This window comes from Capsicum annuum, chromosome 11 (assembly GCF_002878395.1).
Source record: "Capsicum annuum cultivar UCD-10X-F1 chromosome 11, UCD10Xv1.1, whole genome shotgun sequence".
Lineage (NCBI taxonomy): Eukaryota > Viridiplantae > Streptophyta > Magnoliopsida > Solanales > Solanaceae > Capsicum > Capsicum annuum.
The window spans coordinates 66,804,558-66,876,646 of NC_061121.1; the positions used below are offsets into that span (position 1 = coordinate 66,804,558).

General features: G+C 32.9%; 1 protein-coding gene and 1 long non-coding RNA gene across 4 annotated transcripts in view; one reads left to right on the forward strand and one right to left on the reverse strand.

Moving 5' to 3' along the window:
* Window positions 1-12,561: 12,561 nt before the first annotated feature.
* LOC107847665 lies at window positions 12,562-21,980 on the reverse strand. Of its 2 annotated transcripts, none has more exons than XR_001667610.2 (3): window positions 21,809-21,980; window positions 21,497-21,557; window positions 12,562-14,008 (listed from the first exon to the last, which is right to left on the reverse strand). It is a non-coding gene; the product is annotated as an uncharacterized LOC107847665 (long non-coding RNA). The 2 variants fall into 2 exon arrangements; XR_001667612.2 differs by having other exon boundaries at window positions 21,497-21,554; window positions 21,809-21,979.
* Window positions 21,981-71,406: 49,426 nt separating this feature from the next.
* The window catches only part of LOC107848438 (cysteine-rich receptor-like protein kinase 3), a 3,723-nt gene continuing 3,040 nt past the window's right edge, over window positions 71,407-72,089 (forward strand). The window contains exon 1 of one of the 2 annotated variants that reach the window (XM_047399671.1): window positions 71,407-72,089. This exon is cut by the window's right edge and continues 203 nt beyond it. In XM_047399671.1, the coding sequence (XP_047255627.1) occupies window positions 71,524-72,089 (566 nt within the window). In that variant the 5' untranslated portion in view covers window positions 71,407-71,523. The other variant, XM_047399672.1, reaches the window with a different exon arrangement.

Consider the following 72,089-nt stretch of genomic DNA (forward strand, 5'->3'; position numbering starts at 1 on the left):
AGCTCATGAACATAGAAATTTCACACAATATCCTTATTTATAAGATAATGCTAAGAAACAAGGTAAAACCAATTAGTTGTTCACAATTACTCATCATCCACATCCCTCTTTCAAGGATGATATGGAATCCAAGCCAATTGAGGTTTTCACCCACAATTTTCAATTTAAACATAGAGTAAGAGCAAAACCCAACATCACTAATCATAAATTTAGACTAATGATCAACACCCATACACATTACCACCCTATTCAAACATAACCCTAAGATAGGAATTTAGCTACTCATGGATTTAAAAAGAAGAGAGTTATCCAAATTTGCATTCAAATCTTCCATTGAAAATAAAAAAAATATTAAACTCAAACTTCAATTTGAATCCTCAACTAAAATCTCACTTGGAATTAAGCATACATGAAACACCCTTGGACATCATACAACTTTGGGGTACTAGTCGTATGATTGGGTATAAACCAAGTGACCTAGTCATATATTGTCCAGTGTTGGGTGGTTGAGTTTCTGGAATGGGTATGACTATGTGGGTATGAGTTGTATGGTTGGTGATGGGCCGTTGGTTTGGGTTTTCCTTCACTAAATCTAACACTTAGTAACTTAAATTGGATCTGAGTACAAGTGGCTCACAATGAGTTGGAAGGATAGGGTACGAGTCATATAGTCCAACTTGTATGTTCAATAGTGTTCCACCCTTCATGATTCTACCTAGGGTATGATTTCATGGTACTAATTGTATGGCTGGATACAGTTTGGATTGGGTGGTCATCTATTGGACAGTGTTGGGGTCCAAGGGGATACCTAGGGTACGAGATAAGGGTTCCCCTTATACCCTAAGATACAGTTGGTGTGGGGTGGTTTAACTCTTGTAGGAATTTTAAGCAGTTTAAGTTGGGGGTAATCTAAACATTTTCCCTCTTAACCTATTATGACCCCATGACATAAAGCACCTTTTGGAGATTCATTAACGTATTTGCAATCAATCAAACTCTCTTTAAGACTCTCCAATTCTCTCAAGGCTCTTGATTTAAAGAAGGCTAGGATTTCCTTAAAGGTTGTCAATTTAGGACTTACAAGGGTGATTTCTCTCCGCCAACTTCTTAATCTAAGGTATGTACTCCTCCCTCATTGTTAGTTCCAACAAAAGGCATATTTTATGAATTACTTTCATGGCATAAATATTGTACGATTTTTGGTTTTCAAATACATGTTAGGGTTTTTGGTTAAAATGGTTGGTTATGGTTTTTACCATGTCTTTTACTTATGGTTTTCATATTATTATGGTGGTTTGAACATTTACTTGCATGGGAATGGATAATTGGTACATAGTTTTGGCTTTGGAAATACTATGCCCCCAACTTGTTTGATAAAATATCTATGAGGATGTTTTTGGTTAAATTGTTAGACTTTTATTGAACTAACTATGCATGGTATAACTTGGTAATGAAATACTAAATGGTATAAATGGTTTAAATGGTAAGGTATTGGTGGTTATGGTTGGTTAAGCAAAAAGCCTTGTGGGGTACAAGGGAATCCTCCAAACAAACTTAATAACAAACATCTTATGGGGTACATGGGATTTCCCCAAGTCAACTTAATAATGTAATCTATGGGCACATGAGAATCCCTTCTTCTAAAAAAGAATTGCTAAGGACATTGCTTATAAGCTGTAGTCGGTATGAGGATACCACTACTTATAGCCTTGGTTAATAATAAATAAAATGGTTGTTTGGTTGTATGTTAATGGTTTTAATTGGACAATAATGGTGGGATGTGATAGGTAATCATGAAGGTGTGAGTCCAATAGACGGACACTAGAAACTTAATTTTTCCAATATGAGGATTGGTTATTGTGACAATATATGATACTTACGGGGTACACGAGAATCCCTTAAGTACACTTGTACATATATATTATAGAGAGCGAATGGTAATCGGGAATCCCCTGCCCCTATAGTATCTTCGATTTGTACGACTACACGCTTTGGGGTACAGTGGACCCATATAACCCGTGGGTGGCTATAGGATGGTTAAGCTACATATACCCAGAATAATGGTTTTAAAATCATACTAAACCTGATTCCCTTTCCCAGCATGGTTATATATATGTAAGTATGGGTGTGAATGCATATGGTTGGTTTACATAATTTTAAAGGTCAGCATTATTTTATCTTTATCTTGAGTGTATGCTAGTGTTTACCCTCTAACCCATCTTCGGATGCAATATCCCCACACAATGCAAGAACCAGTTGTTCATCTTCTCCTGCTTAGTGATTGAATTTACGATTAGCTATTAGATTAAAGTGGTAAGCTTCCATATTCTAGAAGGCTCTATTACATAAAATGAATGTCTTTACATACTCTGGTTATTTCATAGACATTGGTTTTTTCTATAGTTGGGGGCATTCCCCAAGCGAATATTATTTTACTTTCGACTAAAGGCTTTATAGAACAACTATGGGTTGGTAAGGGTGGTGTCGACAGTGGTGTTAGCCTTAGTATTGGCATTGATATTGGGGCTAATACCATTTGATTATAATTATGATTGTTCCATTCTATTATGTATGTTATGGGCATGAACTTAGTTATTGTTCTAGATTTTGTATAGTTATTGGTTGGGCATTGAATGATTGGATTTACTTGGGTTAGTCAAAGTTATGGACCTATTCCAGAGTCTGGAATTGTACAAAATGCTATCTTGTTATATGTTCAAAATTCATCTAACTCAAGGTACGTGTTTGGAGGTTGGGTTAGGCAACAGGGGTGGTCCCTGGTCCTGGTTGGACTTGGGATGCCCATTATGACAAGGCCCAAGTTTGGGCTATGTCAAGTTGGTATAATAGCATAAGGTTCATAGTCAATTGGGAGTCTACAAAGCCGTATTGCGTAGAGTCTCTTTTAAGGGTGTGTAGAGCGCCTTACTCAAAATAGAGACGCTACAATGCATTTAGGAATATTTTTCTTTCTTTGTGTTCTAATTTTAAGCTTGGGAGTATAAGTCCCAGAATCCTCTCTAATTCCTATTTGTTTGCCTTTTAGATTATGCCTCGACAATTTGATGCACACGAAAACTCGTCTGTCCTACCTGGTGACAATATTGATTGGACAAGCTCTACTCAGGGGATTCATACTCATTTTAGGGGCGCACTCCCTAATTTTTTTAGAGTTTCACCAATACCCTCTAGTCCTTCTCAGGTAGTCATGGCGAATGCAGAGTTTCGTTAGTCGATCCATATAATTGCTCAGTTGCTAGCTTGTCAGGTTGAGCATGCATCATCTGGTATTGAATCTTCTAAGGCCACAATGTTTACTGGTGTTAAAGTGGAGGAAGATCCTCAAGTTTTTCTGGATGAGATGGAAAAGATCTTCAGGGTCATGCAGGCCACGAATGTGGAAGGGGTAAATTTTGCTGCCTATTAGCTAAAGGATGTGGCGTACCACTGGTACGAGGAATAAGATTAAGAAAGGGGTGAGGTTGGTGAGTTATCTCTGTGGGGAACTTTCTTTAATAATTTTTTAGATTACTTCTTTCCTTAGGAGTTAAGGAAAGTAAAAGCAAAAGAATTTGTTAATCTAAAATAAGGAATGATGTCGGTAAAAGAGTATGCCTTAAAATTTCACCAGTTGTCTTAGTATAATTCAAAAATAGAGTTAGATATAAGGGCCAGGATAAAAAAGTTTACTTTAGGACTATCTCGTGAATTGATCCTTAAAAGCAAGATTGTATTACTAATCAAGGACATAGATATCTCTAGGTTGGTTATTCATATGCAACAGGTGGAAGAAGAAATAAAAAGAAGGATGAGGTAGGTGAAAGATAGGGTAAGAAGTTTAGATTCTCTGAGCAGGGTAGTGGTTATTAGCAAAGTGGTCGGGATGGTGGTAAGTGGCCAAAGAAAAAGTTGGGGAGTTCTGGTTCTTTCTCCTCAGCTAGTGCTCCCTACCCGAAGCATTTGGGATACAAACATTAGCAGGGTGGTGATAACTTCAGGGCAAAGGGTGCCTAATCTTAGACTTATAGGGCCCAATATTTTTTTTATCCTTTTTGTTGGTTTTGTGGTCGATTCATCGGAGCTTCTATGATATGAGATAGATAGATGCTTTAAATGTGGTTAGCCAGGCTATATGCTTAGTAATTTTCTAGTTGGTAAGGTTACTTTGGGAGTGAACAAGGAACTGATTGCTTTTTCATCTACTACTACACCCAGGGGTGTTGCTTCTGTATTTGCTTCTACTCCTAGTACCGGTTCTGGAAAAAATAAGTTATATGCTCTTGCATCTCGATAGGAGTCTAAGGCATCACCTGATGTCGTGATGGGTGTGTTTCATCTCTTTTCTCATAACATATATTGTTTACTCAATTTGGGGTTCACACTCTCTTATGTGACCATATTGTGGCTGTGTATTTTGGTTTTGATTCTAAGGTTATTTTGGATCATTTTTCTATTTCTACTCCAGTTGATGACTCTGTAATTGCTAAAAGAGTCTATAGGGTGTGTGTGGTATCTGTTGGTAGTAAGAAGACTTTGGTTGATTTGTATGAAGTGGATATGGTGGATTTTGATGTCATTCTGGGTATGGATTGGTTACACTCATGCTATGCATCCTTAGATTTTTGGACTCATAAGGTTGTCTTTAAATTCCCTGGTGAACCAGTTATTGAATGGGAGGGTGGTTCCCTAGGTCCTAAGGAGAAGTTTATATAATATCTTAGAGCTTAGAGGTTATTATCTAATGGGTGTCTCTATCATTTGGTCTGGGTTAAGGACTATAACTTGAAAGGTCCCTCTTTACATTCGGTTTTGATGGGTGCATGAGTTTCTTAAGGCCTTTCTGGATGATCTTCCTGGTGTTCCTCCAGATAGGGAGATTGAGTTTTGAATTGATTTGGTTTTGGACACTCGTCCAATATCTATTCTTCCTTATAGAATAGCTCCATCTGAGTTGAAGGAACTCAAGGAGCAATTTAAAGATCTCTTGAATAAGGGTTTCATCCATCCTAGTATGTCCCCTTGGGGTGCACCATTGTTATTCGTGCATAAAAATAATAGTTCCCTTTGAATGTGTATTAACTATCCTAGGCTAATAAGGTGACGATTAAGAACACTTATCCTCTTTCTAGAATAGATGACTTGTTTGATCAGTTTTAATCTGCCAAATTATTTTCAAAGATACATCTTCGGTCTAGGTATATTAGCTTAATATTAGGGAGGTGGATATCTCTAAGATAGCATTCTATACCCGGTATAGGCACTTTGAGTTCTTGGTTATGTCATTTGGTTTGACTAATGCCCTATCGATATTCATGGATTTAATGAATAGGGTATTCTATTAGTTTCTGGATCTGTTTGTCATTGTGTTCATTGATGAAATTTTGATGTCATCTAAGAGTGAGGTGGATCATGTTAATCATTTTCGTGTAGTGTTGTAGACCTTGAAAGAGCAATATTTGTATTCCAAATTCTCAAAATGTGAATTTTGGTTGAATGTTCACTTTTTAGGATATATTATTTCTAGTAAGAGGATCATGGTGGATCCACAAAAGGTGGCGTTGGTTAAGAAGTTTCCTAGACCCACGACTCCAACCAATATTTGGAGCTTCTTGGGTTTATCTGGGTACTATAAGAGATTTATGGAGAGTTTTTTTATAGTAGCTGCCTCATCGACTAAGTTGTCATAGAAGAAGGTAAATTTCTCTTGGTCAGATGCTTGTGAGGATAGTTTTGAGAAGCTAAAGGATAAGCTAACTTCAACTCTGGTTTTGACCTTGCCTAAAGGCAATTGGGGGTTTGTAGTTTTTTGTGATGCATCCCGGGTGGGGCTTGGCTATGTTTTGATGCAACATGTTAAGGTGATTGCCTATTATTCTAGGCAGTTGAAGGTGCATGAAAGAAATTATCCAACTCATAATCTAGAATTATTAGCTGTGGTGTTTGCATTCCAAATTTGGCGCCACTATTTGTATGGAGTGTACGTGGACATCTTCTCGGATCATAAGAGTCTGCAATATGTGTTCACTTAAAAAGAGATTAACCTCAGTCAGAGGAGATGGCTTGAGTTTTTTAAGAACTATGGCATGAGTCTTAGCTACCATCTAGATAAAGCTAATGTTATTGTTGATGCTCTTAGTAGGTTGTCTATGGGGAGTTTAACTCATGTGGATAAGGAGAGGAGGGAGTTGGTGAAGGATATTCACCGCTTGGCTAGCCTTAGAGTTCACCTTTTGGACTCCGAGAATGGTGGTGTGTTGGTACAGGAAGTGGTTCGATCATCTCTTGGTGTAGTGATCAAGGAAAAAAAATTCTACATCTTGTGTTGATGAAAATCAAAGGTGATTATGGTGGGAAGAAGGTAATGGTATTTGAGATTAGTGGTGATGGTACCTCATGGTACCAAAAAAGGTTAGGTGTTCCTGATGTTGATGGTTTGCGAGAAAGGATATTGCCTGAGGTCAATTTTCTAAAACTAGTAAAGATATTTGCAATTCTCTTCTCAATGTCGTGCCAGCTAAGGGAATACAACATGACCCAAATAAGCCTTACTCATGGGTATGAGTTGTGCTATGTTGTTTATCCTAGTTTGCCAAAAATTTATCATGATCTCAAGGAGATGTATTGGTGTAATAGTATGAAGAGGTACGTGGCTGATTTTATACCCAAATGTATGGTATGTCAACAAGTGAAAGTTGAGTATATGAGGCTTGGGAGATAGTATTAGGAAATTAAATTTCCTGAATTAAAACAGGAAGTAATCAACATGGATTTTGTTACCGATCTTCTTTGATCTCAAAACCAATTTGATTTGGTTATGTTCATCATAGATAGGATGACAAAGTCATTTCACTTCTTTCTTTTGAGGATTAACATTTTAGCTGAGGATTATGCAAGGTTGTAACTTCATGAGATTGTAAAGCTGCATGAGGTACCTATTTCGATTATCTATTAACGTGGTATGTAGTTTTATCTCACTTTTGGCGGTCATTTCAAAAAGGGTAGGGTACTAAGTTTAGTCTGAGTACTGCTTTTCACCCGCGGATGGATGGGAAAGTAGAAAGGACTATTCAGACATTAGAAGATATGTTTCGTGCATGTGTGATTGATTTTGGAGGTAATTGGGTTGAGTATCTACCTCTTCTAGAGTTTTCTTACAACAATAGCTATCATTCTGGCATTAGGATGACCCTTTTTTAGGCATTGTATGGTAGGAGGTGTAGATCTCCTATTGGGTGGTTCTAGCTTTGTAAGGCGGATATGTTTGGCCCAAATTTGATTTATCAGGCTATGAAGAAGGTAAAGGTAATTCGAAATAGGCTTAAGGTTTCCCAAAGTTTCCTGAAGTCCTATATGGATGTAAGATATAGGAACTTAGAATTTGAGGTTAGAGAGAGGGTGTTCCTAAAGGTGTCTCCCATGAAGAGAGTAATGCGGTTTGGGAAAAAGGGGAAGCTCAATCCCCGGTATGTTGGTCCTTATGTGATTTTGAGAAGGCTTGGTAATATGACATATGAATTGGAGTTGCCTTCTAGTTTGAGCTCCATTCATTTGGTATTCCATGTCTCTATGTTGAGAAAATGTATAGGGGATCCTTCATCGGTTGTTCCTTTAGAAGGATTGGGTATCTTGGATTCCTTATCTTATGAGGAGGTCCAGTTGAGATCTTGGATCGGCAGGTTCATTGATTGTGGACCAAGGATGTAACTTTAGTTATGGTTCTTTTGCATAACCACACAGTGGAAGAAGCTACTTAGGTAGCAGAAGAGGACATAAAGTCCAAATATCTATTCCTATTTTCTATTTCAAAAATTCATACAAAAAGTATTTGTTCTTCATTATACTTTTATTTTCAAACTTTTTTAAAGGAGATATTTATTCTTTGTATCTTTGTTTTCTAACTTAGTTAAAGGCCGGAATGGACGTGTTGGGATGTAAATCATGCTTGTGCTTTCCTTACCCTTTTTTTGAGGATGAATGATCCTAGTAGGGGAGACTGAAACACCCTGGATTCTAGTCCCTAGAAGATTTCCTGAGGTTTTAGTTTCTGGAAATCATACAACTTGGGGGTACTAGTCGTATGATAAGGTACGAGTTAGGTGACCCAGTTATATGTTGTCCAGTATTGGGTGGTTCTAGGTAGTTGTGTGTCTCGAATGGGTATGACTATTTGGGTACGAGTTGTATGGTTGGAGACAGGTCGTTGGTTTGGGTTTTTCTTTACTTAATCTGAAACTTAGTTACTTAACTTAGATCTGAGTACGAGTGGCTCACCATGAGTTGTGAGGATAGGGTATGAGTCGTACAGTCCAACTCGTATGTTGGATAGTGTTCAACCCCTTATAATTTTTCCTAGGGTATGATTTCATGGTACTAATCATATGGTTGGGTACAATTTGTCTTGGATGGTCGTATATTGGACAATGTTAGGGTCCAAGGGGAGGCCTAGGGTACGATATAAGTACCACTCGTATCCTAGGGTATAGTTGGGGTGGGGTGGTCGTACCATCCTGTGGGAATTGTAAGTAGTATAAGTTAGCGGTAATTGGGACATTTACCCTCTTAACCTATTATGATCCCACAACATAAAGAACCTTTTTGGGGATTCATTAACCTATTTTCAATCAATCAAACTCTCTTAAAACTCTCTCAAATTCTCTCAAGGCTCTTAGGTTAAGGAAGACTAGGGTTTACTTCAGGATGGTCAATTTTAGACTTACAAGAGTGATTTCTCTCCAGCAACTTCTTAATCTAAGGTATGTACTCCTTCTTCATTGTTAGTTCCAACTATAGGCATGTTTTCATGGCATAAATGTTGTATGGTTTTGGATTTTCAAATACATGTGGGTTATGGCTACAATGATTGGTTATTTTTTTCCCCATATCTTTTACTTATGATTTCCATATTATTATGGTGGTTTGAACATTTGGTTTCATGAGAATGGCTAATTGGTACATGGTTTTGGCTTTGGAAACACTATGCCCCCAACTTGTTTGATAAAATGTCTATGAGAATGTTTTTGATTAAATTGTTGGACTTTCATTAGACGATGCATGGTATAACTTGGTAATGGAACCCTAAATTGTATAAATAGTTTAAATGATTTGGAACGGTTAAATGGTACGGTCTTGGTTATTATGGTTGGTCTAGTTGAAAGTCTTGTGGGGTATAAGGGAATCCCCCGAACAAACTTAATAACAAACATCTTATGGGGTACATGGGATTCCCCCAAGTCAACTTAATAATGTAATCTATGGGTACACGGGAATCCCTTCTTCTTAAAAAAGATGGCTAAGGACATTGATTTCAAGCTATAGTTAGTATGATGATACCACTACATATAGCCTTAGTAATAATAAATGGAGTGGTGGTTTAGTTGTGTGGTAGTGGCTTTACTTAGGCAATAATGGCGGGGTGTGATAGGTAATCGTGAAGGTGTGAGTTCAATGGACGAACACTGGAAAGTCATGTTTGCCGACATGAGGATTGGTCATGGCAACCATATATGATACTTATATAGTATACAAGAATCCCCTAAGTACACTTGTACATATGTATCATGGAGAGAGAAGGGTACTGGAGAATCCCCTCCTCCTATGGTATCTCCGGTTCATGTGGCTACACGCATCGGGAACCGTTTAGGGGGTTATACTAGACCCATATATTCTATGGGTAGTTCTAGGACGGTTAAGCTACACATACCCAGGTTAATGGTTTTAAAGGCATGCTAAACCCAGTTCCCTTTCCCAGCATGGTTACATTTTTATGTTTGTATAATTATGAATAAATATAGTTGGTTTACTTGGTTTTAAAGGTCGAGATATTTTATCCTGATCTTGAGTGCATGCTAGCATTCACCTGCTAACCTATCTTTTAGTGTTGTATCCCTACGCAATGCAGGAACCGACTGTTATACTTCTCCTGCTTAGTGATCGGATTCGGGATCAACTATTGGATTGAAGTGGTGAGATTTTATATTCTGGAACTCTCCATGTCATATCATGGATGTATTACATACTCTTCTTATTTCATAGACATTGGTTTTGGCTATGGTTGGGGGCATGTACCAACCAGATATTGTTTTACTTACGATTAGAGGCTTTGTGGAACTACTGCAGGTTAGTATGGGTGGTGTCGACAGTGGTGTCAGCCTTAGTATTGGAATTGGTATTGGGAATGATACCGTTTGACTGTATTTATAATTGTTCCATCCTATTATGTTATTTATGGACATGAACTTTGTTATTATTTTGACTTTGGTATGGTTATTGATTTGGTATTAGATGGTTGGACTTGCTTGGGTTGGTCACAGTTATGGTCTTATCCCAGAGTATGGAATCGTACAAAACACTATCTTGTTATATGTTCGAAATTCATCCAACTCAAGGTATGTGTTTGGAGGTTGGGTCAGGTAACGGGGGTGGTCCTCAGTCCTTGTTTGATTTGGTATGCCAATTACGACAAGCCCTCGGTTTGGTTCATGTCAATACATTTTTTTTCTTCTCTGTAGACTTCAATATTGCATAAATATCATTCCTTTGTGAAGGCTTTTGTCCATTTTGGGTTTTGGGAACCAGCTCTGTGAATTTCTACTTTTGCCCTTGAATATATCCCGCTCTATCGCGATTTCCTTATCTTGACCTTTTTTTTGACTCGCGCGATCATGGTAATCTCTTTGCGATCGTCGAGGTTTGATTTTGATTTGGATCACGGTACCTGAGGGTCGATCTCTGGTCCTGATTATCAGCTTGAGCAAGCATGTGGTCCTTTGCTTCCTTTCTTAGTATTGCTTCAATTCCTTTTCATCCATTTACCTGCAAACAAAAAGACTATAGGATTTAGTGTATTTCAATAAAGAATTAGTCTCATGTATCCAATCATTTCATTGTAGTGTGCATGAGTTTGGATATACAGTAGTGGTTAATATTCCACTCATCAACATGCCCAACTTAAAGTTTTGCTTGTGCTCAAGAAACACTACTTCTTACTCAGTGAGACTATTCAACTTGTAATCCCGTTTGTACCACCAAATGATCATCATGATTCCGGACTTAATTCTCACTGACAATTTATACACAAGCATGGGAGGAACAATTCGCACAATTCCCCTCAAAATCAATCACTCTTTCAAGGATGCACAAAACTTCTAAGAATAATCAAGTAACAAACACTAACTCTCTAGGAGTGACTCTCTATTAGCAGTGGCTCAACTCCACTTTTTTTTCTCAATTTGGATTATGACAATGACACCAAATTAGATTAGCTTACATGTCTCCTCACGAAGGAAAATTCCATCACATCATAATTTATATCATGAAACAAGGGACTCAAACACAAAAACTCACCCTCACAAAGATTTTCTCAATACACACAAGTGTCATGCCATATGCTTGCCCTTATTTTTGATCGTTGCTAACTCGAATACACTAGTTATGAGATCCCGAAGGGCTTTCTAAGCTTGTAATTTAGGATCAAGGAAGGGTAGGATACATATTTTGGGAAATGTGACTATCCCCTCCTTGAACTCCATATCTTACACTACTAAATCAAACCTTGGGTCATGAGCCACTTCATTTATTCTTGAACAATACATGCCTACCTTTACCACATTATTTCACCCATCTTTTGAAAGTATTTTTCTTTTCATTTCATTTATTCGTACAATCTCACGCTTTTTCCTTCTTTTGTTTGTTCCTTTCTTTTTATCATTCATTCGTCTTCATTACGAAGATTTTAGGCACTCACTTACAATACCATGGTCCAAGATTACCTCTTCTAAGATCTACTACACTAACTTAGGGTTTCAGCTTCGAGTCAGCACTTTTAAGTTCAAGGAAGGTAGGGTTCAAAAGAGGAATCATTTTCAAGAAGGTTTAGGTCTTGTAATGTGGTTGCTAAAGAAAAGGTCATTGACCCAAGAGGGGTGACTAACAATATGATTTGAACAGTGGTGGCTTTTTTAGGCTTAAGTGGTTTTCCATGTTCACAAGGAAGGCCTAAGATCATTTCCCCAACCATTTGTTGTCAAGATTACCTATGAAAGACCAATGGGGAAAGTTCTAGGTGACACAAGTGTGCATGTGTATCAAGCAACTAAGCTCACCGCTCACGACATGCAAACTTTCCTCGATGGATCAATTTCATTCCCTACAAAAGACAAAAGGAATTATTTACCATAGATCACCTACTAAAGAGTTTGGAGTCACAAGAAGAGGGTGAAGCATTGTTACATAATTATTCACGTCCATACCATTGATTTTCACAAAATGTTTATGATGGAAAAGGATGCGTCTTCATATTTCACCATGCAATATCAACTAATGTTAGCACCAAATAAATCCGTCGTCTCACATTTGTGCTCTCACATGGGCATACCATATGGATACTCAGGTTTCGCCATAGGAATAACGACAATCCCAAATCTATAATGGTATGGGTTCGCAGACTTTCCCTGCATCTATAGCTTAAAACCCAAACACAACAATTTTTCCTTGAGAATGTCGTCACTAAATATATCATAGGGAAAGGCTCACCCAACATAATTATTAAGAGAAATAAGAATATTCAAAACTAGAAACAAGAGTGACTAATCCATCAAATGTAGGCACCTTCAGGGTGCCAAATATTACAACCTAATAAAATGAAACAATATCATCCAAATAAACTTAAAAACATCCAAATAAATATTCGAATCACACAGTCCAAATCATAAAATCAAATAACTACAGAGATGGGTACCCCCAACTAAGATCTTTTAGTATCCTCACAGTATATTAATAAAGCATAGATAGATTAAAAGGGGCTCCTTTATCCGTATTAAGTGTTACCATTACTGGCTGTCTCCTCGTCCACATCATCAGATTGTGGCTCATCATCCTTAGACCACCTGGATGGAATATCATCATCTGCCTTTACTCTGGAGAAGAAAGTCTATATTTGGGCTTCAAGACCTTCCATAGGTCCTTCTCCTCTTTCCACATGCGAGTGAACAATTTGTCTTTCTTTTTCTTTCTCCACTTTATCTTATCAAGTGACTCCTACAACGACTGATGTGATCGAGTCAAAGAAGAATAGGCCCGCTCAAGTCTAGCAATGGTGGATACCTGATACTTTTGGTACAAAAGGAACCTCTCATAATCAACATCTGGCTTGAGAGATCCTCGAGTGGCTCAGCTGAAGGATGGCCTGGAAGAATCCATATCATCCTCTACCGACTTTCCTAAATCAACCTTTCTATTTTTGATTTTTCTAAATGTGCCCTCTCCTCGAATATTTAGTAGGTAAATAAGGATCTTAGGGCATACCCAAGTGTCTCTGGGGTCCTCCTCAACTCCGGCCCTCTTGCATAATTTTGTGATCAAGGAAGGAAACATAAGTAGGGGGCCGCCTTGATTCTTGATATGCCTGATGTCCGAAAGCACAAATTTCTCAAAATTCAAGGGAATATAGTCCATGATGCATGCAATCATCTGAGCTCTCATATTTGGGACATAGGTCATGTTTGTGGATAGAGACACATGGCTACAATGGCTAACCAGATCCAAGCCTTAGCCATGTCAGCAATGATCCCCATTTTCGTAATAGCCCACAGTATCTCTCTTCCCAAACACAGTTTCTCAACTAACCTAATCCTTAGTACACAACCCTTATCCTTAAATTATGTCATATTAGCATCCGACATCCCATATAAATCATTGATCTATTCAACCCAAATGAACCTTCTTTCCTCAAATTCTTATAACTGGGTCGGAGGTAGATACTATACTGAGATTAGCATAGAACTTCCTAACCTTATGCTCATTGGCTCAACATGGGCCTGGGGCAAATATCTTCCACTCGGTGGCCACCAACCTATCATAAAATGTTGGTAGATTCTCAAGCACCTTTTCCAAGGAGATGCCTCGCTCAAAGAGTAACTTCGTCTTAGCCAAGTCTGTATAAAACAAAGTTTGACACTTAGGGGCCATAAAGAGAATGTGATCATACTCTGCCATCTTTATCTTTAAAGACCTGAAAAAAACATGAAAGAATTAGCCATCAACATCATCATGTGAAAATAATTCTATGTGACTTATTTAAGTTAAAGAAATTGTTTGGGGATCACGGACTGGATTGGAAGTGACAACTTAGGGGTTGGACTAGTTTGTCAGATTGGCCTCAGATGTCACAATCTCAATCTAAATGGGCATAATCGTGATACTTGAGAGTCCTGTAAAATAGATCTGGGTTACTGTGATTGCATCCATTAAGTTGCAATTGGGATAGTGTGATTGCACTTATTGTACTGCTATCTTGGTACTTGAGACTGTAATCCAATAATTTTCTAATAATAAAAAATGTTAATTTAGCTACCAATTTGTGTTCTAAACAAGTAATTAACATTAATAACATTAAACACAATCCCTAATCATTTCAATTTTCCCCTTAAACATGAAAAAGCCACTATGGAACCCATTTAGGCATTTTACCGAAAAGTTGGTGTGCACCTATAATTAATAACAATTTTGAACAATTTTGGGTACTCAAGACTTCCCCAATGAGGTGCACACCACTACAATAGCCACCACATCAAACAATAGCAATTCAATCAAGCATTAAAGCACACAATTCAAAGATTTAGGCCATTGTCCTAAACATGCATTCTAAGGCCCACAAATACACACAAGAAGAGAATTAGATAACATACCAGATAGGGGATGCAAAGGGGATGATATATCCTTTTGAATGCTCTAAACACAAGTAAAAATGGGTGCAATTAGGAGTAATTTAAAAGGGAGTATGAGGGAAACCATTTTGGGGTGACTATTCAAATTTAAAAGCTTCCTCTATAGCAATCGTGATCAAAGGATCCCGATCGCGATCATAATCTCTATAGCACGGTGAATAGGACCGTGGTAACTAAGGCCTGCTTTTGCTCCCCTATTTTTAGATATCCATCTTCTCTCTCAATTCCACCATATTTCCATTACTCAATTTATCTAACACACATTATAGTGCCATAATTTCATGGATTATTCAAAAGCAAAAACAAAAACTACCCTATTCAATAAAAATTTAAAGGATATGGGCCAATTTAATGGCAATGATAGGTTTCCTCCCATGCAGTACCTAATTTAACATCGCATCATAATGTCCATCAATTATCAAGCTAGATCCTAGATCTGGGATGACCCAAGATCTATTCCTTCATCCACAATATCGATCATATACACCACTAGATCTATTGGTTCCTTTTTGGTTTTACACACATAGAAGAAGACTTCATCATCATGCACCCAGAACTTTATTTCTCCATCCTCTATATCGACTAGTAGTTTTTTAGTTGCCAAAAATTATCTCCCGTGTATGATTGCTATCACATTATCGATATCATAATTGAGATGTTCTTTATTGTGAAATATACATTCTTATTTTATGGACTTACTAATATTTCTTACCACTAAGCCATCTGCACCTAAAAACCTAGCCATCTACACCTAAAAACCCTAAAAACCTAGCTTTTTTCGGCCATTATGGCCACCATAGCCGGTGGGACTATCCCACCGGATGATAGTAACAATCGGAGTATAGAGGAGAATAGTCATGACATTCAAAAAGTAAGTTGTAACACAAAGTATGGAGATCTTTTGAAGCCTAAAGTCATGGATAACACTAATATGAGAGTTCCTCCTAAACCCGCAATAATGCTGCATGGGGAGCCTACTATTACGTAGAAGTCATCTGAAGTTCATAACCTAATTATGAAGGAGAAACTACAGCACGTCATCATTGGTATGTCTCCTATGGTAAACCCTACGTTGAAGTGCTAAGAAAAACCATTCCAACTCAGTGTGGGATCAAGGATCAATGTACAATACGAATTTTGGATGAAAGACGTGTTAATAAGGCTAGAGGTATTAGAGGATTACGTTCAATTATTATCAACAATAGCCTTTTACATTAAATCGATGGATAGATATTGACAGATAAGGAATTTGAAGTGGGATCCATGGTTGGAGCTTGATATTGAAACCACAATTGTAGTATCTTGGATGTCTATGCCTGACCTACCCCCGAATTTCTTTGTGAGAGATGTAATATTTTCAATTGCCTCAGCAGTATGCAAACCCCTTACAGTAGACATGGCAGCTAAAAATCATACTAGACCTAGCTGTGCACCAGTTAAAGTGGAGGTAGATTTAGTTGCAAAATTACCCCAAAGGATATGAATAAATGAGAAGAATGATATCACAGGTGAACTCAAATCCAAGTAGGTTCAAATCCAATATGATTACATGCCAAAGTATTGTAAAGACTGTTGTCTATAAGGACATGATAAAGATAGCTACTGGAAAACTCATCCGGAATTATATGACAATATAAAGGAGGAAATCAAAGATGCAAAATCAAAGACAGATGACAAATAGCATAGCAAACAAAGGAAGAATCAACAGAATCAAGATAATGCAAGAAGAGGAAACACAAACAACCAATAGTGGCTGACAAGGAGAAATAGATACAGGACGGATAGATATGGCCATATTATTAGAGAGGTGAATGAGAACAAACATAAGGAGCTGGAGGTGTCAAATTTATTTAATGCATTTGAAGACAAAGACGATAAAACTAAAGGAAACAAAGAGGAAGCAGGAACTGGTGATAATGATAAACAAGTAAAAAGAGAGAAAATAAGCACAAAAGAGTAGGTTAAGAAAAGTTTTGGCAAAAATATAGAAGCATAAAAAGATTTAAAGGAAACAGAAGAGATGCAAGCAACACCAGATACAACTGAGAATAATGAAAAGGAAAGGGACTGCTGGGAAAGAGTGATACATTATAGTGCTAGTGATCATAAAAGAATAGAAGAGCAAGAGAAGATGAAGCATAGCAAAGAAGAGGTATAAAAAGATGCATAAGATACGAAAATACAGTTGTACGAGGATGAACCAAATGAATTGATGGTGATGGAAGGGATTTCACCCATAGTAATACAATAAGAGAAGCGGATGGAAAGATGTAATAAAGCTAAGAAAGATCTAGATAGAAATGATTTAGAGAACAACATTAATCAGGTGGCTAAAGCAGCAAATTTATTCCCAAAGAAAATTGAGTCATTGAAAGAAAAGCATGGAAAATCAAAGAAGACGAACAAGAGTAATAGTACAAGTTCATCTATAATGCATTTAAGAAGTCATACTTATAAAATAAAATCATGATGAATGAACTGATATGGAACATAAGGTCAGTCAATTTACAACCGACCTTTACTAGATTAATCACAATGAAGAGGAAACATCATTTTTATTTCATAGGTCTCATGGAACCTTTTTAAGATAGGCAACTGATAGAAGAATACAGAAGGAGATTGGGTATGAAGCATGTTGTGGTAAATGTAACAAGAAAGTTATGGGCATTCATGGATGATAATATGGAATTCAGCATGGTTAAAGATGAGAAACAACAATTATCATTAAATCTTAAAAGTCAACATGCAGATGTTTCTTTGATATTCACTCTAGTATATACAAAGTGCAGTCTAAATGAAAGACAGGTGTTATGGGATTCCTTAGTAGACATGGCTGATAGATATCAAGTGCCCTAGTTAATAGGGGATATTTCAATGTTATAAGAAATGAAGAGGAAAAATTGGGGGGTTTACCAGTTACAATTAATGAAACACAAAAGTTTAATTAGTGTATTAATTTGTGTAATATGTAAGAACCTCAATTTAAGGGGAGTAAATATACATGGTGGAATTAGAGAATCGATTAGGACTGTATATTCAAAAGATTGGATAGAATCCTATATAATGATAGGCTGCAGAATGTGTTTTAGATAATGGAGGTAGAGCATTTAGTAAGAAGTAGATCTGATCACTCTCCTCTACTAATACAGTTTAGAATGGAAAGAGAGTAAGTAATTAGTGTATTTAGATTTCTGAATTTGTGGCTTAAAGAAAAATCATGCTTTGAAGTGAAAAAACTGAATTAGACAACAGAGATAGAAGGTAACCCATTCATAGTATTTCATTAGAAACTAAAAAACACTAAATTAGCTCTTATAAGGTAGAGTAAAGAAACTTTTGGTAATATATTCTAGGAAATCGCAACACTGAAAGATATTATCAAAGTAAGGGAAAAGAAATTTGAGGAGAATCCAAATGGAATAAACACGTAAAATCTGTTTAAGGCTCATGTTGAGCTAAACATACAGCTAAAAAGAAAAGAAGACTTCTGGAGGTAGAGGGAAGTGTATGAATAGTTCAAGGATGGAGAAAGGAATACAAATTTCATCTATACTATTGTTAAAGGGAGAAGGAGCAGACTAAGGATTAGAAGAATGTAGAATGAAGAAGGTGAATAGATGGAAGAAACAGAAGACATCGCTGATTCAGCTATAACATTCTATCAAAAATAGTTTAATAAATAGGAGGATGTAGAAGAGTTTTTAATGTTATATGAAATACCTAGTCTGGTAATTGATAAATAGAATAAGGAAATTATGTGAATTCTAACAAATGATAAAATAAGAGAAGCTGTCATGGGATTAAATAGGAATAGTGCAGGGGGGCCTGATGGAATGACTGGAGCCTTCTATCAAGATGCATAGGAAATCATCAAGAAAGACATTCAGAAAATGGTAACAGCCTTCTTTTGTGGATATCAACTCCCAAGGTTCATTTCCCATACTATATTGGTTTTATTACCAAAAAAGTTAGTAATGAACACATTCTCAGATATGAGACCAATATTACTTAGTAACTTTGTGAATAAAATCTTTTTAAGAATTTATTCATGAGAGGATTAAGGGATTACTACCTCAGTTGATATCACCAGAGCAAGAAGGTTTTGTACAAGAGAGGAGTATTGCTGCGAATGTATTGGTTGTGCAGGAAATAGTTTTAGAAATTTGAATGAGAGGTAAACCACCCAATATGGTCATGAATCTAGTTATGATGAAGGCATATAACATGATGGAGTGGCTGTTTTTAACCAAAGTTTTTTAGGAAAATAGGATTTTTTGAAGTGCTTATTGACATGGTGTGTTGACTGCCAGAGAATAATTGGTACTCAATACTACTTAATGGTCAGCCTAAGGGTTTTTTAAAATACTTAAGAGGTTTGAAGTGAGTTGATACATTGTCACCCATTTTATTCATAAATGCAGATGAAGTACTGTCTAGGAATCTGAAGAAATTGATGCAGAAAAAGGATTTCAAATTGTTTGGTATGCCAAGAGGAAGTCCTAAACTAAATTACCTAGCTTTTGAGTATTATATTACTATCTTATGCAAAGTTGAGGTGAGAACATTACAAATGATGGCTAAAACTCTGGACAAATATGAAGAAGTCTCAGGGCAGAAGATAAACAAAGAAAAGAGTGCAATTTACTTGCACAAAGGGGTTTCAAATGGAGTTGGAGTAATGGCAGAAGTTGCTACTAGCATTTTGAGGAAAGAATTCCCTTTCACATACCTTGGATGCCCTATTTGCTATATGAGGAAGAAGAAGGACTATTATCAATAGCTGATGAATACAATAACTAACAAGGCATAAACATGGTAAGGAAAACTCTTATTATATGGAGGGAGAGTTGTGATGATTAAACATGTGCTACAGAGCATTCCTATCCACTATTTGTTAGCGATGAACCCACTTTTGAATGTGATGAATTCTATACAAAGGGTTCTTGCTCAATTTTTCTAGAGTAGCAAAATAGGAGAAAAAGGTAGACCTTAGGTGAATTGGCAGGAAGTGTGTTTACCACAAGAAGAATGAGGGTTAGGATTTAAAAGAATAACTGATATTTCTATGGCCTTAGTTTATAAATTATGGTTGACCTTCAGGACTACAAGGTCTATTTGGAGAGACTACATGTTCTATAAATACTGTAAAAAGGAGCATCCAACAATGGTCTTGTAGAAAACTAGTTCAGGAGGATCAAAAGTATGGAAAAAGATTCTACTTGCTAGAGAATTAGTAGAGCATTTGATAGTATAGAAACTGAGGTATGGAAATTCTGACATATGGCTAGCTAATTGGCCTGGTCAAGGATATTTGTACTTATTGACTGAGGGCAATTGGGAAGAGAATGTACAATATCAGTAAGTAAAGGATATTTTGAGTGATGGTAGATGGGATGAACAAGTGATCACAAATATGTTCACACCAAAAATGGCTGAGCATATCCTAACTAAAGCAAAGTCCCAAATAGATAATGGTAATGATAGGACTATATGGAGTATGGAATCAAAGAGAGTGTTTACATTAAGTCTACATGGCAATACATCAGGAAAAAAAGTGATGTAAGCAGCACATACAACTGTATATGGATTAAGGGGCTACCTTTTAAAACATGCTTCTTTATGTGAAGGTTGTGGAAATGTAGAATACCAGTGGATGAAAATACTAGAAGATGGGGACTGCAAGGTCCATCTAAATATTGGTGTTATGATAAACCTGCAGCGGAGACACTTGCTTACGTCTTCAGAAAATCCTTTTATGCTAACAGGACTTGGTCCTGCTTTTCTTCTTTTGCAAGTATACTTATTCTAGATTTAACACTCAGAGGTAGTATTTTTAAATGGTGGAAGGGTGAGGTAAAAAGGAGAGAACAACCATATTTCCATGCATTATGCAACATCATTCTATGGGAGTTATGGAGGAGAAGAAATAAGAAGAAACATAACAAGAAGAACATCACAGGACTGAGGCTTATTTATAACTTAACAAGGAATATGAGGTTGCTTTTAAAGGACAGAAAACCAACAGTTGATTTCCCTAGTGAACGACCAGGAATCTTAAAGAAATTTGCTAACCTTAAAAGTAAGATGAAGGTTACTAAAGTGCTTTGGGAGTTGCTAGTAGATGGATGTGTGAAGTATAATACAGATGGAGGTAAAGAAGGAGGAGGCTCATATGCTTTCTGTTTGAGAGATAGGAAAAGCCATTCTATATGCTAAAGCAAAGCCACAACATTATACAGAAAGTAGGCAAGTAGAGGCAAATGCTATTCTACATGCAATCAAGCATTGTAAACCAATACAGTTCAACAAAGTAATCATTCAGATGGATTGTCTAATCATATAAAAGGTATTAATAGGAATATGGCAGTGTCCATGGAACATTACAAGTATAGTCAGGGAGATAGAGAAACACATGCAAGATAAGCAAGTTAAATATCAACATATTTATAGGAAGGGAAATCCGTTAGTTAATCATCTTGCTAATCTAGCCATAGACACAAGAGTAATCACTGTTACCATCTTTCAGCGGCTATAGAAAAGAGGAAAAGACATTCTAAATAGTGATAAATAGCAGTGCCCTTAATTGAGAATTACACCACTAAGAGGATAAAGGGCAGGGGGAGGCTCAGGCTGATTAGTTTACATGCAAAATATTTAAACTACACAAAAACATAAAAAAAGAGCATGTTCTAGCTAGCTTATACTATTACAACCAACAAAATAGATTCTCAACATCATAAGAGGGTCTATTGGTCGAGTGGAGCTTCATAAACCTGGGCATGAGATAGATATCCAAATCTTCGTGGGTCCAAGCATCCTTTATCTTCATCCCTACTAGATCCGAGGACCACAAGTAAGAGTGATTAAGCTAACAACAAAAGATCTAGAATGAGTACATAAAGCCAAAAGAAGATCAACTCACTCAGAGGTAACAACCTAACATAGCTGACTAGATCTCTCTTAACTGAACAAAAAACTTCTCAAGGTCCTATCTACCAGAGAAATCAACTACAGAGATGTAGCATCAATATCCAAGTAAAATAAAGCAGATACTTACACAACAAAGAAAGGGAGGATCTACTTACTTTTGCAAGCTGAATCTGTAAGAAAACTATGTAGACAGAGGCAACATGTTGATTACCAATAGAAACAGTCAAAGGAAGCTACAGTAGGAGAAGGGGAGTTACATTTTCAAAGGAGGCATGAAAGAGAGAGATTTGGAAACTAGGACCATTTTGGAAACCCTACTTCTGTTATTTTTTTTAATTGGACTTAGGTTGGGCTGGGTCAACCAAATAGTACTAGGCTGTTAGTTTGTATAATGGGTTGGTCCATTAGTAATTGTTTATTATTAATAAAATACTAAATTAAACTAAGAAAAACAGGACTATAAAATCTGTTGGGAGAAAGAACCAATTAACCTTAAAAAATATATCACTTAATATGCCAACCATTTTTTATTGAATGATCCACAATCAAAAGTCTCATGCTAGTGGGTGTGGGAGCTCCCAACCCTAGCCTTTATCACACAACATATGGCATCAAGTTGATACTAGCACCAAGGTCACATAATGCCTTTTCAAATTTATGAATTCTGATGGTGCAAGGGATCATAAATGCACCCTAGTCTTCCTTTTTCTCTACCATAGCATTTGAAAAAATGGTGTTATATCTATGGGTCACTTTAATAGTCTCACCATCCTCAATCCATTTACTTGACAATATATTTTTCATTGATTTAACATATCCCGAGATCTCTTGAAGAGCCTCTAATAGTGGAATATTGATCGAGAGGTTTCTAAGCTTTTCAAGGAAATTTTTGAGATTGGAATTGTCATCTTTATTCTTCAACCATTGTGGAAAGGGATGAGGAATTTTGTAACAGCTTAGATTTTGGTCCTTGAAAATTTCTAAAATTTTATCCTCACTTCCTTAACTACAACTCCTCTTTATGAGTCATAAGGAGTCTTGAAGGGTCCTAGGGACCCAATCATAGTCTAAATAATGTGTGTGTGGCTAATTTATGCTCTGAGTACGAGTGGATCACTACGAGTCCTGAGGACTTTATAAGTCATTTGGTGCAAATAATAGGGAGACCAGTACAAGGGCCAGATAATTCTATCTTGGATATGATTTAGACCCTACGAGTCATAGGGTCATGATATGAGTCATATGATGTAAGTCATACGAAAAATAGTATGGGTTCCCCCTGACACCTTCTTGGCTATGACTCATGGTAATGAGTTGTAAGATGTTGTTACGAGTCACTGTATGACTTATAGTCACTGTCGACACTTTTTCAGCATTTAAGTTATGGCATATTGGACATTTCCCACTTTAACCACTTAGACCCCACATCCATAAAACACTTTTGGGGAACTTTTTCCACACTTTAATACATTAGAGACTCTCTTTTTCTCTCTAAATCCCCTCAATACTTAAGGTTTCCAAGAAGTTGGTCAAGTAAAGCTTCAAAGGCTGAATTCTCTCTATAATCATGGATATTTTAGGTATGTTAGTCTTCCCCAATGATTATTTCATAAATGCATGAGTTTTAAATAGTTATTCCTGCGATTTTGATGTTGTTTTTGGAAAATAAGTTGTGGGTTCTTAATGCTTATTATTGAACAATGTTTTTTCATGGTTTTCATATGATTTTTTATGCTTAAATTATGGGTTTGAACATGTGGGGTGGTGCATAGGTATGGTGAATAAATAAGGGGATTATGATATCCCCAAACTTTGGACTTTTGAAGTGTCTATGCCCTCAACCCCACATTGTGAAATTGGTTTTGAATATGAAAAGCATGTATATTGAGCTACTCTTGAACTATCTCATATTGTCAAAAGTCAATGAAGCATAATGCTTTTGAATTAAACCTTAAGGGGTTATGTGGTTGTTGCCTTGCAAGTGTAATTGGTATGGAGATACCAATAATGTATGCCTTATTATGTAATATGGTTCAATTAATAGGAATATATGATAAATATTTTAATTAGGATTTAATAAAGGATTGTGTTACTGAGTCATGAAAGTAGAGGTCTTGAGGGACTAATACTGGAAAACACGATTTTTGATGTGGGGTCTACATGACTGGGTGGTTCAATTCCTCCTTATTATGATTATATGATTTGGAGCTTCGAGTCCTCCATACTATATTATATGAATGGTTTCTTACGTCATCTTGATATGCCAGGAGGTTTAAGTCCCCTATAGTGCATATGTACATCCTCTAGTTCATGCGGCTACACTCACTGGGCTCTTGCAGCTGGGGGAGAGATGGGCCTATATAGATTGTAGGTGCCTTCTTATGTTATGATAGTTGATCTACACAATCTAGTCTCACGTTTTCAAAGTTTATGTTAAGCCTTATTCCCTGCCTAACATGTGATATTATGAATATATATAATTACATATGATATTGTGCATTGGATTTTAGACTAGTTTTAAATTTATTATCCATGGCATTATTTTATCCCTTATCCCCAAGTTTCATGCTAGCGTTCACCCTACTACCAATCTTCGAAGCTTGTATCCCTATGTAATACATGAACTATCAATACTTCTATTTTTTCTGCTTAGTTATTATTATTCAAGATCAGTTTGTGAGTTGACATTAAAGTGGTAAGCTTTCATAGATCAGAAGTCTACGTTTCATGTTTTAAAATCTTATGTATCAGACTTTTTTTAGCTATAGTCGGGGGCATGTCCTGACACTCTATTAGTATTTAGTTTGGTAGAGGCTTTATTGGATTACTGTGGACTTAGTTGATGTTGGTCGATTGTTTTGATCGAATATAGTCATGTCTTTTATTCTTTAAACTTACCTTGTGCTATTTTATTATATGTTAAGAATTCAACCATTTTTGGGATGTGTATAGTGTTTGGTGAGGTTCAGGGGGTGGTCTCCGATTTACGGTGGATTAGAATTCTATCACGATTAGGCCCATGTTTGGGTCATGATGAAATTAGTATTAGAGCCTAGGTTTAGTATCATTGCGTGTCCACAAAGCCGTGTCAAGTAGAGTCTCTTTTATAGGAGTATAGCATGACACATATATAATTGAGAGGATATGAGAAATTTAGGAATATTTTTCTTTTTTGTTGTTCTATTTCACGCTATTAAGTCTAAGGTCTAGAATCTCCTCAAATTCTCATTTGTTCACCTTTTATATCATGCCTCTCAGAAGATTTGAAGCTCATGAAAACTCTTTTGTCTTACTTAGGGACAATTTTGATAGGACTCGCCCTATTTATAGGGTAAAGACCTGGTCTAGAGGTGCTGTTCCTGATTTCCCTTTTGGAGTTCCCTCGATTCCCTCTAGTCCCCCTCAGACTCTTCAGGCTAATGTGTCAAATGCTAAGTTTCATTAGTAGATATATATGTTAGGTCGATTGGTAGCTTCTTATTCTGAGCATGTTGCTTTTGTTACTCCATCTTTTGAGGCCATAAGGGTTGGCCTGTTTATGAGGTTGAGTTCTCCAACTTTTACTAGTTTTAAAGTTGAGGAAGATCCTCAAAATTTTATTAATAAGATAGAAAAGATTTTCTATATGATATATGCTACTAATATGGAAGGTGTGAAGTTCACTGTTTACTAGTTGAAGGATATGGGGCATCAGTGGTATGAGGAATGTGACCAGTCTAGGGGTGATGATGTTGAGTCTGCTTTGTGGGATGACTTCTCTAGTATTTTTCTCAATCGCTTATTTTCTCAGGAGTTTAGGGAGGAAAAGGCTGAGGAATTTGTGAACTTAAAGCAAGACAGGATAAAAACAAAGGAGTATGCCTTGAAGTTCCATCAGTTATCACAATATGGTATGGAATTGGTATCTAACATGAGGGCTAAAATGAGGAAGTTTGCTTTTGGGTTGTCCCGTGAGTTGATTTAGAGAGTAAGGTTGCCTTGTTGAATATGGACATAGATATCCCTAGACTTATGGTGTATATGCAACAAGTAGAAGATGAGAAAAAGAAGCAAGAAGAGATGAGTGAAAGGAATAATAAGAAGTTTTAGTATTCGGATCAGGGTGGAGGTCATCAGTAGGGTGGTAGAGACGGTGGAAAAGAGTCTAAGAAGAAAAAGGGCAATTTTAGTACCTATCTACGGCTAGTGCTCCTTATAAAAAATTATTGGGTGATTGTCATTCTCAGTATGATAGTGCATTTAGAGAACTAAATGCCTAGTCTCAGGCCAGCGAGGCTTAATATACCCTATCATATCCGCCTTGTAGAATTTATGGTCAGGTGCACTGTGGTGTTTATGACGAATGAAGAAATAATTATTTTAAATGTGGTCAGATTTGGCACATGTAGAGGGATTGTCCTTCCAAGGTTGCTTCTAGGGCAAATAGTATTTCTATTGCTACTTCATCAGCTCCTGCACCAAAGGGTGCTACTTCTGCTTCTGGCTTAGGCACTTGTCAGAACAATCTATACACTTTTACCACCCATTAGGATTCTAAGACATCCTTCAATATTATTATTGGTACACTCAAAATTTTCTCTTGTTATGTATATTGTCTATTTGATCCTGAGTATATGCTCTTTTATGTGACCCCTTATATGGCTATCCATTTTGGTATTGATCCTGAGTGTATTTTGGATCCCTTCCCTATGTCCACCCTGTTGGGTGACTCTATTATGGCTATAAGGGTCTATAGGGGTTGTGTGATGTCGGTCTTTGGTAAGGAGACCTTGGTTGATCTGATAGAGTTGGACGTGATAGAATTTTATGTGATTTTAGGGATAGACTATTTGTATTTGTGCTATGCATCACTTGATTGTCAGACCTAAAATGTGAGTTTTTAATTCCCTAATGAGCCAGTGATTGAGTGGGAAGCTAGTTCCTAGTGCATAAGGAAAGGTTCATTTTGTATCTTATAGCCCGGAGATTGATTTCCATGAGGTGCCTCTATCACTTAGTCCTCTAGATCTAAAGGTCCCTCTTTGTAGACTGTCCCTATGGTGTGTGAAATTCCCTAGGTGTTCCCTGATGATCTTCTAAGTGTTCCTCCTGATAGGAAAATTGATTTTCGGATTGATCTTGTTTTGGACACTCTTCCATCTCTATTCCTCCATATAAAATGGCTCCAGTTGAGTTGAAGGCTCTTACGATGTAGTTGACAGACCTTTTGGATAAGGTTTTATCCATCCTAGTCTGTCTCCATAGGGCTCACCTATTTTTTTTGTGTAAGAACGATAGTTCCCTTCAGATGTGTATTGATTACCGACAATTGAATAAGGTGAAGGTAAAGAAAAAGTATCCTCTTCATAGGGTCGATGATTTATTTGATCAGCTTCAAGGTGCTAAGTTCTTTTCTAAGATTGACCTTCGATCGGGTTATCATCAGTTGAAGATTAAAGAGGTGGATATCCTTAAGACTGCCTTCAGAACCCGGTATGGTCATTTTGTGTTTTGTTGATGTCTTTTGGTTTGACTAATGCCCCAACAAAATTTATGGATCTTATGAACAGGGTATGGATCTTGGGTGCATTTATATGCCTAAGCACCATAACTTACCCATATTTTAGCTAAGTTTTGAGAACAAAAGTGCCTAGTTTCTTATGTTTTACTCTACCTTTATGTAATTGAGCTAACCAATGCGATTAGCATGATTTCAGGTGTTGATGAGGTAGATAAAGACATGATGGGACTGTAAGTTGCGAACGATAAATCACACGAGGAAAAGTTTCTTGTTGGATCAAATGTGATATCTAGAAACTATGCTCAAGACTAATTTGTCAGTTTTAATTAGTTTGGTGACTTAGAAGGAAATTATGAGAGAAGAGATTATTAAAAGACTTGATGCTGAATTTTTATTATTATTGATTATTCTGTATAAGTTTTGGAAGGAGAGAGAGGGGCGGCGATAGCTTTGAGAGAAAAAGAGCATTTTCCTCTGGTTTTCAATATTTGCACACCAAGATCATCTTCTAGTCTTCTGTGGTATGATAGATAAACTTATGATGATTCACGTTTTGTCCATGAGTAGCTAAGCTTATTGGTTAGGGTTATGGAAATCTTGTAGCATATTATCTGTTTCTATGGGTCTTGAATTCATTATGCATTGATTTACTTATATCATACTTTCTTCATTATGCTTGAATTCTCGTGGTTGCAAACATAGAGAATATGGCATTGAAACATAACTTGTTCGACAGAAAGGTTAATGTTTGGAAAAGAAAGTAATGACAAGATAATAGGGTTTCCAACCTCTATTTCACACGTTAATGCCTTAACAGGACTAACAACTTGGAGATTTCATATAAATTGAGTAAACACTTTTGAGTCAAGAGAACTAAAGTGAAATAATCCTTGATGGTTGAAAAACACTTGGATTAAGAATTAGAACATGTTTCTCTATAAGTGCATGCATATATGAATTCTTGACACCCATAGTTAGAATATATAAAAAACTACAAGGTGAACATAACTCTAGCTTGTTCTTCTCTATATTCAACTATTATTACACATATTGCTTCAGTGTTACACTGAAACTATTATTTCATACTTAAATCAAAACCCCCTTTATTCTGGAATATTTGATCACCAGTCTAATAACAAACACAAGACTTAATGAACGCAGTATTCCTTGTGGGATTCGACACCCAACCTAGTTGGGTTCTATATTTGACAGCAACCACTTACACTCTTGTAAAAGAGTTGTAATTTAGGCGTATCAAATTTTGGCGCCGTTGCTGAGGAATACAGTTGTCAAATAAGTTTGTGATTGTTAATTGACCCTTTGGTCAAAGTGTCCTAAAGCTTTACTTTTATTTGTTGTTTTTGTGTGTGCAGGTTGGTAATTGTGTATGCACAATACACGGCGATCAGGTGTACCATTATTACTAATTCATCCAGAGCCTCAGTTTATCGGTAGAATGGTTGACCCACAAGAGGCAGAAAGATTAGCCGCCTTGGCTAATGTTCAAGTAAATCAGAAAAATGTTGAAAACCCAGGTCGACTGCCAAATCCTAATAATGAGGACCTGGGAGATGATGATTTATTGGATCCTATAAACCCAAGGCATGTTAGGAATGTAGCTGCACCTGTGAATCACAATGTACATCGAAATCGCCCTTTCAGGGAAAGACAGGAAAACCAACCTGTTCAGTATGATCTCAATGACTATGATGATGGAATGGATGGAGTAGGGCAACTGGAGATATTATTCCTCCACCTCTAGCACCTAGAGCAAAATTCAATATCACCACTACGATGATCCAACTCCTAAATCTAAAGGGGTTATTCGGTGGCCTGCCAGGAGATGATCCGAACCTGCATTTGGTAAATTTTATCACCATTTGCAATTTTTTTGATAATCCTGGAGTAGGCTAGAATGCTATTCGCTTGAGGTTATTTCCATTGTCTCTGTCTGGGGAGGCAACATTGTGGCTTAACAAACTGATACCCGATTCTATAACCAATTGGAGGCAGTTGGAGGATGCTTTCCTAGAAAGGTTCTTTCCACCCTCTAGGAGGATACAGTTGAGGGATGTGATCAGTAATTTTAGACAGCTCCTAACCGAAGCTCTTCTCAAAACTTGGGAGAGGTTTAAAAAAAAGTTGATGCAGTGCCCAAACAATAATGTGACAGATATTCATCTGATGGAGACTCTTTATTGAGCACTGAACTCTATTACAAAACCAGTTGTCAATAATGCTGCAGGGGGTCATTTATGGATCTCACTTTTCAAGAGGCCTTGGAGATGCTCAGAGCTTTGCATACCAGGATTCTGTGGTATCAAGGTGGATGGTAATGTGGCATAGTCACGTAGTTTTTTTTAATCTAGGTGGCATGCTTGGTGGAATTTCGTTAAGGGGAGGGGTATTTTTTAGCCAAATATTTAACAAAGGGGTATTTTTGAGCCATTTCAGATAGTTCAGGGGTATTTTTGATCCTTTTCCGAATTTCGTTAGAGAGAGGGGTATTTTTTAGCCAAATATTTAACAGAGGGGTATTTTTTAGCCAAAAATCTAACGAGGGGTATTTCTGAGCTATTTCAGAGAGTTTAGAAGTATTTTTTATCCTTTTTCGTTATCTCTTTAATAGTTGCATAAGGTTCGTGCTAAGTCCGGACCCAAGTTCATGATACAGAATATAAAATTTAATTTTAGAAAAAATATAACTTAAGTCACATTTTTATATCACATAATTAATTTAATTTATTGATACATTGATGTCTTGCCTGGTAAGTCATTATGATTGTTAAAATTTTTTTGTTATATTTGAAAAAAAATTAAAAGACTTTATTTATGAGGAAAGAAGTATGAAGGATAATTAGCAAATACGAATAGGTATAGAATTCAATTTAAAATAAATAAATGGTGTGTTCAACATATTTTAAAATAATTTCATATTTGATAGATTTTTGAAAAAAAATATTCTCTAGAAAAAAAAAATTAGACTTATAAAAATGACTTCATGAAAGTAGAAAAATTATATTCTATATTTCACATTCGTTGAGTCCTTCGCTCTTCAATACAACTTGTCTTCATCCGACTGGTAGCTCCCATTTTTTTCATCTTATATCCCACCTCTCATAGTACCTATCTAATTTATATATAAATAACTTTTAAATAATATTTTACTTACATACCGAATATAAGAAAATAAGTAAGAAACACACTAATTTTTTTGATAAATATTTTTAAAATAATATTTTTCATTAAAAAAAATATGTTTGCACAAATTTTACTAAAATTTAGAAAAATAAATATGGACTCTATCCGTTTCATTTTATTTTTTATTTGTTGATTTGATGCTCCTATTTATAAGAAGCTATTTAATAGGAGTTTGTTTATTTATCTCGACAATTATAATTTGAAAGTATATGATTGACAACTATTATATTGTGTAGTTACTTAATGATAAGAATAATATTGGTAGAAAACAAATAACCTCTCTTTATTTGCTAAAATAATAAGTAAAAATATAATTTTATTTTTAGTACAAGGGTCAATCAAAATAAAAAAGAGAGAGAAAAAGGTACTCTCTCAATTTATTTTTACTTGTTTCTTTGACTTGACAAATAACTTAAGAATTTAATATATTAAGCGCAAAACATATGAAATTATCCTTATTAATTATGTTTAAAATTTTAAAAATTTGGCTATTAATATTTTCTGTAATTACTTGATAATAATAATATAAAAAAATTATAAATCTTTCATGATTTTCTAAAATAAGTAAGAAAAATAACTAATTTTTAATATAAGAAATAAGTAAAAAAGAACAAGTAATCTAATGAGAAACAAGAAGAGATTTATAAAAATAAAAAAACTATATATAGTTCAATGATAAAGATTCAAATAAAAATATCATAAAATAATAAATAAGGATATATATATATATATATATATAAAATTTCTTTATGATCTAAACCACCAAGAAGTCAGAAAGTATAAATTAAAAAAAAATAGGTGTGGTAGCAATGATCAATATAATATAGTGAGAATTATGAAGTTTTAGTAGGCATTTTGAAATACTACATGAAGTGTGTAATTTGAAATCATCAGATGAAATCAATGTTTGAATATGTGATTTCATCTTATGATGTCATATTATAATATGAAATCTTAAATTCTCTAAAAAAAAATGTGATTTGAGATTTTATATCATGATTTAAAATTCTTTAAAATAAAAGTTGACTCACAAATTTATATTTTATAAAAAAAATACACCACCATTTATATTTAACAATCATTTATTTCATGTACAAATAAAATTTATAGTTCATATAATTACTCTTTAAACTATTTATATCTGATATAACTATTATTCTTACCAACATAAATTTATTATCACTTTAAATCAACTCTCACTTTATCTATGTGGAGAGATTACGGTAAAGACTAGTATACTAGTATTCATGTTCTATTTTAATTTTTTATTGAACTATAATTTAACCAATAAATATTATATTTTTTATAATAGCTTTGTGATAGTGCATTAGTCTTTATTATAAATTTTTGTTATTTGGTAAGATTATTGTATAATAAATTAGGATAATTTTGATAGTTTTTACAACTTAAGAGGGTTTAATGTTCATGAGAAAATATAAAACATAAAAAAGTCCGAATTGCATATCCAAATAAAACCTCAACTTCTTCTCATAATTTCAAATCATAATTTTATATCATGATTTCATCTGTCATGACCTAATGGGCCCTTAGATTTAAATTGTAATAAAAAGGAAAAAAAATTAGATTTAAATTGTAATAAAAAGGAAAAAAAATTACACACTATAGATAAAATAATTTCATAATTACATGATATGGTTAAGATGTTAAAAAAGTACCACTCATGGTTGCTTGTTAGTTAGAAAACTGTTTTTTTGTGGGCCCCTATATACAGCTCTAATTTATAATGTGTATACCAAATAATACTTTCCCTCTCATAATTAATTTTTTTTTCTCTCTAGCTAGTTGGAGGGTTTAGCAGCAATAGGTAATTCACACATATTCAATATATATCAAAGAATATTTTTTTCCCAAATTCTTCTCGCAAATCTCTTGATTTTTTGTGTTTTATCTATACATACGCTGTGTTTTTCATTGAAGATTACTTAGAGCAATTTGTCATCCCTAAACTTCCGCGGAGATATGATTTAAAGATTTTTGCAATAATTTTTACTTTTTACTGATATATAAATTTGTTTTCCTTTGTTTTTTTTAAGGTACTCTCAACATTAGCCACTAATTTTATTCAAATTTCATCTATTTGCAATGTTAATTAGGTCTTCAAGTAACAAATTTCTGTGTTAATTAGATTTTCAAGTTATCGATTTCTTGTTAATTAGCCACTATATTTTTTTCATTTGTGTATTTTTATATACATATGAATGTATTGGATGTATGTTTTTCATGTATATATGTAGATTTTTGTATAACTATACATGTATACACGTTTGTTCTGTGTTGTTACACATATACATATGTATGTGCATATGTATGGGTTGTTTCATATATACATTATATATATGTGTATACATATATTCTATATTTGTGTATATATATACGTATATCTGAATATATGTGCATACATATACATATAAGTAAAATTATTTCTATACACATACGTTGATTTTTATACATTGTATATCATATATTAGAATGAGTATCAGTGCGTTAGGATCCTAATATACACTGTTCAATCATTTAATTATATATGTATAAACTATACATTTATATAATATAGCGTTGATATACATATGTATATGTCTATTCAATACATAGTTGATATGCATATGTATATGTTATACAAATGTGTTTGTCTCATATGTATATTTTTTATTCGTTTAGTTGTACATGTATAATACTATACGCTTATATAATGTATTGTTGATATGCATATGTATATATTATACATTATATATAATTATAAAATTCAAATATGTCAATATATACAATTTTTTTATTTTTTGTATATATATATATATATATATGGTTAAAATTCAATTGTATGAAGTATAATTAATTTGTATAAGTTTATACAAAAAAAAAAGGGGGGGGGGGGTGCAATTATGGAAGGAGATCACTAGCATTTTTTGTTATATAGAAGGAGAATATTGGGAAAAATTGGAGATAACTAATGAACATTAATTACTTTTTTTTTTTTTAAAATTAATATTGATTATATTATATAAATAAGGCCTAAATCCATTTGGTCACTAACTAATGTCTATAGAATGTAATTAGTGAAACTTAGACCATAAAGTTAGGAGGAATTTAAGGTGTGTAAAGTTTTGCCCAAAGAAGATAAAGGGCGCACGATAGGTGAGCTAACTTGCGCCTAGGCTGAGATGGCAAGGGGAAGGAAGAAGACGGTGAACGGAAAGCAGATAGCGAACGAAAACTCCAACAACGCAAAGAAAAATGATCCTCTTAATGCTGGGACAAACTCTACAGAGCAGTGGCCAGAGTTAAAGGGGAACAAAACTCCAAATTTGATCGGCTTGTCGCCAGCTACAACAAGGATGACTGAGTCAAAGCCGGAATTCAGTAGAATAAAGGAGATTCAAATACAGCAACCCACGAAGGTGACGACGGAGCTATTTTCAGGTGGGAAGCAAGCTGACGTGAATTCTGAGAAGCAAAATTAGGCGAACTTATTTCAGGGAAACCGGTTGGCTGCACAGGGTATAAAACTAAACTATGTTGCACCTGCTGTAAGAAATGGTGAAACAATTGCGGAATTATGCAAGGATGAAATAGAAACGGAGACTGTGAGATGGAAGCATGCTTGATCCTCTATGTGGTCGGAGCTGACCCAACTATTGCTGCAGTAGAACGTTATATTGCTGCACAATGGAATTACACTGCAAAACCTAAGGTGTACGGGATAGTGGTTTTGAAGATAGAGATGAAGTATTGTATTCAGGACCACATAAGTTCGAAAATAAACCAATAATAGTGAAGCCATGGACACAAGAATTTGATCTTAATAAGGAGGTGCTGCATACAATTCCAATTTGGGTAAAATACCCTAATTTGCCGTTGAATTGCTGGGGAGTACAATCACTTAGTAGAATCAGCAGTGGTTTGGGATTCCGTTGTTTGCGGATGAGTGCACCACACAGATTGATATAGTTTCTTATGCTAGAGTATTAGTCGAGATGAATATTACTAAGAACTTGCCGACAGAAGTAAAGGTGAAAGATCCATTTGGGAAAGTTTTTCATCAGAAGGTGGTCTATGAGTGGGTTCCAGCCTACTGTCCAGTATGTTTGGTAGTCGGACATAAGTGTAAACCAAAAGCAGATGCAAAGCCTAAGATTGTGCCGCAAAAAATTGAATGCCACCAAAAATTCACTACATCTCACGAGCATAGTGAGGTGCCTGAAAGTAGTGGTGTAGTTAAGCAAGTGGATGCAGGGATCAATATAACCCCAACAGAGGTAATAAATATAATAAATATGCGGAAAAACAAGCAGAATGAACCTGAATTACTATTGCCTGATACTACAAAGCACTGGGAAGAAGTAAGGGGAAAATCTGTTGCAAATGGAAAAACAAATTATGGAGAAGCCTAAAGTAAATACCACAATTGAGTTTAGTTTGTTGCATGATCATGATACGAGGCATGTGGCTGGGCTTGGGAGAGGTTTAGTAGGAGCAGCAAAGGTGGTTGGGAAAAGAAATACCATCACCAGTTAGCAATGAATGTAATTACTTGGAATATTAGAGGTCTAAATAAAGTTTATAAAAAGAAGGAAGCAGCATTATTTATAAAGACTACTAAAGTTAGTATGTTAGCTTTGTTGGAACATAAAATAAAAGAACAGCATGCAGCTCAAGTTATGAGGAAAATAGCACCTGGTTGGAGTAGAATTTGTAATTTTGCTTCCAGTCCAAAAGATAGAATCTGGATAATATGGGATCCCCAAGTGGTAATTTGCAATTTGGTAGAGGTGAATAAGCAATATATCCATACAGAGGTGATAAGTGTAGATATGCAACTTAAGTTCAACTTTACTGCCGTTTATGGGCTCCATACTATAGAAGATCGAAGAAACTTATGGGCACAACTCAGAAGATTACATTCAGCTCAGCCAGACCCTTGGCTAGCAATGGGAGATTACAACTTCTTTTATAGGTGTAAAGATAGATTAGTGGAGGCTGTTGTACATGAGGCTGATATAATAGACTTTGATGAGTTTTTAAGGGACTCAAGTATGACTACTCTGAAGCATATTGGTAGAGAGTTTACATGGACAAATGGCCATGCTTATAGCAGAATAGATTGGGCTCTAGTTAACACTACATGGATGTTGAATATGCCTAACATGGAGGTACTGATTATGAGCTTAGGATGTTCAGATCACTCACCACTCAACATCAACTTTTACTAAGAGGTTGACATAAGACCTAGATCATTTAAATTCTTAAATCACTTAGCTGAGCATGAGCAATTTCAGCATATTGTGAAGTCTGCATGACAGAGGCCACAAAGAAAAAATGGGTTGGCTATAGTGTGGCAGAAACTTAAAGAGGTAAAGAAAGGTTTGAAGCAGCTTAATAGTACTGAATATCAAGGAGTAAAGGATAGAATAAGTATATATAGAAAGCAGCTATAGGATATCCAACTTTCTTTGGGACAACCAGGGCAACCAACGAACCTACTTGAAGCTAAATGAGAAGTAAAAAAACAGTTAGAAAAATGGTCGAACATATAGGAAAGTATCATAAAACCAAAGTCTGGAGTTCAATGGTTACAATTAGGAGATGGTAACACTTTCTATTTGCATGCTAGATTGAAGAATAGGTTGGCTCAAAATAGGATCACCAAGTTGGTAAATGAGAATGGACTTACCATTACTACCAAAAGTGGAATAGAAGAAGAGGTTACTGGGTTTTATAAGAAGTTGTTGGTGTCCTGTGCCATTCAACTCCTAGCGGTGAATCCTATAGTAATGAGAGATGGTCCTAGATTGGACAGAGGACAATTAATAGCAGATGTTACCAAAGAAGAAATAATTCAAGCTTTGAAGGGGATTAATGATAGCAAAGCACCAGGATGTGATGGATTTAATGCATTTTTCTTTAAGAAAGTGTGGCCAACAGTGGGAGATGAGATTATTGAGGCTGTTCAAAAATTCTTCTCAATAGGTAAATTGCATAAAGCTCAGAATTGCACCATAATGACATTGATACCCAAAATTGCCCATTCTTCAAAAGTCTCAGAGTATAGACTAATTTCCTGTTGTACTCTATCGTATAAAATTATCTCCAAGATGCTTACTAATAGAATACAACCGGTGATGGATAGTATAATAGATAAGAGTCAGTCTGCATTTATGCCTGAAAGGTTAATCACTGATAATATAATTTTGAGTAATGAGTGGGTAAAAGGATATGGGAGGAAAGGGATATCACCTAGATGTATGTTGAAAGTAGACATGAGGAAAGTATATGATTCAGTAGAATGGGGCTATTTGAGGCAGATTATGGATTAGTTATTGTTTCCTGGAGTATTTGAGGACTGGATTTTTCAATGTATCAATACTATTTCCTACTCTATCCTGATTAATGGCTATTCGAGTATCCCTTTTGAGTCTAAAAAAGGAAAGAAAATCCTTTGTCTCCTTATCTATTTGTCCTTGCTTTGGAGTATTTCCCTTGATTGCTTAAGAAATTAAGGCAAACCCCCAGTTTTAAGTATCATTAAAAGTGTGCCAAAATGAATGTAGTGCAATTAAGTTTTGCTGATGACCTGTTGTTTTTTAGTAGAGGGGATCCTAGTCCAGTGGGATTGCTTTATGGCTTATTGAAAGAATTTTCAGTAACTTCTAGATTGGAAGCAAATGCGGACAAGAGTGATATTTACTTTGGTGGTGTCACTACTGAAGTGCGATAGACTATATTACAGATATTGGGTTTCTCTCAAGGGTCTATGCCATTTAGATATCTGGGAGTTCCTCTCAGTACAAAGAAAATTTTAATAGTTCAATATCAGCCTTTGATTGATAAGATAATGGGGAGGATACAGAGTTAGACTTCTAGGTTTCTATCTTATGTCGGTAGGGTCCAATTGATTAAGAGTGTCCTTTTTGCTATTCAACTGTTCTGGTCACAAGTGTTCATGTTGCCAAAACAAGTTATTAAGTACATTGAGTCATTGTGCAGAAGATTCTTGTGGATGGGAGGTGTAGACATATCCAGGAAAGCTTTGGTTGCCTGGGATCAACTTTGTAACTCGAAGACTGCTGGGGGTCTAAATCCACTGAGTATTCAGAAATAGAGTAAAGCTGCAACTTGCAAAATCTTGTAGATCTTGAGTAAGAAGAAGGACAGGTTATGGGTACAATGGATTCACATGTATTATGAGAAACAATGAACAATATGGGCTGCTTTAGCTCCCCAAGCCTCATGGATGGTGAGTAAAATACTACAAGCTCACAAATACTTTGAAGCTATAGGATGGACTATAAATACAGTGAAACAACTAGACAAATTCTCTATTAAACATGTGTAAAAGTTGATGAAGGCCCAGTATTAGAAAGTGGAGTGGAGGAAGCTGTATTGCAATAATGCTGCTTGTCCTAGATGGTTTTTCATTTTGTACTTGGCCTTTTAAGACAGGCTTCTAAAAAGGGAAAGATTGGCATCATGGCATTATGTGGAACATGTAGGGTGTGTATTGTGTGATGATAAGCGTGAGAATATCGAGTATTTATTTTTCAGGTGCCCTTATTCAACTCAGGTATGGCAGTATATACTTGATTGGCTCAATATTCAGGGGAAAGCTAGTAGATGGGCAGAGGAACAAAGATAGGCTACTATACACTGTAAAGGCAAAATGCCAAGAGCTGAAGTCTATAGAATTGCTTTAGCAGCCAATATCTACTACATCTGGAAGGAAAGAAATCACAGGATCTTTCAAAGCAAGAGCAATAATAGTGCAGTGGTAGTGAGGAAAATAGTTCAAGAGGTTCATATTCAAGGGAGAACTAAGGCAAAACTGGTTGTGATCTTATAGGTGCTTGATTGGTATCCTAGATGACTGGGTGTTTGGGTTGTATGTTGTTCGAAATAGATCCGTAGTAGTGTTGAAGAATGTTAAACTGGAGTAGTAGTTGTACAGGTCTGGCAGCTGTGCAGACCTATGTTTTTTTTCTGCTTTGTAAATCCTATTTGGTAATAAAATCAGTTTATTTACCGAAAAAAAAAAGCTTTGCCCAAAAAAAATACTTTCATTTGTTTAATTACTAGATATGCACGGCCTGTGCTAGCATGGCCCAATATATCTATTTTTTATTTCAACTTATGTGACGTAAATAGAATTTAGACAATTAATCATTAAAATTATTTAAGTTTTTAATTATTGTAATTTATAGTATTTTTCTCCTATTTCAATTTAAGTGACAATGCTATAATTTCGAGAGCCATCCAAATATTTTATATTTGAAATTTTTAAAATAGTTAATTATGAGATTTATAATATTTTTTACATAATTTTTCAATAAGATATGAATACTCTCTTCGTCTCAATTTATGCAACACAAACAAAATTTTGGCAATCAATTAATTTTTTAAATATTTTCCTTAATTATTGTTATTTATAATACTTTTTATTTCATTTTCAAATAATATATGTTGATTTATATCTTCCTCTGTCCCGTCCCAATTTATATGATACTAATACAATTTTGATAGTCAATCAAATTTTTTATGTTGACATATCAACTTGTTATTCTTAATTTTCTAATACATAAATGACTTATAATAAGGGGTGGTATAGTAAAATCATTGTTTGAAGGACGACGATTTAATTTAAAATATCAAGAGTTAATTTCCCATTTTATGTCTATTTTATTTTTTATTAAATATTATTTATTTTCTTAATACGTAGATGACTCATAATAATTAATTAAGAGAGATTGATTATGTTACTCGTATAAAAATTAACATAATTTTATCATATCCAATAATAATCATTGATAACTCACCGGAGTAGTATATTAATTAAATACTGGATGTTATATTTTTGCATATACAAAACATGATATTATTAAACATTATTGGATAGTGCATTATGTTTATCTCTCTCAATAATAAAATTTTATTATATATTTTTCTTTATTTCTTTTTTACTCGATACATATTGACTCAACACAAATCTTAAGAAAATATTCATTAGTAATTTATTTTATTAAATTAAATTTATTAATTTTGTACTTTAAAAATTTAAAGTTAAGTTTAAATATTAGAATTTCTATATAAGAAAAAAATAATTTTAAAATTTAATTTACTAAAATAAATAAGTAAAAAAAATTAATTTTGAATATAAAAGTCAATTAAAATAATAAAATTGATTTAATTTAAATATTTAGTTGTAATTAATTAAGATAAAATTATTATATTATTAAATTACGTAAATTTAAGATGCTATATTTTACATATACAAAATATGATATTATTAAATATTATTGGATAATGCATTATGTTTATCTCACAGTAATAAAATTTTATTATATATTTTTCTTTATTTCTTTTTTACTTGATACATATTGACCCAACATAAATATTAAGAAAATATTCATTAAGAATTTATTTTATCAAATTAAATTTATTAATTTTGTAATTTAAAATTTTAAAGGTAAGTTTAAATATTAGTATTTCCATATAAGAAAAAAATAATTTTAAAATTTAAATTTACTAAAATAAATAAGTAAAAAAAATTAATTTTGAATATAAAAGTTAATTAAAATAATAAAATTGATTTACTTTAAATATTTAGTTGCAATTAATTAAGATAAAATTATTATATTATTAAATTACTTAAATTTAAATAATTTAAATTAAATTTTTGGAAAGTAGAGGGCAATCTTGTAAATAAATAGAATAAGGTGAACTTTTTTTAAGGGCATGATCTGTAATTGAATGAAAGATTGTAGACATTTTTTAAAGTTATTAATAAGGTACAACTAACATAGCACAAAAGATAAATTCTTTAAGCAGATTCTTGTAAAAAGACTAAAATGCCCTCAACTTTTATTTTAATGTCTGCAAGCAAACATGTTGAAGTTCACACTTCTAATATAGATATAGAGGAGCATGACCTGTGTTAGCACGAGCCCAATAGTAAGATATTTTAATTATGTATAGTAAGTGGATTGATGTTAATTCGAATTATGAATTATAAAAAATTAATACATAAATTATATTAACTACTCGATAATATTTTTCAAAGAGTCATTATCTTGCAAGATAATTATGTATAACTTATCCATATAAATAAAAAAATTCAATGCATTTTAAAGTTAAGATCTTTAATCATATGACTGAGATTTGCTACATTAAGTATAAAATATGAGATTAGAATTAACACATAAGACTTGACACTTGTTGTATAAAATAGAAAATAATTATTGAAAAATATAAAGGGTTATCCTGTCGTTGCATATTACATCACATGTGTGTTGCAATTAATAATCCAAAATTGCATCATATTCCCCTACAAAGCCGACATAAACATTCTTTGCTTTCATTTTTCTTTCTCTTTTATTTGTCAACTTGTTCTTTGAATTAAATTAAATTAATATTTTAAATTTAAATTTTAAGTGTTTCAAAAGTTATATAAGAAAATTATAAGTTACCATCCGTCATATCAATTTAAGTTATTTGACTTTGAGAACACGATAAAACATATTTCTGTAAATATTTTATCGAACTTCGCTTTTGTATATGTTCCTTCCATTGAAACGTAGGAGTCGTTTGTTAGAGTGTATAAAAATAATTTTGAATAGAACGTATTAGTAATGTTTGTATTAGTAATAATGATATTATTTATGCTTTCATTATTTCTTATAGAGATAATACATCGAAACACCCGTAAACTTGTAGCCAAAACTTACTTTAGACCCTAAACTAGTATGAAAATTATTTAACCCCCTTAACAACTTTAAAGTGAAATTTTTACCACCCTAAAAAAATTATACCACTCCCACTACGGAGAGTGAAGTACACACGCCCCACGTCATTGCCAACTCAGTGCCATGAAAAAAATTATAATTTTTTTTAAAAGTAATCCAACACACATATTATATATATATATATATATATATAACCCACCCTACCCCCTTTCTCCTCCTTCTTCTTCTTCTTCAATAGCCCACCACACCACACCCCACTCCCCCCCCCTCTTTCCTCCTCCTCCTTATGCTTCAACAGCCCCCACCACCATTAACACCATTAACACCAATAACTTTCACTCAATTAATAACTCACCAGAAAACACCTACCTCCGTCGTGAACCACCCTACAAATTCTCCTAAATCACCTGAAAACACCACAACCACGACAAAAAAAATCTTAAAATCTCAACAATCTCACATTCTTCACCGAAAATGATTTCACCATTAAAACCATTAACATCATTATTTCATCGTTAACATCATAAACACCAATAATGTGATTCGAATTTAGCAAGAAATTGATAAATAACTTGATCCAACAGTGCACCCCAGCCCCCCTCCCCACCCCGATTCCTTTTCTTCTTCTTTAACAGTCAAATTTCCCATTAACATCATTATTTCAACCTTCAATTTTAGCTTCCTCCATGTTTTTAATAGTCAAATCCACCAACTCATTCACCCAATTATTCATCAAATTTGAGATATAGATCAATTTAAAGTGAATGATAAATTAGAGAAGAAAAAATTTCTAACAGAGTCATTTTCAGTGTGGTTGACCATCTCTGATATATGGTTGACCATCTCCAATATGTGGCACCAACTCAGTAAATGATTTTTTTTGCTCTATTCAACAGCCTTTTAGCTCAAACATTGAAAGAAATTATATGTGATCTTTCTTTTTCTGCTTGTGCTTTTGTAATGTAGATATTACAAAACAAGAAAGCTATTTCTTTCAAGAGTTTGGAAAATGAATTGTGGTGATGATTTGCTTAAAAAAATAGAGTTGTTACGAAGAATAAAAAATGGAGTTGTTGGGGTGGGGAAGGGGATTGTTATGAAGAAGAAAGTGGAAGTTGACTTCTTCTTTTTTCTTTAGCTTTATATATATATATATATATATATATATATATATATATATATATATTTTGGCAAATGTTAAAGCTGGGACCCACCCTTTTCACTTTTTTAAAGACATTAACGCGCTGATTTTTAAAAAAAATTTCATGTCAGCAATTAAGGTGATAAATAATTCACTTTAAAGTTGTTAAGGGGGTAAATAATTGCTCGATTAGTTTAGGGTCTAAATTAAGTTTTGGCTACAAGTTTAGGGGTGTTTTGATGTATTATCTCTTTCTTATACACTGTTCGGTGTGTTGTGTTAGAAATTGCCTTTTCCATCTTAATATATTTAAACAAAAGTTTTTTTAAAAAAAGGATCACATATACATTCAAAGATTCATCCGGGATCTAGCACGGGTTCAATATATGTTATTTTTTGTCTCAATTTATGTGAAACATATAAAATTTAGATAATCAATCATATTGTTAATATGTATTTAGATAATTTAAGTTGTTAACTATTGTAATATATAATATTTTTAATATAATTTTCAAATGATATACGTTACTTTTCTTATCCAAAATTTTGTGGCATTGATAGTGAATTATATTCTTAAAATAATTTAAGTTTTTAATTATTGTGATTTATAATACTTTTTTTCTATTTCAATTTAAGTTACACTAATACAATTTCGAAAGTCAACCAAATATTTTATATCTTTTAAATTTTTTAAGTTGTTAATTATTATAATTTGTAGTATTTTTTTAATGTATTTTTTGAGATATATAACAGATTAAATTATTTTTAGATATTTTAAGTTGTTAACTATAGTAATTTTTAATACATTTTTTGTAATTTTTGAATAATACATGTTACTCTCCTTGTCCAGAGTTCTGTATCGTCGATGACCAATTATGTTTTTAAATAATTTAATTTTTAATTGTTGTGATTTATAATATTTTTTCCATTTCAATTTAAGTGGCACAATGCTTAGATGACCATAATAATTAATTAGGGGTGATATAGTAAAATCACGATTATAGTTCTTATAGGGTCACGATTGTAATAATTAATTGGTAGACTTGGAGATATCTGAGGAGGGTCGCGATTATAGTTATTTTAGGCGTATCAAGATTGAGAAGGTCAAGGGGGCTATTCGCAGGATGCGGTGGGTAGAGCGACTGGGCCAGACGAGATTTCAGTAGATTTTTGGAAGAGCACTAGCGGGGCAGGTCTGGAATGGTTGACAAGGTTGTTTAACATTATTTTTAGAGCTGCTAAGATGCCTGAAACGTGGAGGTGGAGCATGATAATTCCAGTGTATAAGAACAAGGGAGACATTCAGAGTTGTAACAGCTATAGAGGTATTAAGTTGTTAAGTTATACTATGAAGGTTTGGGAAAGGGTGGTAGAGTTGAGGATGAGGAAGATCGTGACGATCTCTGAGAATCAGTTCAGTTTGATGCCTGGTTGCTCGACCACTGAGGCCATTCACCTTGTGAGGAGATTAGTGGGGCAGTTTCGAGAGAGGAAGAAGGACTTGCAAATGGTGTTTATTGATCTAGAGAAGGCATATGACAGAGTTCCAAGGAGATTCTGTGGAGGTGCTTGGAGGATAGAGGGGTGCCCATGGCGTACACTAGGTCGATTCAAGATATTTATGATGGTGCGAAGAATCGTGTGAGGACGGTGGGTGGAGATTTCGGAGCACTTCACAGTTTTGATAGAGTTGCACCAGGGATCAACTCTTAGCCTGTTTCTATTTGCTTTGGTGATGGATGTTTTGACGCGACATATTCAAGAGGAGGTGCCTTGGTGTATGTTATTTACAGATGATGTGGTTCTGATCGATGAGACTCGGGGTAGAGTTAATGATAAGTTGAAAACTTGGAGACAAACGCTTGAATCTAAAGGTTTTCAGTTAAGTAGAACCAAGATGGAGTACTTGGAGTGTAAGTTCAGTGATATGTCGCAAGAAGATGGAGTGGTTGTGAAGCTAGACTCTCAGGCCATCCAGAAGAGGGAGAGTTTCAAGTATTTGAGGTCTATAATTCAGGGTAATGGTGATATTGATGAGGATGTCACGGATCGTATTGGGGCAGGATGGTTGAAGTGGAGGCTCGCTTCAGGAGTCCTTTATGATAAGAAGGTGCCCCCGAAGCTTAAAGGTAAGTTCTATAGAGTGGTAGTTCAGACAGTTATGTTGTATGGAGCGGAGCGTTAGCCAGATAAGAACTCCCACATCCAAAAGGTGAAGGTGGCAGAGATGTGAATGTTGCGATGGATGTGTGGACATACCAGGAAAGATAGAGTAAGGAATGAGATTATTCAGGAGAAGGTGAGAGTTGCCTCGGTGGAGGATAAATTACGAGAAGTAAGGCTACGTTGGTTTGGGTATGTGATGAGAAGGGGCCCTGATGCTCCAGTGCGGAGGTGTGAGACTCTGGCTAGGGATGGTTTTAGGCGGGCTAGAGGTAGACCAAAGAAATATTGAAGGGAGGTGATTAGGCATGATATGGAGCAATTACAGCTTACAGAGGACATGACACTTAATAGAAAGGTATAGAGGACGCGGATTAGGGCAGAGGGTTAGGGGATGGGAGCGCGAAGGTAGTAATAGGGGAGTGCTCCTTTGGGTTTGGAGTTTCTGGTTCGTAGTATTGTGGCTGTAGTTTGGGGCTATTGGTGTTGGCTTTTTTGCATCCCGTACTACTCTATTATACACTTATCTTTTGTGTTTGTTATACAATTAGTTTGTTTTGTGTACCATACTAGTTTATATGCGCCTACTTTTTGTATCTGTTATACTGTTATTGGTCCTAAGCCGGGGGTCTATTGGAAATAGCCTCTCTACTTCTCTTGAGGTAGTGGTATTGTCTGCGCACACTCTACCCTCCCCAGACCCCACTAGGTGGTATACACTGGTATATTGTTGTTGTTGTTGTTGTTGTATAGTAAAATCACGATTGAAGCAGCGAAGCATAAATGTCTTAAATGACTTACAACAATTAATTAGAAGTGACAAACCAAAATTACTATAAAAAATACTTGTGAAAAAAATTTAAGTGAACCTCATATAAGACGTCAAGTTAATTTAAAACATCAAGAGTTAATTTATCATTTTTATATCTATTTTAATTTTTTTAATTAAATTTTTAATATTCAAGTGACTTATAATAATTAATTAGGGGTGATATTCAGTAAAGCTATGGTTGAAGCAGCTGAAGCAGACATGTCATAAATGTCTATTTTACTTTTTTTTAATTAAATATTATTAAATTTTTAATACATAAATGACTTATAATAATTAATTAGGGTGATATAGTAAAATCACGACTGTAGCAGACATGTCATAAATATTTATTTTATCTTTTTTTAATTAAATATTATTAATTTTTATACGTAATGACTTATAATAATTAATTATGCGTGATATAGAAAAATTACGGATTGGATATTATTAATTTTTCAATACATAAATAACTTATAATAATTAATTAGGATGATATAATAAAATCATGGTTGAAGCAACTGAAGCAAATATGTCATAAATATCTATTTTATTTTTTTAATTAAATATTACTAATTTTTAATATATAAATCTTATAATAATTAATTAGAGGTATTATAGTAAAATCACAAAGCAAGAAGCCCGCTGAGGCGGGCATGTCGAAATCCTCTCTTTGATATAATAGAAAAGTGTTGAGAAATAAACTTATTTAAATATCACGGATGGAAAATACCACATAGGTACTGTATCCGAAAATAAGTGGGCCCAAATATTAATATTCCATCCGCCCAAATATTAATATTCCATCCGATTCATATGGCACTGTTAAAATTTTCAAATTTAAATAATTCAATTTGATCATGAATTTGAAGATAAAGGTTTTATGTTTTTTGAAATAGAAATAATTGTATTTTAAAAATAACTGTAAAAAATATTATATATATATATATATATATATATATATATATATATATATATATATATCAAAATTATAATTTTGCCACATAAATTAGAATGAGGGAAGCATAACTTACTTCACGACATATAGAGGCTAACATATATAATTTAAAAGAGGTGACATATTTTAAATGGTTATTTTGCAATATATAGATGCTTGTGAATACACACTTTTTCAAAATTTTAATAAGAAATATCTATTAAAATACTTTATTATATTTTGAGGTGTTCAATCAAATTAATTTATAATTTAAGTGTCAAAATTTTATTTAAAATAATGATAGTCGTTGTATTTCACATATATAGGAATGTTACTGTCGTTCACTTTTACTTGTAATTGTTAACACCTAATTTTTGTTCTCCACGATTAAATTTAATATTGAGTTTCTTCTATTGTTAATAACATCAAAATGTTTATTTCATCAGGATAATGCGCTCTAAAATATTTATTTGGATTAATTTTATTATTTAAGTGACGATTATATGTTTTCATATATTTTTATCAAAATTAAAATTTTATCAGGATTAAGGTTGAAAATTAACTCAAATTGGTAAAATTTTGATTTAAATATAATTTGTTCACAAAAATAATTTATTTGGAGAAATATTTATTTGGTTTTATCTAATCAAGAAGCTCGGAATGAAACAAGGTATTAATTCGTATCAAATTTTAATCTAATTTAGTCGATCTATTAAATTTGATCTTAATTGAAATCAAATTGATCATAATTGCAACTCAATTGACCAATTGATTTCAATTTGGACAAAAATTTAATAAGATGACTAAATCATAAATTGATTGGGGTTATTTTTTTAAATAACCCCAAAACCTTTCTACCAACCCAATACCAGCCCAACCCCACATCAATCTGACCCACCAGCCCACTCCCTTCAACGACTCATCAATAATTTTCAAAATCCAGCCCAATTTTCTTTCTCCTTTACCAAACGTACAATAACTTCCACAAAAAAACCGCCAACATCAACCTCAAAATAAAAAATTCAAATTTAAATTTCAAATTTTGTACTAGATTGTACAATTCCACCTCAGCCTTGTCCCCTTTTTCATTTTGAAATTCAAAATTTGTACTAGATTGCATAATTGCAACTCAACCTTGTTCTTTTTTAATTTTTAATTTCAAAATTTATACTAGATTGCACAATTCCCGCTTAACCTTGTCCTTTTTCATTTTGAAATTCAAAATTTGCACTAGATTGTACAATTTCCCCTCAACCTTGTCCTATTTTATTTTTTGAAATTCAAAAGTTGTACTAGATTGTACAATTTCACCTCACCTTATCCTCCAACAAACCTTACCCTCAATTTAAAATTCTCAAAAACACCCCTAAGTTCTTTCTCCCAAATTGGTGAATTCAAAGAATTCAATCCCCATATTTTCCTATAAATACTATCACCATTTTGGTAGAAAGAAAGTCTCAAGGGGTGGAAAAAAACTTTTGAGCAAAGAGTTAATAAAATCTTTTAGTAAAATATTTCAAGCGGTAGGCTAATCGGGGTTTCCGAAAGATTGCTTTTCGGTGGTGATCAAGACTCTAAAGAAAGCTTGAAGTCTCGTTTTGCTGCTCCAAAAAAGGTAAACACACCTTTTTCTTTTAGTTTTGTTATTGTTTTCTTCTTCATCTCCTTCTTCGTAGTTTCGTAATTGTAATTTTGTTTGCTGGGATTGTTTGTTGTAGACGACTTTGAAGGCGATAGGATGTTGTGATATTAATATTATGATTATTTTTATGTTCATGGTATAAAATGAACTAGCATGTTTCTTTGACTTTATTCTTTGATTATTATGATTAGATCGATAAAGTTTTGATCTTTGCTTGATTAAAATAAGTACTCATGCCTTGTTTAAATTCATTGTTGGGGAATATGTTCGCCTTTAGCATGTAAAGTTTTTTTCTTTATGTTGAAAAGAATAGTTACTATTGTTTATTTCACCTTAATAAATTAGATCGATAAAGTTTCGACATTTGCTTGATTAAAGTACGTACTCATATCTTGTTTGAATTTGTTATTGACGGGTATGTTTGCTTTTAGCATGAAAAGTTGTTTCCTTTATGTCACAAAAGGATTTCCTCATCTTATGTCCATTCCCCTTTTCTTTCTTTAATGAAAACATGTCTTAGACTATATCATATCATAGTATTTGGTACAAATATGTGTTAATCTTTAGAAAATATTTGTCCAAAATTTAAGCAACTATACTCGTGGGTCAATGTTTTCTTTTCAAGGATTAGTTGATTATATTGTGCTAGGCCGGATTTTTTGTAAGATTGTTTGAAAAATAGGTTAGTTTCCTTTTCGTTGGATAATTTGATTTGTTTTTGATATCATAGTATACTACTATTTCTTTATGTTTGAGAATACTATTTTTTCATCTCATCATTCATCTATTAAGTGTAGAATTTCCGAACACATATTAAATTTTTTCTTTTATCTTTTTCTTTGCATGAACCTGTTTTGGAGTCCAAATGGACTTCTTTTCTTTTGCATTTCATAATGGGCCAATGAGGTCCACCTCTTCGAGTCAAGTCCAAAATTTAAATCCAAAATCGATTATATGGCGTGCGGGTGCAAGAAGATGGAAGAAAAAGAAAAATGGGTTAAAATTCATTGATGAGGTCATTAAGAGACTTGAAAAGTCTTGATTTTTATTATTGTCTTATTATTTATTTATTTATCAATTTGTTCATTCATTTGAGCCTCGAAGTCAAAGTTGTAATTTAATATAGGTAAAATAGATTTTTGGTCCTTCAAGGTTCGAAAAGTAGCTTATGGAAGGTTATGGGTCAAAAACCCAAATAATTAGACTAGGACGGATGCAAGTGGGACAAAAACTCAAATGATTAGATTAGGACAGGTTGTGGGACGAAAGCCCAATTAGATAATGACATGTTCATTTGAATGATTTGGGCCTAATTGCCTAAGTCTTTTAATCTCCCCTTTTTCCCTTTATATGCTAATTATTTTTTTTTTTAGTTTTTTAGGGTTAAAATTTTCGCTAAGTCGTCAAAACTCATTTTACACAAATTCTGAAAATAAATTTTTCCTTAATCGATTTTTTTTTTTCAAAAATCAAGGTTTCCTTTTAAAGTTGGTCAAAAAGTTATTTTCAGATAGTCCGGATAACCACAAGTTCGCGGATACTCTTGGTGCCTTAACAACCTTCCAAGAGTATTAATAGGAACCACTTACTCAGAATTTCTAAACTTAAAAGATTTTTTTTATTTTAAATATTTTAAGTAGTAGTTTTAGTTTTTTCTTGATATTTTCTCAAAAATCAAGTGACTACTTTGAAATTTCTTAAATTATTTTGAACTTTTCTTTAAGGTTTCAAAATAGTTTAAAAGGTTGAAAAATGATGTTTCCAATCCTTCAAATGACAAATGGGGAAAAGAGTAATATTTGAACTTTATACGATCATTAAAAAAAAATAATTGACATGATTATTTTATCACGGTATCTCTATCAATTATGGTTTAGTATAAGGTCTTACCGTCTTAGAAAATGATTTGAGAATATGTAATTAATGCTGAGGCTAAAACATAAAAAAATTAATTATATTTTTTTGATATGTTAAAAGTATTTGTACAAATTTTGCTTTTCCAACATGCTTTAATAAAAGAAATTGATATATCAAAAATGACAGATAAACATAAAAAATTATTTTTAAAATAATAAATAACTAAAAATAGTTTAATTTTGTTAGACTCTCTTACAAAAAATAATAGTATTTTCATTTATTTTTCCAATGTATCAAATGAAGAAAAAATTATTATTCTTTTCCACTTCTACCTGAATCATTAAAGGGCAATATAAAATATGAGGGACTTACAAAAATAGCTTAAGTTTCAGCAAAATGAGAGCCCTTCTAGCCTAACTTTTAAAATTATAATTTATTGCCTTTCTTTCTCTTTTTTTTTTTTTTTTTTCTTTTCTATTTTTTTTTTATCTCTTCTATCTCTAGCCTCTACTTCTCTTTTTTTGTTCTTTTTATTTTTTTTTATTTTTTTCTTTCTCATTTTTTTTGTTATATTATATATTTTGTATATTTTTGTATTTCTGAAAAATATGATTACATTGAGTAAAAGTCATGGATGATGATGAATACATCATAGCTACTCATCGAGTTTGTATTCACCATCATTTTTTTTCCTTTCTCTCTTTCTTCTTCTTCTTCTTCCTCTTCTTCTTCTTCTTCTTCTTCTTCTTCTTCTTCTCGTTTTTTCGTTTTTTTCTCTTTTTATTTTTTTCATTTCTTTGTTTTGATTTTTCCTTTTCTTTTTTTTCCCTCATTTCTATCTATAATCTTATATTCTCTTTCATTTTTTTCTTTTTTTTCTTTTTTATTTTTTTAAATTTATTTTAGATTTTTTGTATTTGCAGAAAATATCGCTATGTCCTGCATAAGTTATGGGTGATAATGAAAATCCCACAATCACTCATTGTATTTGTATTCTCACTATCATTTTTTTGATTATTGATACAATTGTATTTGTATTTTATAGTTCACACTTGTATTTGTATATGTATTTTATAGTTCACATTTGTATTTTGTAATTCTACATAGATTTATATTTTATAGTTCACACTTGTATTTATATTTGTAGTTTATAGTTTGCATTTGTATATGTATGTTATAGTTCGCACTTGTATTCGTATTTTATATAATTTGCACTTGTATTTTAAAGAACTCTTTTGTATTTGTATTTTATTGTTGATTGCTTATTGTATTTGCATTTTGTGATTTTATTTTGTTTGTGTTTGTATTTATATTTATTTTTGTCGATGAACTTGTATTTCTAAAATAATTATTTTGTATTTATATTTGTAAATGGATCACATATTGTATTTGTATTTGGATCACATATTGTATTTGCATTTGTAATTTCACTTGTTTCATTTGTTTGTATTTGAATTTGTAGTTGACAACATCATTTATATTTTTAAATAATTGAAAAAGAATTGTTATTTTTCCTATTACGAACACTTGTATTTATATTCATTGATACAAATTATATTTTATTAATATAAATTAAATAATATAAATATAAATGATAAATTATAAAAATACAAATGTTAAACTATAAAAATACAAAGGTTACATTTAGTATCAAATGATACATGTTTAAACAATTTAAATCATACACATACAAATGATACATGTTTATATACAAATATAACTGATAAACTTGACATACAAATACTAACGATATATTTATATTAAATGACACAATGCATATTATATATTAGACTCAAGTAAATATAATTATTCATATAATTATTTATATACAAATACAAATAATAAATTATATTCATAGCTAAAATATTCAAAAACATATGATAAATTTATTTAAAATATATAATATAATATAAATAAATATAAAATATATAAATTACGATAACAACAATAAAAAATAAGAGAAAAAAAATAAAAAAGTAGGAAAAATAGCAAAAAATGAAAAAGCAAAACAGAAAAAAAAGAAAATTAAAAAGGATGCAAAGAAAAAAGAAATAAAAACAAAAAAATAGATGAAAAAAAAGAAATAAAAAACAAGAATATGAGAAAAAAATAAAAAGGAAAAAAGAAACAAAAAATAAAACAAGGAAAACATGGAATAGAAAAAAATAAAGGAAAAGGTAAAAAAACAAAAGAAGAAGAAGAAGAAGAAAAAATAGAAAAAGAAAGAGAAATAGAGAAAGAAAGAAAAGTAAGAGAGAAAATAAAGGAGAGAGACTTAATTTATTAAAACATAAATTAAATAAAATAATTAGAAACTTATATTTTCTAAGTCATATAATTATCTCACAAAATATTAAAAGTCATCCAGTATAATTATCTCACCAAATATTAAGGGGTCGTTTGGTATGGGTTATTGAAACAAATAGTTCCGAGATAAAAAAAAATAGTCCCAGGACAAATTTTTTGGTGCTTTGTTTGGTTGCCAAGTTTGAAATAACTTAACTAGGGATTAACAAATAGTACCGGGATAAGTTATCCCATCCTTTGGGTGGTATAAATAGTCCCAACCTTATTTAACTTGGGATAAAGCCATAAATGACAAAATCAACCTCCAATTATCATTTTTCATATATATATATATATATATATATATATATATATACATACACACACACACACATTCTGTTACTTTATTACTATATATAAGAGAAAATGTGAAATTTTGATAGTCTTCACATCAAATTCTTTTTGTCAATTTTATTCCTAATATAAATTTTAATTACTCTATAAATTTTCATCAATTTTGATAAATTTGAAAAATTATATGAGTTTATTAAATGCAACAAAAGTGATGACTGATAGTCATACATCTTGAAGTATTTAAAAAGATTGTGATACAAAATGGTTTGGTGATATCTAAACCGAAAATGAGTTTATTTCAGACAAGTATTCAATTTTTAGGTCATAATATTTATCAAGGGAAGATAGTCCCTATTTAGCGTTCTATTGATTTTCCTGACAAATTTTCTGATGTTATCGCTGATAAAATCCAATTGCAAAGATTCTTAGGGAGTTTGAATTATATATCCTTCTTTTATGAGAATTTGTCAAGGGATTTAGGTCCCTTATAGATTAAAAAAAAGGCTTTCAAGGTCCCTGGACTGATAGTCATACAAACCTTGTAAAACGTATTAAACAACATGAAAAATCTTTGCCTTGCTTAACTTTAGCTAATCTTGCTTTGCTAAAAATTATTGAAACTCATATCTCTAATGTTGGCTATGGAGAAATTCTTAAACAAGTTAATCCCTATAAAAATATTGAAGAATTGATTTGATTTCATTCTAGAAAGTGGATTGATAGTCAAAAGAAGTATGCAATGATGACACATGAAATGTTAACCATTTTTAAATGTGTTCTTAAATTTCAGGATGATTTATATAATCAAATTTTTTTGATTAAAACTGATGCTCAATCGGTGAAGTATATGTTTGACAAAAATTTTGAACATGATGCTTCAAAATTAATTTTTGCAAGGTGGCAAGCTCAATTAGCCCCTTTTGATTTTGAAATTCAATATAAAGAAGAAATAATTTCCTTCCTAATTTCTTTTCCAGAATATACTTGAGTGAAAAGTAAATTTTTTCTCTCTGAAAGAATGATAATCACTATTATAAACGCAATCCCTTTGAAGGCAGATATGCATATGCTTATACTTGAAAAAATCATTCATTCAATAATTGAAGATAAATTTACTGTCTTTAATTATGAAGAAATTAGAGATGATTGGATTGATATTGATATATCTGACTAATCTATTCTGTGCAGCATGACTACAGATCCACCCTGACAAATGGCCAGAGCAAAAGGTAGAGGCAGAGGAAGATACTCTTCTTCTGGGGGAAGATTCACCTCCTCATCTTCACAGCCTCAAGCATCATATGCTTCATCATCAAATTTCCAGTAATATGAAGGGGAAATATGAGTCTGATAAATTCCAAAATTCTGCAGATAGGCGAATCTTCTTTTTCATAATCGATCCATCTAGAAGATATTTCAGAGGATCATCCATTATAGGGACAATTACAGTTATATTTAACTGCAAAGAAAGTAGATACGTTTGCAAAAATTATAAAAGAAAACGCTGATAGCAAACCATATGAACAACTTAATAATAGAGAGCTGATAGTTCTCGTTGAAAATTCTGAAATTCAGAGACAGAATGATCCATGGAAGATACTCCACAAATATTTAATTTCTAACCTCTATTTTGCAGGAGAATCCTACAAAACTCGAGGGTATTATGAAACAATTATATTATCCACTGGAAGTGCAGAAATTGAATATTTTCAGGATTATGATGGAGAACCAAATGTGCATGGGTTCTAAAAAATTGTTATAAAAAAGATCATTACTCTTGGAGATTGGGGTACAACTTCTATGGCAGAAAGGCAGCTGTTGCTGAAGGGTTCCAAAATTAATTTTACATATTGGGACTATATCCAGGCCTTCACCAACACATTATATTACAACAATAATAAGCATAAACATACTTGGTTTATAAAGATTTATGCGAAGATATTCGACGAATCCCGCCCCAACTGGTTTATTCATTGTTGGGCATATCATGGCCCAACTGTTCAGATATTATCGGATATATTTCTAAAACTATATAAACAATGGACAAAGGTGTCCCCATTTCTTTCTGAGTTATACCACTCAAATCATGTCTGTAATTTAAACAAGATTGACCAGATGTATTTCTTTATTGAATTCTTCATTCCATGGATTCACAAATGGAATATTGAATTTGGATTCACTAAATAACAAATAGCTTGTATTTATAGGGTATTTTATAATAATTTTTGGGATAAGTTGATGCGCAAAGATCCCACAACTAAAAAATTAAATAGTCAAGAACTCCTGGATACTATAGAAAATAAAATTTAGGAATATGCTAATGCTCCTCTGAAGAATATTGTTGAGGATAAATCTTTAAAACATATCTCCAAAAGAATCGCTGTTCATGATGTAGATAGAATGGAAATGATAGAACAATATCTAGAAGAAGTTCAAAAAAATTTGATGAAAATAGTCGAACAACATTCAAATACTTCTATGAAGAGCATCACCAGCGATGATATTGTGAAAGATGTTCAAGACTCCTAGCCAATTGATTCAGGAGATACCCTGAATGAAGAATAAATCACTAAAACCAAGGAATTTCTCCAATAACTAAAAAGAAAAGAAGATAAGATATTTGGAAAGAAAAAATATTAATGTATGAGACCCGTATATGGGACCCTTTTTACTATTTATAAGTAGATCCACTGTGTATAGGGACCCAGATGTGGGACCCATAAGTACTGTGCATAGATTCCTTTTGCTTTTCCTTTTCTATATATAGAGCCTTCAATTGTTAGGAAAGGCAAGGAAGAAGATTTCCATTTTCTATTTTCTCTCTCTAAGCATAGTTTCCTTTCCCCTCTCTCTTATGTAATATAGTTCAAGGTTTGAATAAAAAGGTTGATAGCCGTCGTTGTATACTATTTCTACCTTGTATCTGGCCAGTCTTAAGGTATTTACTTCTTTAATTTTGACGTACTTTAATACTTTCTTCCCCTCTCCATCCGTGACTATGTCCGGCTAAAAACTTTTCATATCTATGCCAAAGATCTAACTTATCTTATTTAGCAACTATGAAAGATCCAAACTCTATCAAAATATGAAGAAATTTTTCTATAGTTTTTTGACTTGGTTCCGAAATGGTTGGTACAGTCGAAATTAGTACTGCTTATGGTGTCTTTGTCTTAGTGACTACGTCTAGCAAGCCGTGACTTTTAAGCCCGTGATAATGAAAAAGGGCGTCTCTCTTCACGGTTAGAATCACTAGATACATGGGATCATCTTAAGTATGTACTAATCTTCTGACAGGCCCTTTGTTCGGGTAAAAGAGTTTTTCCATACAGTCATTAAGCTATTTGAAATTCTTTTATATTTTGGTTGGTGCCTCGGTTAGTATTCTGTCTAAGCTTTCTGATATTCGTTAATAGATCTGGTTGGCATGGCGGATTACCACCCGCCTGTCCGATCCTGTTAAATAGTAGTAGAGTCTAGGAACTTTCATAGTAATTATATAATAGATCTGAAAGTCTTTGGCATAGATATGAAGTTTTTAAAAATACAATGGATATGGGTGAAGTTAGTACAAAAAGTACTAAACTTGAAGAGGTAGATATACCTCTAAATCTTGATTTACTAAATAAATGGACTATCCCCAAGGTGGATATAAAAACCATTTATGAATGTGGTTTCTTTGATAAGGTGCTTTATAAGCAAATTATAAAAACTTCTGAATAGTCTTTAGCTTTAAATGCGAATGAGTAGACTATTAGACTGTTAAATAAACGCGATATTGATATGTATAAACATTATTATAATTTTATGCATATAGGAATGATGCAAATTGCATTTAAACCTTTAACTCTTAAAGGGTTACCAGAGACATTTCTAGCTGCACTTTGGGATGCTAGAAATTTAAATTTCAGACAGTCTCTTATGGGTTCAATTGAATCCACTGTAGCCTATGGTCCAGTATATTTTAACACACAGCCAAACTTGCAATAATCTTTGAATGATGTGGATATTCTTAATGCTTTGACTTTAAATATAAAAACTCATGGTTATAATTATGCCCCTGGTTCTGAGTTAATTTGTTTTACTTATAGAATTTATTACAAATTACTATCTACTCTGAACCCAAGATGCAAACTGATAGATGATGCATCAAATCAGACCTTATTGGTCAAAATAAATTTTACAATATCCAATGTCACCACAAGGAGACCTATAAGATGGGATGAAATTGAATTTCCCAAAACATGGATCTTAAATTCGGTTATTTCACCGAATCAAGTTATGGATGATGTGACGAACTCTGTGTTATCCCATGTAACTCAAAATCCAGATGGAAGGATTTATCTTCAATTTGACAACAAATCCACGGTTTATAATCGACATTCCTTTTTTATGCCAAAATTATTGCCTGCTATACATCATATATCTCCTATTGTATTAGTTTAAAAAATTAAAATCAATCCTAAAAAAAATATTGTTAAAGATAGTGATAATATCTCTAATAGAGATAACCCTACTCCTTCTGAAATGGAGTTTGATGTTAACAGTGTTTAATATGATTCCACACCAAATTAATTTTAGTCCTGGTTCTCAGGCAATGAGTTATATTAAAAAGATTTTTTTAATAAAAAATGGAATCAATTTAGAATTTGGTTCTTTGAGACTTATAGTCCAGATGAACTTAATAATATTTCTCAAGAATTTTATGAGATATGTGCATTACATAATCAGATTGTGTGCTTTGTGCCGTGGTTCATAACCACATATTTGTCATTATATGTTAAGGTGTTGGAAAGATCTTATCAAGATGCGAGTAGTAATATCCTTCAAACTATTTACCCTCCCCAATCACCTTTTGTATTGCCTAATAATACTGGAATTACTTTTTCTGCATTTCAAAAATTTATTGATAATGAAATTGGTAAAGTAACTGTTGCAGAAATAAATAATCTGATTGCTCAAAATAATTATTTGAGTCTTTATGATAAAAAACTTGATGAATTGATTGAGATGATGAAAAAGCTTAGTGTTAGTCCAAAGTCATCTGATATTGCTTCCACTTCGGAAAGTAAAACAGAAGACTTGACAACTAGGCCTTGTATTCAGAGACCTCTAGATATTGAGGGATTTGAAAAGTTGTATCCCATAGAAGAATTGAAAAAATTACCTGATAAAAAGTTTTCCAGTTTAAATATCAAACCCATTGATTTGTCTAATGCCTTTGGTGATAGCATAGAGTCCACTCCAGATACGGGAAATGAAATCTACTCTGAACTAAATAAGCTCAGAGGTATGATTAGGAAGCAACCAGGGAAAAAATATGCTGATATACCCCGCATGAATTCTAACTATTATCCGCATCCAACTCTTCAAGATGTTTTATAGAGGAGAGAGATTGGAATCAGACTAATACGTCGTATAGCGGAGATGTAATTTATGAATGAAACTTGAATGGCTTATCTGAAAGATAATTATCTGCCCTTGTTCACCGAATGCTAATGTATTCTACTATTGCAAAAACTATTGCATCTATCGAAAATCGTCAAAGACGTACAAATGCAACTATTTGTAAAATGATTGTTGCTGGTTTTACTGGCCAACTTCGTGGCTGGTAGGATAACTTCTTAGATAATGAAAAAAGAAATGCTATTTTCGAATCTAGGAATTCCCTAGAAGGAATTGATAACCTAGGAAGAGCATTACCTGAGGATAGAGAACACTACAAAAAAAACTATGTTTAGCAACGAAATTTACTGACAGACCAAATTTTGTCACTATGTAGTGATGGATTAGCAACGGAACATTCAATTTGGTCGCAGATATTGCAGTCAAATTTTTTGATATGTTCTTAGCAATGAATCAGTGACGGAATTTGATTTTCGTCACTAAATAATAGTGGAAAAAATTGGCGCCCAAATTTAGTGACGGATTAGCAACGAATTTTTTGGTCGCTATGTTAATTATTTCGTAGCAGCGGATTTAGCAACAAACTTTCGTCGGTGCCCTTCATTTTTTTTTTTTAAAAAACTTTTTTGTTTAGCGACCAACTATGCCGTCGTAAAATATTAATTATAGTTTTCTAATTAATTATTTTTACTATAGAAAAGGGAGGGGCCTCTAGGGTTTTATTCATTTCCACCCGCCCCCCATCTCTTCCTCTCTAAAATGAGATACTTTCCCCTCTATACTGATGTGCCTCTCTATTTCTAGATCAAAATTCTTCACTACTCTTGCTTCACTTGTCTTCCTTTTTACTGAATCAGCTTCCGATCTTCAAGTTCTTGGATACGTGCTTCCAATTTGACCTCTATTCAACTGATTAATTCCATTTGCATGTAATTTTTGAACTGATCTGCAAGGAAAGATTCTTGATTCGCGACTACTTTCTTTTGGCTTTGATGGAACCAGCTATTTGAGGTATTTTCCTCTTTCTGTTCTTTGTAAGTGATGTTATGATGTGTGACACTACTACCCTGTCTTGGCCTTTATTTTCCATTTAATCCATCCTGTGAGGTGGTTTAGGAAGAAGGGCATCAACCAATAATGTAGAAAGTTTGAATTCTCGTAAAGAATCAACAACTTTGGTTTATTGAGTCATCTTACTGGTTTTTAATCCCCCGCTACATGTTGAAATATTTCTATAATGGGTTGTGTTATTTTAAGCTTACTTCAATAAAATCTTGTCTATTTGTATGTTCTATGACGTAGAGCTATCCTCTGAGGCATTTAACTTTGCCTAGTCCTATGGTAGAAATCCATCTTTGGTAGTTGGAATATACTTTAGCACTTTTGAGTATTTATTAGTACAGGGAGGGAAAGATTAGCTTCTTCACATTGTAAGTCTAAAATCATGCTGGAGGATTGTTTGGATACTGATACAAAAGCATCATAATAATTCCTTTGGACTATGGTAGTGAAGCAATGTAAACTTTTGTCTTATGTGATCGGTTTATTAGTTGAATGGCGAAGTTAGAAGTTGAAATTAGATTGTATTGAAATATACCCTTGTCCTTTATATATCGGGTATCAATGTGTATGGTTTGAATTATATGTATCAATTTCGTAATTAAAGTTAAACAAGTGGTTTTCTTCTTAAGGTAGTCTCTAGCAACCAATGCCTCCAAAGTGATGCATTAACTTCTTCTCTAATTATAAGAGGAGCTTTTTGAATCCTTAAGTTATTTTTGCAATTGTATGAAAATTTAGAGGCACTTCACAAAACACATAATAAAATTATCCAACTGTACTGAAGATAAAAAGTTATTCCATGTTATTTAGCAATCATATGTACATCATATGTTATTTATCCAACTGTACTGAAGAAAAAAAAGTTATTCCATAATACTTCTATATTCCACGGAAGCTCTAAAATATATAAGGGACATAGTTTTAACCAATAAGCCGATAACCGATTCTTCACAAATGTTTTGTATATACATCAATGTTGCTTGGATTCTGCAAAAATGTTAACGGGGTGTGTCATATATTCAAATACTTATTTGATACACTTATCTTTCAGGTGTCTTTTTACTGGAATTGGTGTAGTGCAGTTGTAGATTGATGGTAAAATAAGTGGAGTATTGTATTCAATCAGGTGTGTTTTAAAACTTTCTTTCGACTTTTTAATTTTTCTTGGTAAGCTTGTTGGCTTCTCGATTATGTTTGTAACTTAAAATAGAAGTATGTATCACTTTTATCTTATTTTAAAGGTAAACTAGTTTTGTTTTCTACTTTAAGAGCATAAGTTTGAATAATTTAGTGAAACTATTTAACTGTCAATTGATCAACTTAATTATGCTTTATTTGCTAAGTAGTTCTTTATATAGAGCCTGATCATACACTATCGTATTTGTTAATAAACATTTCCAACAAGGTTAATTATTAATTAAGACTAATTGTCGTGTTTCTTATTAAGCTGGTTAGTTAGCACTGATTATCTTTTTTTTTATTTCAACCTTAATAGGAACATGAATAATTTAGAGCGTAGTTGAATGTATGAGAGGTTAGATGGCCGAGAGGGTTTATACTCTAGATTTATAACCGGGGTGGATGAATTTATTCAATTTACATGTTCTCAACCAAATCGTATGAGTGGTGACAAAGTTAGATGTCCATGTGTCCATGTGCAAAATGTCAGAACTATAAATTCATAGATGTTGAAATTGTTAAATGTCACCTTTATCAATCTGGATTTATTGAGAACTATTTTATTTGGAATTCTTATGGTAATGCATTGCATGGTGGTGTCAACCAATATTCGAAGAGAATCCATACCGACAAATGATTTTGGATGCAGCTGGTCCCAACTTTTCTCAGGGTTCAAGATGGCAATCTTATAGCAATAGTAAACCCGAGTCATCTCATCCTTTTCAACATTTAATGGAGAAAGATCCTAATCCCGTTTCCAAATTTTTTTATGATTTATTAGATGCTGCTGATGCAAAATTATATCCCGGTTCATCCCTCTCTCAACTTGCAGTTGTCTCTCAAATGTTGAATATTAAAATGGAGAACAATATGTCACAGAGAGGCTATAACCAAATGATGTAATTGCTTAAGGAGTCTTTACCTGAAGATAACATCGTGCTTGATAACTATTATTAGACGAAGAAGTTAGTGCGTATCTTGGGTTGCCAGTTGAAAAGATTGATTATTGTGAATCGGGATGTATATTGTATTGTGGTGATGATGATGAACACATTATATCTTGCAAATTTTGTAGCAAGCCAAGGTATAAGCGTTGTGTTGGCTCTCGTAAGAGGAAATTAGTCCCTTACAAGAGAATGTATTATTTTTCTTTGATTCTGAGATTGCAAGGATTATATGCATCTCATGCTACAACTGCTGACATGAGATGACATCAAGAGCATAAAAAAGAGGATGGTGTGATGCGCTATCCATCAGATTCTGAGGCTTGGAAGCACTTCAATGAAAGTCATCCCTTTTTTGCCGCTGAACCAAGAAATGTCAGGTTGGGGTTATGTACAGATGGTTTTTAACCATTCAGTCAGTCTAGAATAAAATATTCTTTGTGGCCAGTGATTGTTACTCCATACAATTTACCTCCAGTAATATGCATGAAAGAGGCTTATATGTTCTTAACTATCATTTTTCCAGGTCCCAACAATCCCAAACATAAAATTGATGTTTATCTGCAACCCCTAATTAAGGAGTTGACCTTGTTGTGGGAGACAAGTGTGGAAGGATTTGACATCTCAAAATGGCAAAACTTTTAATTAAGGGCAGCTTTGATGTGGACAATTAGTGACTTTCCTGCATATTCTATGTTATCGGGATGGAGTACTGCAGGTAAATTAGCATGTCCTTATTTTATGAAGGAAACACAATCTTTTAGATTGCAGCATGGAAGAAAACAATCTTGGTTTGATTGCCACAGAATGTTCCTTGACCAGCACCACCCATTTAGGAGAGATTGAAAGAACTTTCTTAAAGGCCAGACTGTCAGAAGACCTCCCCCCACAAATAGAACATGAGAGGAAATTTTGGACCAGATTTGTAATTTAGGGATAAGAAATGTAAAAGAGTTAGATGCAGAACAAGTTAATAAAATAATATGTAAGACATGTGGGTGGAAAAAGCGAAGCATCTTTTGGGATTTGTCATACTGGAGTTCTAACATGATTCGACATAATCTTGATGTTATGCATATTGAGAAAAACTTCTTTGATAATGTATTTAACACTTTTCTTAATTTTGATGACAAAACTAAAGATAATCCACAATCACTGTTAGATACGGTAAAATATTATGATCGACCTCAATTGGGAAAGGATAGTAATAGCCAATATCTAAAAGCTGTCTATACATTAGACAAGAAAGCAAAAATGATTTTGTTTAATTGGGTAAAATGCTTAAAGTTTCTAGATGGGTATGTTTCAAATTTGGGTAGGTTGCCAGACACAAATGCGAAAAGGTTATTTGAAATGAAGAGTCACGATTGTCATGTGTTCATGCAACGACTAATGCCTATTGCTTTTCGTGAACTACTTCCTAGTAATGTGTGACAGACACTTACAGAATTGAGCTTATTTTTTAAGGATCTTACTTCGACCACTCTATGAGTGGATGATATGGTGCGATTAGACAGAGATATTCCATAATTTTTGTGCAAGTTGGAACATATATTTACTCCTGGGTTCTTTGACTCAATGAAACATATTCCTGTGCACCTTCCATATGAAGCAAGGGTTGCGGACCTGTGCAATATCGATGGATGTATCCTTTTGAAAGGTAAATATGTAGCTCTATGTCAAACTTGTGACGGTTAATTAATACATAACCTTCCAAAACATAATGTTACATCTTTTTCTGTATATAGGTATTTGGGAACTCTTAAAAAGATGATTGGGAATAAAGCTAGTGTTGAGGGTTCCATTTGTGAAGCGTACTTGATGATGGAGTCAACAAAACAATTTTCTCATTATTTTGAACCTCATGTCATTTCACAAAATCATAATGTGGATCGTAATGACGATGGTGGTGTTGTGGAAGATCTTAAGGGAAATCTTTCAATATTCTCCCATCTAGGTCGACTTTGGGGAGAAACAAAGAAAAGAGATTTAATCTTAGATGAAATCAAGGTGGCTCAAACTTATATTTTACTAAATTGTGAGGAGGTTGAGCCATTTGTGAGGTAACCAAATTCTCTTAATTAATAATAATAAAATCTATTCGTATATCGTGACTTCTCATATATAAATTAATTTGTTGCAATAAAGTATGTACCTGCAACGTTTGGAAGAAGAATTTCCGAATCTCTCTCAAAGCAAAATAGACGAGAGCCTTAAAGAAAATTTCGCTATATGGTTTAAGGGATATGTAAGATTTAAATAAATATTAACTTTCATATAATAATGCGTGTACTTAAATTGGCTTCTCATGTTTAACTAGATCTTTGTTTTTTTTTAAACAGGCTCGGTGCAATCCCATTGAAAATGAATACTTGCGTAGTCTTGCTTATGGACCATTAATAGGAGCTACATCTCATTCAGTTTATTTTGTTAACGGATATAAATTTCACACAGAATGTCATGGTAGCATGAGATCAATAATGAATAGTGGAGTTTGTATCTCGGATCCAAATTTTGGGGATTATTATGGGTGAATAAAAGATATCATACAAGTGGAATACCGTGAAGCACCTTTAAAGCAAACTATGTTATTCAAATGCGAATAGTTTGACCCAATAATAGATGTCGGTGTTAAGAAGCATGATCGGTACAAATTGGTTGATATAAACCATCATCGTCGATATAAAAAGTATGAGCCTTTTATTCTTGCAATGCAAACAACGCAAGTCTGTTATGTACCTTATCCAAGCAAGAAAAAGGACAAAGAAGATTGGCTAGCTGTATTGAAGGTCAAACCTCAAAATGTTATTGAATTACCAGTTGAGGAAAAGGTGATAACTTCAGAACTGAATGTTTCTTTTCAAGTTGAAGAAGCTGAAGTCCATGAGATAGATATGTTTGTTTCTGTAGATAAAGATATTCTATTGCATGATCCCAATGGGGGTGTACTTGAAATGAATGAACCTCTTAATGATGGTTTATTTGAAGAGCATCATGAAATTCAAGATGGATGTACAGAAGAAGAATATGAAACCGAGGAAACTGAGGAGGAGAATGAAGAGGAAGAGTTTGAAGAAGACATAGATAGTGAATAGAACTTGATAAATATCTACTTATTTAGCTTTGTTGTATTTTGTTTTTAGTAAGAAACTACGGAATATGCTATTTTAGCTTTGTTGTAGTTTGTTTTTAGTTCAAAACATAGACTGTGCCAAGTGCTTCAAAAAATGTGTTATTTTAGCTTTATTGTATGTTGTTTTTACTAATTTTTCTCTAAGATATCATCATTTTATAATTTTTTGGTTTCCTTTTAATAATCTGCTAATTTTTCATATTGCATCATTTTAATTTGATTTTTAATAGTGATAATCTAATGATACCATTATTTTTTTAGATATGACTCGAGGTGGATATCGTGTCGGCAAGTCCACAGGCAGAAGTAAGGCTGCTAATCGTGCAAAAATTCCTTCTATTCCAGCTCCAGTAATCGAACAGAATGATACAAGTTCCATTCCGACCATGCCACCCGATCAAACACCGGTCATTCCTGAGACATCTCCTGTTTTACCTAACCAAAGCAGCCCAACAGGCCAGAATATGAATGCTCAAAGCAACACAGCAGCTGAGGCAACATCTAGTCAGAGAAATGTATCTGCTTCAGGACATTCCAGTTGTAACAATGGCCGGATCCTTATTTTTCTGACTTCTTCAGGGTTAGTACCTACTACTTATATGTTTACTATTTTTGTACATAGATGTTGTGTAGTGTTATTGATTTTGAATTTGATGTTGTACAAGTTGGAACCATCTTCCAAATTCTCTAGTTCCATTACATTGTCTTTCAAAATTGAAGTTGATCCTAATATATCTACTATTTATATTAATGATCTTTCTTCAATCATCAATTTTTTTTATTAATTCTATTGGCAGATCTTTTCAATGAAACATATCCTCATTTTGTTCCTAACTGTACTTCATGGTTCCAACCAACAACGTAACTAGTGTAATCTTATCGTGTGCGTGAGGGTAGTGTATTTGCAATCTTACCTCTATCTATCTTGCAATAAAAAAAGTATTTTCTCTGTGGAATATATCTGTTATTTTCTATTATTGCAGCTGCTGCTGGTTTTATGCTATTTTTCCAGCAAACAGCTGTTTTCTAGAAGTGCAACATACTGCCCAAGAAACCAATAGTTGCTGTTTTCCAGAGCTGCAGCAGCTATTTTCTACATGTGCATTCTTATTTGTTACACTAATAGTTGCTGGAAATTGTTGCTGCTGTTGTTTTCTGTTATTGCAGTTGCTGCTGGTTTTATGCTATTTTTTTAGCAAGCAGTTACTGCAGTTTCTCTTGTTTTTCCTCTTTGTTTTGTAACAATTCTTTCCCGCTACTCTCTTCTTTTTCCTCTTTATTTTGCTGCTATACCAACATATTTGGTGACATTTTTTTGCTTAGAATAGGGTAAAGAAACTTGGTGGTGTGTCATGATTCTCTTTTGGTATACTGCTAATGTACGTTTGTCTCATTTTAAATACCTGAAAATTCTGTATAGGCTCTTAAAATAGGTCGAGATCCAACTCCAAGTGAGTTACATTTGCACGTCCATACACATAATCAAGATGGAAAATCTTTTGTTGGTGAGCGTTCCCGAGTTCTACATGTAAGTCCATAACTTACATCTAATGATATGATACTCATCTCTTATTTTTCTTTTGTGTTGACATGAACTTGAGTCTATTTTAATAACTTCACTTGTTACAGAAAAGGTATGAAGAAATTATACGGGAAAAAGTACAATGTGAATCTGAAATAGATCAATTGGAGACATATTATGAAGCTGTGGGAGGAGCAAAGAAGAAAAGATTACTTGGTCTTGGATCTGAAGCTACAAGTTACTTTGGGAAAAAACCGTGTGCCTGGAATGCTTCCACATCATCAGTACCACCTTCGATTTCTTTACCGACAACAAGTATGGAGGAGTTGGTGAAGCAATTGATTCCGGCCCTTACTACTCATTTTCTTCCGATAGTTATTGAGCGTGTTGGTGGTACTAGGGTATAAGATGGGGCCGTGCTTGATCCTTCTCCTACTCATGATGATGATGATGACGTTGATTCGTAGCTTCATATTATTCGTAGTCCATGATTGTTGCACTAATTTTTGATAGACTATTTTGACATTAGTTTATGTTTGATAAAATACTTGAACTTGTGGGTGTTGGACACAATTGTTGTGAATTTTGCTATCTATTTGAATGTTGGATATTTAATCATTTTATAATTTACGTGTCTCAACTATTTTCTTATAAAATTATTAGCGACAAAAAATTAGTGACTAACTTTTATCGTTGCTACTGAAAAACTTTAGGGACGGATTAATTTAGTTGCTAAAGACAACTGTAATTAGCGACAAAAAATTAGTGACTAACATCAGTCGTAGCTATTGAAAAACTTTAACGATGGATAAATTTGATTGCTAAATAAGTAGACCAAATTATGTTGCAACGGATCAATGACAAAATATTCTGTCGTAAATTAAGCCACGACCAAAATGAATTTTGGGAATAGCAACGCTATAGAAACGGAAATGTACGTCAGTAATATCAACAACCAAACTGTTTCGTCGCTAATTGGTCACAAATTTTGCGACGAAATTTAATTTTTTGTCGCTATGAGGTTAGCAACGAGCAATATAGCGACATAACAAATTCCATTGCTATTCCGTCGCTATTTTTATTTAGCGACGGATTTTCATATGATAGCGACGAATATGGCGTGTCGCTAAATGCTATTTTTTTTGTAGTGGAAGATGTTGTTTATACTCTTATGCTTACCATTATTGAATATTTTGGAGGTAGATTTACCAACCAATATGAAAATAATCGAACACTCTTAAACGGTCTTAGATGTAGGAACTTAGGAGAATTCAGATAGTATAAAGATACCTTTCTAAGCAGGGTCATGGACTTATCCAAAAGTAAGTATACTCATTGGAAGGCGAAGTTCATAACGATCTTCCTCCTCTTTTTGCTGAAAGGGTTAGAAAAGAGCTTCGGGGCTCAGGTTCCTATGGTGAAATCTCCTATGAGAATTTTACCTATGGTCAGCTGATAGCGGCCTGTACTCAACAAGGTTTAGTTTTGTGCAACGAGTTAAAATTAACTAGACAAATTAAGCTTGATAAGCTTAGAGAAAAATTCGAATTAGGAAATTTTTGTGAATAATTTGGTATGGATAAAGTAGTTTCTACCTCTCAAGTGAAAAGTCGAAGAAATTCTAATTCCAAGTTTGATAATCTTATAGGAAAAAGAGATATAGACATAGGTCTAAGGAAGAGCGTGAGACTCGTAAAACCAATCGTAAGTCTACTAGATTTACGAAGAATAGGTCTAAGCGTGATCTCGCCAAGATTAAGTGTTACAGATGTGGTAACCTAGGGCATATTGCTCCAAACTGCAAGCTCCAAAAGCTTAAGTCTTTAGGTTTTGCTGATGATATTCATGATCAAGTTTATGGTTTGTTATACACTTCTGATTTTGAGTCTGATTATGATTGCGATTCTGAATCTGAAAATAATATTGAACTGCCTAATTCATCTGATAGCGATCAAGCGAACATTTATACTGATTGCAATGATAATAATTGTGTTTGTGATGAAGCTTTTTATAAATTGCAATCACAGTTTGAAGGTTTAGATTTAAATGATTTGAATGTTCAAACTCTCATTGCTGATAGCTTCCTTGAATTATTAAAAGAAGTTTCTGATGATAAGCTTCGTGAAAAAATCATTAATATTGCTACTAAAAAATCTACTGATAACACTCAGATTACTTGGAGTACTGATAATGATTATTACATGACTTATTCTTTAGCTGAGGGTAATAAACGACTTGCTTTAAGTCATTTCAGCGATTTAAAAATTGAGGTTGATAACCTGAAAAAAGAGATAATATCTCTAAAGCAAAACCAAATGATTTGTAATCACAGGATTACAAAAATTGAGAAAAATATTTCTCACAATAATATTTCTTCCAAAGGGAAGAAAAAAATGTCTGATATAGAAGAAGACGATGATATTGTCAAAAACTTCGATGTAAAAAATAATTATTTTTTGGGCATGATGCAAATGGTTACAGCTCGTAAATGGTATATAAATTGCACTATATTAATCGATAATGATTTCTCTGTGACTAATGTTTCCATGATTGATAGTGTGCTGATGTTAGTTGCATTCAAGAGGGTTTGATTCCAATCAGATATTTCCATAAGACTACACATATTGTTAAAGCTGCATCTGGTCATTCTCTTGATATTAATTATAAACTTCCTAATGCATATATTTGCTGAAATAAGATTTGCATTCCGTATTTTTTCTTTTTGGTAAAACATTAATTATATCCACCAATTATACTTGGCACCCCTTTTATAAGTGCAATTTATCTTTATACTCATATTGATGCTAAAGGATTTACTGCTACTTATAAAAATAAAGTAATTTCTTACCTTTTTGTTACAGATCCAATAACTAGGGATATAAATGCTTTAATTGATATGAAGCAAAAATATATGAACTTTTTACAGCTTGAAATGTTTAGCATGAATATTGGTGATACCATGAAATCTGCTAAGGTACAGGAGAAAATAAAAATAATCTCCGAACAAATGATTGTTGATATATGTGCTGATCACCCCAATGCTTTTTGGAATAGTAAACAACATATTGTAACTCTTCGATATGAAGACGATTTCTGCGAGGACAAGATCCCAACAAAATAAAGACCCTGTCAAATGAATGCAGAGTTAGTCGAATTCTGCAAAAAAAAGATTGATAATCTCTTACAAAAGGGTCTAATAAAACCTTCTAAATCTCCATGGTCTTGCACTGCATTTTATGTGAATAATGCGGTTGAAAAAGAACGCGGTATGCCGAAGTTAGTAATTAATTATAGACCTCTTAATAAATGTTTAAAATGGATTAGATACCTTATTCCAAATAAAAATAATTTATTGTCCAGATTATTTGATGTCAATATATTTTTTAAATTTGATTTAAAATCTGGTTATTGGCAAATTCAGATATTTAGAGAGCACACTTATAGAACTGCTTTCAATGTCCCATTCGGTCAATTTGAATGGAATGTGATGCCTTTTGGATTGAAAAATGCTTCTTCTAAGTTTCAGAAGATAATGAATGACATTTTTAATCCATACATGAATTTTATTATTGTTTATATTGATGATATTCTTGTGTTTTCTAAAACTTTAGAAATTTTAATTACTCTACAAATTTTCATCTATTTTGGTAAATTTGAACAATTATATGAGTTTATTAAATGCAACAAAAGTGATGTGTCATGAAAAAATGATAGTGACACCATAAAAACTATTTATACAATGAAATTTAAAATTAATCCAAGGGTTGTAAGGGTTGTATGAAACGTTTATAAATCTTACTTCAAATTTTTATTTTTCCAAACAAATTTATCAGGGACAAGTAATTAAAGTATTTTGACATTCCCTTGACATTCACTTTCTAACTTATTACATGCTTAATTATTAAATAAAAAATAATTTTTATATATAGCTAAAAATATTTGAAAATTTATTTTTTTATAAAATATAATTTAACTCTCCAAATATTAATGATATTAAATAATAAAAAATGAGAGTAATTCTTTTTCACATTTTTTGATGATGAATGTTTTTAACAAAAAGTGCAATTATCAACATTTTATAGAATTTAGGACAGAATAAATACTTTAACATAAAATATTAAAATTTCATACACATTTAATAACTATCAACACAAATTTTTTGACATGTATTTTTAGAAAAAAGAAACTACTAAAGTTAAAAAAGAAATAGTTTCAATTTCTTTTCTATGGTTTAATATGAAGAAAAATAATTAAGTTAAATAAGGTAAAGAGTATTTTTAAAAATAAACTATCTAATATCTATTTTTAAAAAAAATGCAATGCATATTATTTTTAGTATCATAGTTCATACAACTACTGAAAAATAATACCAACATAATTAATTTCAAGATAACTACTCTTATTATAACTTATCCAAGCCTTGTTCCCAAACCAAACGGTATAAGGGAAGATCACGGAGCTGTAACTTTCTCATTTTCAAAGTCAACAAAATAAATACCAAGTCATCTCCATATTCTTACTATATATAAGTGTGAGTTAGCACAAAACACATGGTTGTCATGTGTGCTTATTGGAATTAGTAGTTTGTTTAACGGAATTTTAGGTATTTTATATTTTGTTGTTCTTTGAAGTTGTTGTACTTAGACGCTATATCCATGTACTACTTTTTCTTTGGACCATAAAACCCTAGGATAGGTTAGTTTAATACCAAAAATAGCTGTATTTGAGCTTTCCAGCAGGTAGGTCCCATGTATTATTTTGGGGTCTTTTCATTAATAGTTTTCAATTTATTTGTTTCAATTATTTTTTCAATATATACATAGACCCATAATTAATTTGGCTTCTTATATGTGATTTACTTAATTTTTTTTATATTTTTATAGTAATTTTGCTCTATCACTTCTACTTAATTATTATGAATCATTTAATACATATCTGCTTCGCCACTTCAATAGTGATATTTGGTTGATTTTCGAAATTATATCTGTGTCGTTTAAATTGGAATATAAGAAAAAGTATATAAATCACAATAATTAAAAGCGTAAACTATTTTTAAAATATAATTGACTATCAATGCCACAAAAGTTTGAACAAGGAGAGTAAAATAAATTATAATAGCTAAAAGCTTAAAATATTAAATTACAATGCTAAAAAAGTATTATAAATTACAATATCTAACAACTTACAAAAATTAAAAATATAATTGATTCTCTAAACTTTAATGTAATTATTTTATTTTTAGCTTTAACTTGTTATATATTTAAAAAGTGTGTAACAAATATTACAAATTATAATAATTATTAATGTAAATTATTTGGAGAAACATAAAAAGTTTTGGTTGACTCAAAATTTTATCAACGCAACATAAATTGAGATATATTATTTAAATTTTTTAAAGAGTAATATAAATAACAATAATATGCAACATTAATTGAGATACATTCTTTGAAAATTTCATAAAAAATAATATAAATCACAATAATTATCAATCTAAAATATTTGAAGACGTATAAATAATATACTTAACTTTTCAAATTCTATCGATATCATAATAATTGAGATAAAGGAATATTATCTGAAAATTACATAGAAAGTCGCATAAATCATAATATAATTAACAACTTAAAATATCTAAAACTATAAATAACAAATTTAATTAATTTTCTCAAATATTTTATTAATGTCACATAAAATGAGACAACAAAATACTAGCTTATAATATTCAAAAAGCAACATATTGGGTCTGTGGTGGCACGGGCTCCAATATCTAAGTCTTATTAAATTTTGTAATCACAAAGTTGTCAGCATCGGTGGCTCATGGACCCCACCTAACACTATACAAAAGATGCTTCTCATTACACTTCCAACAAAAGAAACAAAGAACTAAACTTCCATTTTCCAGCTGCAAGTTCTATCCCCATAAACCTCTCAAAGTTTTGCCATCAATTTCACCTTTCCTACCTTAATTCCTTCAAAAATCATCATAAATGGATTGTTCATTAAAATTTATATTTTTATTTACTCTATTGTCACTCATAAATCTTTCAGTTTCTGATCCAAGAGCAACAGAAGCAGCTTTAATATGTTCAAACAAAACAGCTGCATCATCTGATCGACAAGTTTACGTGGCCAATTTTTTGGCCGCGATGGATAGCGTAACGCCATTAGTATCGCGGACAAAATTTGGAGCAGTAATAAATGGAACAGGGAATAATACAGTATATGCTTATGGTGAATGCCTGAAAGATTTGTCACAAACTGATTGTAATCTATGTTTTGCTCAATGTAAAACACAAATATTAAGATGTTTACCATTTCAAAGATTGATTACTGGTGGTAGATTATATTATGATGGTTGCTTTTTAAGGTATGATTATTATAATTTTTTTAATGAAAGTATGAGTAGTGTGGACAGGACTATTTGTGGAAATAGTAGTTTTGTTGGTGATCAGAGGTTGTTTAAGGAAAATGTTGGGAAGTTGATGAGGGATTTGAAGGTAGGTGGGATAAAGAATGATGGGTTTTTGACAGGGGTGGTGGGGAATGGGAGTTT